Source organism: Kogia breviceps, chromosome 12 (genome assembly GCF_026419965.1).
Source record: "Kogia breviceps isolate mKogBre1 chromosome 12, mKogBre1 haplotype 1, whole genome shotgun sequence".
Classification (NCBI taxonomy): domain Eukaryota; kingdom Metazoa; phylum Chordata; class Mammalia; order Artiodactyla; family Physeteridae; genus Kogia; species Kogia breviceps.
Genome location: NC_081321.1, coordinates 53,303,415 through 53,375,503, shown reverse-complemented (window position 1 = coordinate 53,375,503; position 72,089 = coordinate 53,303,415).

The window sequence follows — 72,089 nt, the reverse complement described above, 5'->3', positions numbered from 1 at the left end:
AGTGTGCATAAAATCAACCAAATAGTAAGTCATTGACTACCAATCCATCAAAGAACTAGTTTGCCAAAAGATCAATTTTTCAATATTATTGATTCACCAAGAACTTGTTGCTTTATAGTTATTAGCATAATTGCTTGAAAAAATTCCAAGCTTAACACTGTTGGGCATCTTCACACTTGTATCTTCACACTCTCCTTATATCAGTGCATACACCCACTATCACATGCACACAAAGATCCCTCCCCATCCATGTATAAAAACATTCCCAGTGAATTGCTTGTAATCCAACTCCTTCCCCTCCTGGTCAAGAAAGAAAATCTGTAAATCGAGACCAATAGGAAAAGCAGTAGACAGGGATGAAAATATATTGGAAGATAAAAACTCACCGTACAATTTTAAAATATTATTGAGATTGCTGACAGCATCTTGCCTGATACCAGAATTTTTAAGAACCTGAGAAATTGTTTCTTCCCTAAGTAAGCTGTATGTTGAGCAGCCTGACTGAAACACACATTCCTGTTACTTTATTACTTGTTAAAAAGTTATGAATCTTTTTTTTTTTTTTTTTTTTTTTTTTTCGGTACGCGGGCCTCTCACTGTTGTGGCTTCTCCCGTTGCAGATCAAAGGCTCCGGACGCGCAGGCTCAGTGGTCATGGCTCAGGGGCCTAGCCGCTGCGCGGCATGTGGGATCTTCCCGGACCGGGGCACGACCCCATGTCCTCTGCATTGGCAGGTGGACTCTCAACCACTGCACCACCAGGGAAGCCCGAAGTTATGAATCATTAAGTGGACAAAGTGATCACTGGGTCAATTGAGTTCTTGACAGATTGTTATTATGTGAAAGAAATGCTAATGGACTCATCTAGAACATTATATAAATTCTCTTTTAAATAATTCTAGAAGCTATAAATTTTCTCTCCGGAATTTTTTTGCTTATAAGTCTAAGTTCATGCAATTTTTTTTTTGATTCTCAGTAGATATACCAATGAGCTAATTGAAACAGTGAAGTCATTCATCAATAAATAATTTTTAAGTACCGAACAAAATATTTTATTAGACACTTATAGGTGAAGAAAAGAGAGGAAATCCTAAAGAAACATGTAATGAAAATTCTGTTCCTTACTGACTCAGAAACAAAATATTCATATACTGGCTGACTTGAGAACAATTAAAAAACATCTTATCAACAAGTTCACAATGGCACTAAACAAGAGTAATGTGCACAGAGCTCTGACCTCCTGTTGGGTCATGTCCACAAGCCCCCAGTGTCCACACATGAAAGCAAATCTTCTCTCCTCTGGCAGGATGTCTTTTTGTCCATCCAGATCAGACATCTTTCCAATTTTCAAAGCATAAGATATTTTTTCCCCATGCAAATCATTCTCAACCCAACAGGTATTTTTATACTTTCAGTTGTTTTACTCACATAAGTCTATTTTGATTCTAAATTCAATAGGAAAAAAATTGACTTCAGTCTTTACATTTCCTAGCATAGACACTTGAAAATATACCGAGATAAGATTTTTTAAAATATTTGTGCATGATGATTTGAAGCAATACAGCAGGGATCAGATGTCTGTAAACATCTACTTTTGATATCATTCTTGTATGCAGAGAAAGTATGGCCCGACTTAAAAGACCAGGTGACTAACCAACGAGCTAAATGATGATCTACAGAGAATGCAGGAGGCTTAAAAAAACTGTAATTTCAAAAGATGAGTTTTCTGATGGAAATGCAGCCAAAGGTCCCAGGGGTGCATAAAGAAATCTAGTCAGGGCTTCCCTGGTGGTGCAGTGGTTGAGAGTCCGCCTGCCGATGCAGGGGACACGGGTTCGTGCCCCAATCCGGGAGGATCCCACATGCCACGGAGCAGCTGGGCCTGTGAGCCATGGCCGCTGAGCCTGCGCGTCTGGAGCCTGCGCTCCGCAACGGGAGAAGCCACAACAGTGAGAGGCCCGCGTACCGCAAAAAAAAAAAAAAGAAATCTTGTCAGTGTTAGGTCCCAAGGATTTGGGCCTCTGACATTATACATAATTTTTCAGACATGCATCTTAATTACTTGGAAACACCTTAAGAAAAATAACAGAAACATTATAACAGAGTCCAAGGATTGAGCAGTGCGGTCCTCCAGGGCAGAGACCACATTTCCTCTATTGTTTCATGTAGCAGTGTGCATAAGGTTGCTGGTCAATAAATAAATTAATAAAACATTCCCATAGTTACAAGCTTCCTTGACTGGAGGAAGTTTTCAAATAATATTACAAATAATATTTTACAAACACCAACAAGCAAAATGATACAATTATGTAGATGGCCTAATGTGCTGGATACATAGCTCGCTACATTTAATCATCAGCATGGTAAGAATCAGCAAAACAGAAATGCTTGTTTTGAACATACTTATTGTCCTCCAAGTCTTCATCTGCTATCTTGGTCCTGCCTCATATACTTTACGAGAAAAAAAAAGTATATATATGTATATACACATATATATGTGTGTATATATATATGTATATGTATGTGTGTGTGTGTGTGTATATATATATATATATATATATATATACATGGCTGAATTTTTAAATCTTCAAACTGCAGGGTTGGAAGAGCCTTTAAAGGTGCTCTAGTCCAGCCATCCGAGTCCAAATTCCTCCACATTCTAGTCTAGACACTGAGATTCCTTGCTGTAGTGCAACACCCATACATTTTTGTTCTGCCTAAAGCAGGGGAAGGCAAACTGTTTCTGTAAAGGGCCAGAAAGTAAATATTTTCGGTTTTGGGCCACGCAGTCTCTGCTGCAACCACTTCCCCCCACTTTTGTTGTGCAAAAACAGCCACAGACAATATGTAAGCGAGTGAAAGTGGCTGTGTTCCATTAAAATTCTGTTTACAAAAACAGGCAGTGGGTCAGATTTGGTCAGGCCCTGATCTATTTGCTATGAAGCATGGAGCGTGGAGATGGATGAAAAAAAAAAAAGTCTAAATAACATGAATAAAATACTCATGATGAGTACCAACAAAAGCTCTCCCTGACTTCTCAGTCGATATGACTCAAGATTTTTAAAAGAAATTGGCTTCGTCTTACTACTTTTGTTGGGCCCTCTTGAGTAAGGATTACCTCCTCCTACCCCTCCCCTCTGGCCAACCCAAAGTTGAGGTAAACAAGAGAATCTAGCAGACATTCATGCAATCACCTTCATATATCTTGGATATTCTTAAGGGTGACATTATTTTAAAACAAAATTAGATACACTCTGGTTGATAATGCAAAGAATTTATCACTTGTTATCACGGGGTGCAACCACATGCAGATAAAAGGGGTGATCCAGGAACACAGGATCAGGAAGTTGAGCACAGCTCAGCTCTAAATGAAGGATCGTGTAGTGAAGCTGATTTTGAAAATGAGAGCCAACATAGCCTGGTATGAAGCTCACGGGCTTTGGAGTCAGAACCATCTGGATTTGAATTGTTTCTGCCCCTTAGTAATTCTGAAACTTTGGACACGTTTCTTAATTTTCTTACACGTCCAGTGCCTCATCTATAAAATGGGGATAATAATATTTATTCTTCAGGATAGTTATAAGGGTTCCATTCGGTAAGGTCTGTGACATTCCAAGCACAGTGCCTGACTCACAAGAAGCACTGATAGTTTATACTGAGAGAATGATGAATGCTCTGTTGTAATATTTTGCCAACTGATCACAATTTAGAAAAATCTGCCACCTGCGGGACAAAAGCCTAAATTTTAAGGAACTGTTTTGCTTTCATATTTCCAGGGGAAAATGTCAATTGCTTCCACCATACTAAGTGACAGTTATGATCAAGAAATTATAGAAAGGCATTGAACTTCACACAGACGTTACCCTGTTTCTCTCAGTTTTATTTTCCCTATAGCTCTGATTATTGTCAAGCTTGGGGCCAGATGTAGTCACTTAGGTTTCTCCTCAGGTGTCAACTCAGGGACTCAAGAAACAGAGATTCCAGAATACAGTCTAGCTGTATTCTAACCAGGTCCTCAAATGATTAGCAAGGAGAGACAATCCAACTTGTTTCCCTTTTAAGGCAGCCCTAAGACCACCCAGGAGCTTGCAATGCTCGAGAAAGTGGTGGCATGTTTATATAGGAATGTGAGCTGTATAGAACATGGAACACCTGTGCTCTGTGGTCTTCACAGACCCCATTAGCTTCTGGAAAGAATTCAGGGTAGAGATCCTTAATGGGATGCCCCAGAAAGTGCCTCAATTCTGAGCACTGAAATAATTTCTTTAGCTCTGCTAGCTCCATGTAAAACATATTCACTAATAACCATTTAGTTACCCAAGCGAGTGCCATTAAAGAATCCTTGACGTTCAGAGAAGAGATTCATCTTATAATGAGAACGTAAAGTATTGGTACACGAAACTGACTTGGGGCTTAATATGAGAAAAGTCTTTCAAAATCCAGAACCGTTCATATAAGGAATGGGTTGTCCTGTGGGGTAGCAAATCTCTGTGGTTAGAAGTGATGATCTATTAGAGGTGTCGTGGAAAGTATTCCTGTAATGAAAGGGAGGAAGATTAGTCTGGATTGTTTTATTCCTACATTTTAATTTAACTAACATTTTTGAGCACCTAATACTAACTAGCACTTTTTAAGTTCTGGCACACTGATAAAGGTTAAAAATATAAAGATAAATATGAGGGCACTTTTCCATTGAAGGACTTAAAGATGGGGGGGTGGGGAGGGAATTCCTAGTGGTCCAGTAGTTAGGACTCAGCGCTTTCATTGCCATGGCCAGGGTACAATCCCTGGTCGGGGAACTAAGATCCCGCAAGCCATGGAGCACAGCCAAAAAAAAAAAAAAAAAAGTTGCCAATAATTACAATAGCGCACAGGTACTACAGTAGAGAAATGTACAAAGGTGGGGCACCTAACTTAGCAGGTAATGATGAGGGAAGGCTTTCTGGAGCAGGTGACACTGAGTCTCAAACGGTTAGTTAACATAAGTTAGTCAGATGGAGGAAGGAGGTAAGAAGCCATTCCAGGGAGGAGGAACAGTATAAACAGAGGCATGGGGTCATAGAAACAATAATGCTTCAGCTATTCGAGAGGATTTTCCCTAGTGGTGGGTCACAGGGCTCTGTCATCAACCCTTTCCCATTCAATGCTGTAATAAATGTTGTGGATGAAGGTTCCCTAATCAAATTTGTGAATAATGTGAGGCTGAGATAATACATAATACACTTGAATAGCAAAATTAAGACCCCAGAAATGACATAGTAGGGATTCAATAAATAACTGTGAATCAGTAACTCTTGACGGTGTGGTTATATGGCTGCAGAAATGCAGTATGTAGGAGACCTAGATAAATAAAGCACACATAAAGAGGTAAATAAGGCAAGTTAACATCCATTGATCTTGATGATGAGTTTGTGGGTATCTGCTGTTTTATTTTCTACATCTTCCAATATTTCATAATTTTAAAAAAACATTTAGGCTTCTGGTAACTATAATTCAACAATGGGACATAGTTGCCAGAAACTCAAATGCAATTTTTGGCTGGAGTAACAAAAGTCAGTACTGAGGACAGTATGTGTGCCTGTCTCCTCTATCCTGTGCTGACCTGATTACACAGGGACAATCTGATCCATACTGGGATTTATACTTAAGGACATATGTTCAGATCTGTTGAGAGGAGAAGTACAAAAGAGTGAGAGACTCAAAACCACGTTCTGTAAGAAACATTTGCGGGAAGACGATGTTTCATGTAGAACAGTCTAGAGAGTTCTAGTAAGTGTCTCCAAAGGCTTTCATTAAACACATGTTAGACTTGCCTTATGTAGCCTTAGAAGGCAAGGCTACAATGATGTCATGTCATGTATGTGTTTTAAAGGATACAACATTTACATGCGCTCTGCAAAAATATTCACATTTTAAAGGGGGTAACACAACCTAAATAGTGTGGCTGGCTCCTGCATTTATCCACTTAATGAGTGTTATGTGTGCCCTCAAATGTGCAGGAGACTAAAGGTTTGAATCCCCCATCTCAGGACTAGTTGGCCTCTCAGAGTGTGAGCATCTCCCCTGTCTGAGTGTGACTCTAGCCTTGAAAAGTATATGTTGGTTTTTTTCTTTTATCTTTTTTTTTTTTTTTTTTTTTTTTTTTTGCGGTACGCGGGCCTCTCACCGCTGTGGCCGAGCACAGGCTCCGGACGCGCAGGCTCAGCGGCCATGGCTCACGGCCCCAGCCGCTCTGCGGCATGTGGGATCTTCCCAGACCGGGGCACAAACCTGTGTCCCCTGCATCGGCAGGCAGACTCCCAACCACTGCGCCACCAGGGAAGCCCGTTTTTTTCTTTTTTAATCCATATATCTCCTATATGCAAGCCAACTACTTTCCTTGGTTCTCAACTAAAGACACAGTGCTTAATTCCTACACTGGAGAGAATGCTGGCTAAGGACTCAGACTGGTGACTATGGGGGTGCTTTCCTGAAGAACGTTCAAGACCAAGTTTGTCTATGTGCAGTTGTTACCTTGTGTTTACTTTAGAACGAAACCTCCTGCTAAAGATGCAACTTCACAACAGAGGCAAAAGATAAAAGTTGCATGCAGATGATTTCAGCTTAGCTTAAAGAAGAAATCTCTAACAACTAACTTCTTTAGGAAGTTAAGAAGACTCTCCCTGGCATCAAAGATATTTAAGGGGAAACTAGATGATAACTTTTCAAATATGTTGCAGATGGGACTCAGGGATTTGACAAGAGTGGTGAATTAGACCAAGTCTAATTGGCCTCATGTAATCTTGAGACTCTGAAATTCTATGATACAAAGATCAGATTCATCCCAAGTCCATGACTTAACTTGTTGCCTTCTGCTAGCCTATCCATCCTTCTTTCTTCAGAGTCCTCTTTTTCTGATCTTTTGAAACCAACTATCTCTGTCAAGAAGCATTTCTCAGTTCATCTCTGCTCTAGTACAATGGATGGTGAATCATAGGTGCCCAGGAATGGTAACCTTGGCTGCATTTTAAGTGATGGCTGCATTTGCTCTTAAACTTCTATTTCTTAAATGGTGGTGACTCATTTTACATGGAACTTTCACATTTTCCTGGGGCTAAATCTTAGGAACTCAAGATTCTGGCTTACATGATTTCGTTATATGTGGATGTTTATATGTGTGATATTTATAGGACCAACAACAAACTCCCAGTGTGAGGGGAAAGTTCAGGGTTGGAGTTACCTATTGGTGCATAAGAAAACACCCCAAACTTAGTGACTTAAAACAACAACAGTCTTTGTGATTTGCTCACAGACCTGCAAATTGGGCAGGACTCAGCAAGGACAGCTCCACGAAGTGTGAGCTGGGGTGGCTCAAATTCTGGGGATCACTCCTGGAGGCTGGGGTCATCTGAAGGCTCACTCACACACACGACTGGTAACTGATATCAGCTGACAGGTGGGACCACAGCTGGGTTGTCAGCTAGAGCACGTACATGTGGCCTCTCTCTGTGGCTGCCTGGCGTCTTCACAGCATTGTGGCAGGTTTCCAAGAGCAAGTGTCTCAAGAGAATTAGATAGAAACTGGATCCCCTTTTATGGCCTAGCATTAGAAGTCACACAGTGTCACTTCTGCTATAGTCACAGGCCCTCTCCTGTTTGAGAGGAGTAGACACAAACTCTACCTCTCTGTCCAAGAAGTGTCCACCTCGGGTTGTAAGAAGCCCATGTGTGATGGGAGATCTTACTGCCACCATCTTGGGAAGTACAGCCTACCAGGAAAGGGATGATTTTTTTTGAAACAAGAAAACCCGAAACCTGCTCAGCTTGATTTTTTGCATCCTACATGTAGTATATTAGGAAAAATTGCTTATGCTTCATCTTCACTCGGATATTACCCTTGAATGCATGGTTTCAAAAATCTAGGCCTCCCTGGTGGCTCAGTAGTTAAGAATCCACCTGCCAATGCAGGGGACATGGATTCGATCCCTGGTCTGGGAAGATCCCACATGCCGTAGAGCAACTAAGCCCATGCACCACAACTACTGAGCCTGCTCTCTAGAGCCCATGCTGTGCAACAAGAGAAGCCACCGCAATGAGAAGCCCATGCACCGCAATGAAGAGTAGCCCCCACTCACCGCAACTAGAGAAAACCCACGTGCAGCAACGAAGATCCAAAGCAGCCATAAATAAATAAATCTATTTTTAAAAAACCTTCTGCCTCCATAGTATGTGAGAACTAAAGTATACTCTATCAAAGGAGGCAGAATCCTCTTTTTTAAAAAAAACTTTAGTTTTTTAAAAAATTAATTAATTAATTTATTTATTTATTTATGGCTGCATTGAGTCTTTGCTGCTCACTGGCTTTCTCTTGTTGCGGTGAGCGGGAGCTACTCTTCGTTGCAGTGTGCAGGCTTCTCATTGCAGTGGCTTCTCTTGTTGTGGAGCACAGGCTGTAGGTGCATGGGCTTTAGTAGTTGCAGCACGTGGGCTCAGTAGTTGTGGCGCACGGGCTCAGTTGCTCTACGGCACGTGGGATCTTCCCAGACCAGGGACCGAACCCGTGTCCCCTGCATTGGCAGGCGGATTCTTAACCACTGTGCCACCAGGGAAGTCCCAGGGTTTGTTTTTTTTAAGATGACATGGCTACTTTATTAAATAGATGCAAGGAAGGTAAAATAGGTGTCTGAATTTGAGGTAAAGCTTTGTGCAGACGTCAATTTGATGAACAGTTCATTGTGACTACATTAAATGACAACATCGCTATCAACACTAGTCTTGTAGAAAACCTCTTCTCTCTCATGTGTGGAGATAGTTGGGCATAGGCTGGTGCTTTGTACTTGCCCTCAGCAGAGCAAGGAGGCCACAGTCTATTGTGTCAATTAGCACGGGGGACACAAGAAAAGAAGATTCTGACTAGTTTGTTCCCACTTCTTCTGGTCCCCTAAAGCTCCCTTCCAGTCATTGCATTGCTTTCCCCGCCACACCCTAAACTACCCAGGCAATGGAGTAAGAAAGCCAGACTAAACCAAGAACTTACTGTCTAATTAAAGCATCAAAACACTGTTTTGAATCGCATCAGAGTTTTGAACAATGACTGAGCTCACTGCAGTGTGCATGTATGTGTACGTATGAGTGTTAATGGACAATAGTTCCAAAGCTTGGCAAGGATTTTCCAAGGACTAACTTTTTTTTTTTTTACATTTAGAGGCTGTTAGATGAATGGCTTCCTCTGGTTGACTGGGGTAAGGAAGAGAGAAAGGAGAGGAGGGGAGAACAAGGGGATATGGGAGCGAGGGCACTGCCCTAGGTATTTTGACACCGAATTCTCCCTACGTGGACATAGCGCTACTGTTCTTTTCTGGTGTTTCTCTGAATAAAAGTCATGAATGTGGTGAATATCATGACATGAATGTAATTCTGCAGCCTCACAATTGGCAACAAAACTAACACATAATATGTTCATTCAACTTTCTCTCTGAAAGCTGTACTGAATTCTTAAAAACTACAGTGGTCAAGAGTAACTGTTTTTTTTGTAAGCAAGAAGCATGGAACTCTGACTGCTTCTTCAAAAGCTGTGCAGAAATAAGCCCAATAAATCAGGAGGATAACATTCGCTGCAACCATTTGACCCCAGACACAGTGTTACTTCCAACCCTTCTTTTTTGAGCTTTCCTCAGCCTCCGCAGCCACCCACCACCAAAAACCACCACTTTCACATCCCAGGGAGGGATGCAGGGGGGGGAAAAAAAAAAAAAAAGAGGAATAAGCCCAATAAAACTATGACTGCTGGAACAGCATCGCTAAAGTAAGTTATGCTAGTAGGCTATTCTCAAACTGTTTCTCTCTCTCCCCTCTTTTCCTCAAGAGGACATAACACCTCTCAATGTCCCTGTATCCCTAAGCCTGTCTTTCAGCCACCGCTGCCAGGTGGTTTGCTCTTCTGAGTTCCTGTTACAGCAGATCCCGGGTGGCGGGTTCAGTGGTGATGACAATGGGGCAGAGGAGGCCAGCTCACCTCATCAGTACCTGAGTTTAGCACACCCACTGGTTGAATCACCCAAGTTGAAAGATACTGATTGAAAATTCCCTAATAATATAATGCATATCATTCCAAATTTCTAAGAGGGCCTGTCCTCCGTTTCAGGGTTCAGAGGTTCAAGGGAGGTTTGTATATGATAAGAGAGTGTTAAGTTTCCTCTCAGAGATGTTTAGGAAGTTAGATAGATTGTTTTTTTCAGGCTCAGACTGAGGATCAGGAATATGCATACATTCAGGATGAAAAGGGAAGGAGTTTCCCCTCAGGACCGGGTCATGGCTCAAAATCCCATTGGTCACCTGGAATCAGACCAAACACACACCTTGGGAACTAGGGACATTAATCTGTCTGGCTTGCGGGTGTGAGATGATTCTTTGGAGGCCAAGGGACAATGAGGTAACCAGGAAGAATGAGGAGGAATCAAGGGGGATTTGTGACCAGAGGGAGAATCAATAGAATGAGTAAGAATTATGGGTTTCTGCCTACTGAGAATAAACAAGGGGTTTCTGGTAGACGGATTGAGGCACGGAAGAACCTGAAAGATCAGGTGACATAGAGTGCTAGATAGGGAAGTCTGTACTAACCTTTGGTCTAATGTAAGGATTTATTTTGTTAGGTGCTAGGTCTGATCCTGAGGAGCTGGTGGAATTCTCCATAAGACATTCCAACGTGGGCCACATCTGACTAGGGGGGTTTGCTATCAGAACCACCAAGCATCCCCCCAAATAATTATAACCCAGGGTGGTCTCTGGGCACCCATCCCCTTCTCCCTCCAGAGAGTTGGGGGCTTCTGATGGCTGGCAGGCCTCCCAGCTAAGAGTCATGTGTCCCTGCCAGCCTGGCAAATTTACAAGTGAGCTGCGGCAAATTTACACATTTACAAGAGTGCTGCAGAGCCGGGAAAACACTGGCCTAGTGGGATGGCTGAAAGTTTTCCTGTTTCTTCACGGGAGAGAGCATGTCCTTTCTCTTTAAGAGCATTCACTTATTTTTCAGTTCTGCTCAGCCACTCAAAACAGAGAGCCCCTCTCTTCCCCACCCCGATTAAAACTGGCCAGTTTTAGCAAAAACTCATTTTTCAAAATAAAATTATGGTACACATTCAAGAAATGAGCTTCTTCGACAGTTGTTTCTCATTAAAATTCTTACCTTAAGGATTCAAAACATGATTTCACAGCCCAGCCTCTCCCCACCAAAGGATTGCAGAGTCTCAAAATCCACTAAAGGCTCAGACGCCTGACATCATTTTACATAAAGACAGATACCCTGTGTTTTCCACAAGCAGTGAAAGTGAGAAGTATGCCTGTGGTGAGAAGGTGGAGGTTAGGCTCTTCCATAAAGCAAAGGCTGTACATGCAGAGTAGGAGAGAAGAGGGGCCATTGCTCCAGTTTGTCTCTGGGAATCTGGCTATTAGGCAGATTCAAGCAGTTACAAAAAGCATGAAGAATTCAGAAGTAAACAAAACTTTTCATATCTAAATCACTGCCCCCCGCCCTCCAAAGGCAGTTTAGATGTCAAGGAACATCATGTTTTGCAGCAAAACAGAAGTTGCATGCCTACCAGCTTTTAAAGGGAAGCACAATATTGACGTCTCAGATGTTAGTTAGATGGACTGCTGAAGCTTGTTCTCTTTCTCAGTAACTACGCCCCGATGTGTCCCTCTCACCCATGTTGGCTTCTATGGCACTGATGACTGAAAGAGTGATACCAGAATTCCTGGGACAGCACTGCTGAGAGAGGCTTCTGTATGAACACTATAGAGAATGTAAGATTGCCAGGTTTCCTAAGTGCTAAGAAAAAATAGGGGAAGGAAGAGATTTGGGGAATGGTACAGTGCCAAGACCAACCTTGCTCTTTTCAGTGGTGCTCTCCAGAGGATATGATCTCAAAGGCATCATTTAGGCTTTGGGGACCAACCAATCCCAGAGGATCCCTTAGGATTAGAGGAGAACACTTCTCAAAGCCATGTTTGCCAAGGCATCAACAAACCTAAGTCCTATGACTTAAGGTTTCAGAAAATTTCAGTCTACAATCCAAGAGGAGAATATGTTCAACTCTTTTTTTAAAAAATTGAAGTATAGTCGATTCACAATGTTTCAGGTGTACAGCAAAGTAATTCAATTATACACACACACACACACACACACACACACACACATATATATATATATATTCTTTCTCAGATTCTTTTCCATTATAGGTTATTACAAGATATTGAATATAGTTCCCTGCACTATGCCGTAGGTCCTTGTTTATTATTTTATGTATAGTAGTGTGTATCTGTTAATCCCCAATTCCTGTTTTTACCTCCCCCTCATTTCCCCTTTGGTAACCATAAGTTAGTTTTCTATGTCTGCAAGTCTATTTCTGTTCTGTAAATAAGTTCATTTTTATCATTTTTTTTTGGATTCCATACGTAAGTGATATCATATATTTGTCTTTCTCTGTGCAGCTCTTGATAATGTGGAATTTTCTGCTAGTACTTTTCACCAGAATCTTCTTAGTATTTTTTTTTTCTTTTTTCTAGTTCATGTGGATGCTTTTTGGTCAGAATCATTCAGTCTATGCAGCTTCAGGGCTAACAACAGCTCATGAAAGTAGCCCCCACCAAGGTCATTCCATCTATTGCAAGACCATGCTTGTCGGTTGCTTTCTATCTCCCGTTTCTGATAAAAATTTCACATCGCCACATGGTTCTGGTGGAAGAGGCCTGAGACACCATGGTAATAGGTTTCCCTTAGACGGGACTAGTTGTTTTATTTTCACAATGCACCTCATCTATCTTCAAAGTCTTGTGGAAATTAACGATTTAATTTTGGTTTTGACTAGTATATTTACTCCTTTTGTCTCCAAACATTTCCACAGATGAGCTGAACTTATGATTCAGTATGAAACTGACCACTTGCTTACCTGGGTCTTAGACATAAGATCAGTTCTCAAAGCCTTGGAATGACTTAAATGCCCATTTAGCTAATAGGATGAGAGTTAAACCTTTAGACCCATGATTTTATATTCACTCCAGACTCCATGGAGTCCCAGGACCTCACATTTTAATTTACCTTTCATCTTAAGTCAATTCTGTCACTTCCAGAAACTACCACAAGTTCTGATATCTCCCAACTGGTAATTCCTATACAGAATGAAATATGTTAGGGCTTCCCTGCTGGCACAGTGGTTAAGAACCTGCCTGCCAATGCAGGGGACATGGGTTTGAGCCCTGGTCCGGGAAGATCCCACGTGCCGTAGAGCAACTAAGCCCATGTGCCACAACTACTGAGCCTGCACTCTAGAGCCCGCGAGCCACAACTACTGAGCCCATGTGCCACAGCTGCTGAAGCCTGTGTGCCTAGAGCCCGTGCTCTGCAATAAGAGAAGCCACCACAATGAGAAGCCTGCACACCGCAACGAAGAGTAGTTGCTCACTCCAACTAGAGAAAGCCCACGCGAAGCAATGAAGACCTGATGCAGCCAAAAATAAATTAAATTTATTTTTTAAAAAAGGAAATACATTAGAAAAATAGGTAAAATCTCTTATAGCTAGACGGATATCAGTTGGCTGGACGTATGGCAGCTCAAAAATACATGCTAATCCTTCTATAATGTGGTGGTAACCTGAGAAGTAAGCCCTCTCTCCTGGTTCAGATTTTCATTTGGATGGTGGACTCACTTTAAAGTTTTTATTTGTGAAGGCCTTAAGACTTTACTTCCTTACTTGGAGGTGACTTGGCAGGCGATAAATCTAGGTTTATATAGGTTTTCTTCAAGTGATGTTTAAAAATTATATGACTTGACTCAAGTCAAGTTTAAGGTCTCCTGTCTTTAAAGATTTTCTCTCCTGAGATCAATGTCTTCAGCCTCTCCACCACTGAGATGCCACTACTTTGTGTTGCCTTATTTGTACACGCGAAGGCAACTGGTGACTTAACAGGTGACAAGATCATCTCAGATGCAGCTTCTGTTTTTGTGGTTGACTTTTTATAGTTCTTATATCCCAGCTGACTTAAATGTATTTTTGCTTCAGTTAATACCACCAATTCCTCTAGCAAATATATATTGGGAACCCAATTTAATAAGAACAGCAAACATTACTGAGCATTTACTATATTCCAGGCACTGCTGTAAGACCTTTACATATATTTTTTTGTATTCAATCCTTTTGACATCCCTGTGATAAAGTTTTATTACTCATTTATAAGTGAATACATGAAAAAACCCAAGAGGTTAAGTAACTTGCCTCTGCAGGTTGTTAATAAGTGTCAGAGAGAAGATGTGAATTCAGGCAGTCTGACTTCAGAGCCTCAACATTTAATCCCTACCCTATACTACTTGCAGCCCCATACAGACAATCAATAAAGGTATGAAAGAAAATAAAGCATGATCATTCCTGTACTTTTCACTCCCTCCTCCCTGCCCACTACCATCTAGTTCAGATTCCTGAGGGCAGTGCACCCACTCCTACATCTGTGCTCAAACACTGGTCCTGTATGCTGAGTGCCATCTGTATCCAAATCTGACTGCATTCTTCAAGCAGTTTTATCTCTCCTCCCACCTGCCCCTCCCTGCCTTCCAAAGCCATGCTAGCTCACTTCTGTCTCTTCTTTCTTTGACCTTATTACAGCTAATCAGACACTACCAGCAACACTGTTAGCTCCTTGAGGGTAGGGTTTCATGCATGTTACTTCCTTTATATTCTCTAGATTAGGTAGAGCAGCCAAGCTGCTTCTACAAGACACCTTCAAATCCACCTCCAGCACCTAGCAGTTTCTTCTGTTTCACTGACATACTGTTATTCTTTTCTTCCTCTTCCCCATTTGTCTCCTCCTCCCCCCTCAATATTATAAAAGTAATATCCATATACTCATTGTATCTCTTCATTGTTTCTGATGAGAGGTCAGCCTTCATTTGTCTTATCATTCCTCTGAATATGATTTGTTTTCTTTATTTCTCTGGCTGTTTTTTGCTTTGTTTTGAGTTTTCAGCAATTTGACTATGATGTGCTGAAATGTGGTTTTCCTTGTACTTATTTGGGGCTTGCAGTGCTTCTTGGATTTGGAGGTCAATTTTTTTGTTTGTTTATATGGCTTTTTAAAACCAAATTTGGGGAATTTGGGGCTATTACTTCCTCAAATATTTTTTCTACTACATTTTTCTTTATTGGAGTATAGTCACTTTACAATGTCGTGTTAGTTTCTGCTGTACAGCAAAGTGAATCAGCCACACACATACATATATCCCCTCTTCCTTGGATTTCTTTCCCACTTAGGTCACCACAGAGCATTGAGTAGAGTTCCCTGTGCTATACAGTCGGTTCTCATTAGTTATCTGTTTTATACATAGTAGTGTATATATGTCAATCGCAATCTCCCAATCCATCCCATCCCCCTCCCCCCTTGGTATCCACATGTTTGTTCTCTACTTCTGTGTCTCTACTTCTGCTTTACAAATAAGTTCATCTCTACCATTTTTCTGGATTCCACATATATGTGTTAACATATGATATTTGTTTTTCTCTTTCTGACTTACTTCACTCTGTATGACAGTCTGTAGGTCCATCCACATCTCTGCATAAGGCACAATTTCGTTCCTTTTCATGGCTGAGTAATATTCCACTGTATATATGTACCACATCGTCTTTATCCATTTCTCTGCTGATGGACAGTTAGGTTGTCTCCATGTCCTGGCTATTGTAAATAGTGCTGTAATGAACATTGGGGTGCATGTATCCGTTTGAATTATGGATTTCTCTGGTTACATGCCCACGAGTGGGATTGTTGACCCCGAATAACCAAAGCAATCTTGAGAAAGAAAAAAGGAGCTGGAGGAATCAGCCTCCCTGACTTCAGACTATACTACAAAGCTACAGTAATCAAGACAGTATGGTACTGGCCCAAAACCAGAAATATAGATCAGTGGTACAAGATAGAAAGCCCAGAGATAAACCCATGCACCTATGGCCACCTAATCTACAGTAAAGGAGGCAAAAATGTATAATGAAGAAAAGATATACTCTTCAATAAGTGGTGTTGGGAAAACTGGACAGCTACATGTAAAAGAATGAAATTAGAACACTCCCTCACACCATACACAAAAATAAACTCAAAATGGATTAAAGACCTAAATGTAAGGCGAGACACTATCAAACTCTTAGAGGAAAACATAGGTAGAACACTCTTTGACGTGAATCGCAGCAAGATCTTTTTTGACCCACCTCCTAGAGTAATGAAAATGAAAACAAAAGCAAACAAATGGGACCTAATGAAACTTAAAAGCTTTTGCACAGCAAAGGAACCCATAAACAAGATGAAAAGACAACCCTCAGAATGGAAGAAAATATTTGCAAATGAAGCAACTGACAAGGGATTACTCTCCAAAATACACAAACAGCTCATGCAGCTCAATATAAAAAAAACAAATAACCCAATCAAAAAATGGGAGGAAGACCTAAATAGACATTTCTCCAAAGAAGACATAAAGATGGCCAACGAGTGCATGAAAGGATGCTCAACATCACTAATTATTAGAGAAACGCAAATCAAAACTGCAATGAGGTATCACCTCACACCGGTCAGAATGGCCATCATTACAAAATCTACAAACAATAAATGCTGGAGAGGCTGTGGAGAAAAGGGAACCCTCTTGCACTGTTGGTGGGAATGTATATTGATACAGCCACTATGGAGAACAGTATGGAGGTTCCTTAAAAAATCTGCTCCATTCTTTCTCTCCTCTTTCTGAGACTCCAACACATACATTAGGCTGCTTGAAATTTTGCTACTACTCACTTTTTAAAGACTGTTTTTCTCTTTGTTCTATGGATTAAATAATTTCTATTGATCTGTACTTAGGTTTACTGGCCTTTGTTCTGCAGACTCCAGTGTCCTTTTAAACCAATTCAATGAGTTTTCCATTATAGATATTATAATTTTCAGTTCTAGAATTTCTGTTTATTTCTTTGTTACAGCTCTCTCCTGATAATTCCCATCTATTCTCTGTCATTATGTCTATCATTTCCTAAGTTCTTAGACATATTTATTATCACTGCTTTATAAAGTCCTTGTCACCTAATTCATCATCTGAGGAATCTCAGTATCTATTTCTATTGACTGCTTCTTTTCTCTGACTATGAGTCACATTTTCCAACTTCTTTGCACACTTTGCTCAGTAAATTTTTATTATAAGCTGGACAACTTAGATGATCAGTCATAGGGAGACTAGAATAGGTTGTCTTCCTTTAAAAAATGTCTATATATTTTTTTTAAAAAAGCACTTATTTATTATTTATTTATTTTGGCTGCATTGGGTCTTTGTTGCTGCACACGGGCTTTCTCTAGTTGCGGTGAGCAGCAGCTACTCTTCATTGCAGTGCAGGGGCTTCTCATTGCGGTGGCTTCTCTTGTTGAGGAGCACAGGCTCTAGGTGCGCAGGCTTCAATAGTTGTGACACGTGGGCTTAGTAGTTGTGGCTCGTGGGCTCTAGAGAGCAGGCTCAGTAGTCGTGGTGCATTGGCTCAGTTGCTCTGCAGCATGTGGGATCTCCCCCGACCAGGGATTGAACCCATGTCCCCTGCATTGGCAGGTGGATTTGTATTCACTGCACCACCAGGGAAGTCCCTATATACTTATTTTAAAATGCATTTGAAAGTACAGGGGAAAAGAAATTATCAATTTGTTCATAGGTCAATGTAAACATTTTTTAAATAACTATTCATCTAGCAGACAGTGTCTTCCATCATTCTACCATAAGTCGCTCTCAAGAGCTGGTTTCTTTATGTTGCTGGAAACATACTCAAATGTAACTGACTCCAAGTTGCTTGTTAAAAAGATAAATGAACAAATGAATTGTAGTTGTAAATTCCAGGGAAAGACTTGAAGAAAGATTAGAATTTGGAAAAGGTTGTGCTAGGCACATGGGGCATAAATGCATATACTCAACAATAAGTTCCATATCTTCTTGACACTATCAAGAAATAGTGTTCTTATTTCATCCCTTTCCACTACCCTGTTGACAGCATTCAGAAAAGATATAATATGTTCATAGATATCCCTTTCATGGGTTTCTTGCCACTTTACTTAGTCTTCTAAACTGCTGTCAACTATTGCCTTATTCCAGGATCTGACCCAAATCTTTTGCTTTCAGGGATCAGGGGCACAGCACTTGAAATAAAGATAGAAAGGTGGTTTAAAATGACAGCTACCCTTCAGCTTAATTCCTGTGTTCTTCCTGCCCTGCTTCAGCACTGCTGTCACCCTCCTTGACTTGAGTGGACTGTCTGATATCTTAAAAAGGTAAATTTCTGAATTTCTAGTTCTGTGAGCAGTGGGTCACAGTGGGAACAGCCTAAAATGGCAGCCCTAGTTTACCGGCAACTTCTTAACTGAGTCCAATTTTTAAATTCTTCTTTTCCACTAAGCCCATTTTCAGTCCCACCACCCTACCCCATTCCTTGTTCCTGTTTTTCCTTCCTTTTACGAGCAAACAGAGCCTGCAGTCAAAAGTCCCATACATCTTGGACCCTTCTAAGCCTTCAGGCCGCTATGCCTTCTGGGAGGAGAAATGGGAATAGCTAGAACATGAGATTAGACCAGACATTTGGTTTTAATATTTAAATGCTGGGATCATGTTTTATGGAAGATGCTTAGTTAAGTATCCACTACCCCCTTTCTTCCTTGCTAACAGAACTCTATTTGCCTTGTGTTGGCAGTGTGTTCAGTCCCAGGCCTTGGCTCATAATTGTGATGGAAATGCTCACCTCCTTTGCAGCTAGTTGTGGTCTTTTTCCCAATTCTGACCAATGAGATGATAGGAAATCTGTTATAGTGGGATGTTGTAGGAAAATGTTTGCTTTTCTCATAAAAGAATAGTCATGTGGGCATTGACCCTCCCTTCTTCTACCCTGCATTGAATATGAATGTGCCAGGAGAAAAAGCAGCTCTGTGACACTGAGGAAAAGTCAGGGATGAGCAGAGATGCCATAGAATCTGTCCCAGCAGGTATCTCCCTCAAGCTTCTTATAACTTGGAAAAAAATATTTGTTTGAGTTACTGGTCATCAGGTTTTATTTGTTGTTTTATTTTTGTTTCTTTGTTTCTTGTAGCTGAAGCATTCCAAATTGATAGGTTTGGGGGATTTTTTTCTTTCTTATACTAATAGGAAAAAAACAAATCCATAGCGGAAATGAGAAGAACAGTGGAAGAAAATACAGATCAATGTAAGAAGTCCCTGTTTCAAAACACCTAAAGCCTGTGGTTGATAGAGGGTGCTATGATCTGAATGTTTGTGTCCCCTTAAAATTCATATCTTGAAGCCTAATGCCCCGTGTGACAGTATTGGGAAGTGGGAAATTTGAATGATGATTAGGTCATGAAGGTGGAGTCCTAATGAATTGGATTGGTGCCCTTATAAAAGAAGCTCTAGGCAGCTCTCTTGCCCTTTCCACCACATGAGGACACAGCAAAAAGGTACCATCTATGAAGAAATGAGCTCTCACCAGACACCGAATCTGCCAGTGACTTGATCTTGGACTTTCCAGGTTCCAGAACAGGGAGAAATAAATGTTTGTTGTTTATAAACCAGCCAGTCTATGGTGTTTTGTTATAGCAGCCCCAAAGGACTAAGACAGAGAATATCGTTTTAAAGTTACGATACTGTATTTTAGATTTTTCCCCTTTAGACTATTTTTTTTTTCTGGAACACTTCATTCATTCATTCTTTCATTCATGTATTCAGCAAACATTTACTGAGCCCCAGCTATTTGGCTTTCACTAGGATAGGTACTGGGGATACAAAAATGAGATGAACAACAAAACCTCTTCTGTCCTCATGGAGCTCAGACTAGTAGAGGAGACACAAAAGTAAAGCAGCATGATTAGTAGGGGAGGGAAGAAAAAACATAACAAGCTGAGAGAACTGTATGTACAAAGGTTCAGAGATGAACTGGCCTATGGAATATTAGTGATGAGTGAGAAGTTCAGCATAGAACTTGCAGGACTGAGAGACTGGAAATAAAGTTGACATACTGAGCAGGGCTAGGTGTAAAAACCCTTGATTGCCAGACTTTGGGCAATAAACTGTAGGTAATCTAAACCTTTTTTAGATTTTATCATATTTTAAAGTTGTTGTGTTGACATGGTCAGATTTCCTTTGTAGGAAAATTGATGGGAGTTTAGAGGACTAACTAAAATGAAAAGAAATCTATGAAAGGGAGTGCCACCATCACAGAAAGTTCTGTTCAACAATGCTGGTTAAATGTTTTAAAAGACTTGAATGAGGAATCAAGGAAATATAAGTTAAAATGACAGTCCATTTCATATCTGTGAGATTAGGTAAAAAATGGAGAAAGCCTGATAATACCAAGTGTTGCTGGGGATGTGGGAAAGGGGGGCGTCTGACATGCTGTTAATAATCAAGCACACAGTTATAAGCACTTTGAAGAACAATTTGGCCCCATCTAGTAAAGATGAAGCTGTGTAAGTAAACCTACAACCCAGCAATTTAATTTTTAGGGACAAAAGTAAGAGAAACGTTCTCATAAGCAAACAAGGAGCCCAGCCAGTACAAGAACATCGCTACAACATTCTTTCTAACAGGAAAAAAAAAAAAAAGATCCTCTAAATACCAAAATTGGAGGCTGAGTAAGTAAATTCTGTACTCTTCATTTAATGGAAAACTATACAGCGGTTAAAATAAAGAGCTCCATGTCTCAAAATGAATATATCTCAAAAGTTTATTGTTGGACTTCCCTGGTGGCACAGTGGTGAAGAATCTGCCTGCCAGTGCAGGGGACACGGGTTCGAGCCCTGGTCTGAGAAGACCCCACATGTTGCGGAGCAACTAAGCTGGTACGCCACAACTACTGAGCCTACGCTCTAGAGCCGGCGAGCCACAACTAGTGAGCCCATGTGCCACAACTGCTGAAGCCTGCGCGCCTAGAGCCCATCCTCCGAAACAAGAGAAGCCACCGCAATGAGAAGCCCACACACCTCAAGGAAGAGTAGCCCCTGCTCGCCACAACTAGAGAAAGCCTGCGCGCAGCACCAAAGACCCAACACAGCCAAAAACAAACAAATAAATAAGTAAATAGATTTATTTTTAAAAAGAACTTTAAAAATAATTTTTTAAAAGTTTATTGTTGAATGAAAAATTTTGTCTATATTGTAAACAACATGCAGGGGGGTATACTGTGTTTAGTAATTCCCTGGCATAGGGTTACTCTGCACACTGCTTCCATACTGCCACCAATTTTTCTAAAATGCTAATCTGGTTATGTGAACCCTTGTACTTTCTTTAAATGGGATAAAAGTTCTCTCACTGAAAAAAATATACGTTGTCATTTTCCACATTTGAACAATCTCTGTCAAGTCTAGTGTTCTCAGCTCAGCATTTATGTAGTTTGAAGGTGGGTCAGAAAAGTAATAAAGACAATGCAAAGTTGGAGAATGTTACATATTAAGGAATGTTGGCATTGTTAGCCTGGAAAACAATATGAACTTGAGGTGTTTAATGATGGTTTGAGGGCTTCTGTGTTTTCACTTAGATGTGCAGGATCTGTCTGGTTTAGCCTTGAAGATTTAAGTCTAACCTGTTTCTTTCAATGGATCTGAAATTATTCTGGGATTCCCTCCCACACCCTCCTTTTCTTTTCTCTCCTCGTTTCTCTTCTAATTGGAAAGCTTTATATAACAATGTTACGAAAGCTTCAGGTGAAAAGCTGATTCCGTTGAATTCAACATGATTGAAGGCACAGCTACTATTTATTTACCAAGCCCTGTACTAGGGTCTGGAGCCATCGAACTGAGTAACACAACCCTACCCTCAAAAATCTCATAGTCTAGTTGAATAAAGATCAATATAAACTAGTCATTTGTACCCCTGCAAGATTAATGCCCCAATAGACTACTTCAGCGTCTTTATTCTATGCAAAATAGCCTTTAAAGAGTCGAGGAGAAGAATGGCTGTAAAGGAATCTCGGTCACGGCGACCACCCAGGTGGTGCCAGAGTTGGAAGCAGCCCTCCTCCCCCAGCACCCGCCATCAATGCGGCTCAGAACGAATCAGCTTTTCAGGAACGCAAAGAGCAACGGAAAAGGCGGCCAAATCTTCCAGGCAGAAGCAATTCCGATCCGAGGATTAGAGCCTATCAGTGAGGGGTGACCGAACTAGAGGGAGGATAGAAGGAAGGAAATAGGGCTTAAGCTCCGAGGGAGACTCTCTCAGGAGACAGGGTCAGGCACCAAGCCGCCGCCTTCGTCGGAAAGCTTCCACCCGCGGGGGAAACAGGCCCCTGCGAAGGGGCTCTCGCGGCTGGGCTGCGGCCTGGCTGGGACCCCGCGCCCGCCCGACTCCAGCCCGCGCCCCGACCGCCCGCGATCTGAGTCGCCCGGAGGAGGAACTCCAGCGGCCAGGCCTCCTTTGAAGTCTCGGCGGCCGACAGGAAGGGAGATGGATGACACGGGGGACAGGGCCGGGGCGGAGGGGCCCTGCCCTGTTCCCACGATCGATCAGCCAGCTCGAGGGGCCAACGCAGGGTGCGGGCTGGTCCTAGCATCGGACGTGGAGTGGATGTGCACACGTGTGCGGGAAGGAGATGCGCAGGGAGAGGAGCCGGCCGAGCGCACGTGAGAGAGGAGGCCTGGTGTACTCTGGCCAGGGGCTCGGGGTCAGCTACCAGGAGTGTGGGCGGGACCAAAGGCTGGCGGGGAGGCGGCCGAGGAGCCGCGAACACTACGCCCCTCTTGCAGGGTGGCAGGCGGAATCCCTGCCCCTTCCCGGGCGGCCTGGGGCACGTCGGTGGAAGGAGACTTGGCAGGAATGAGGTTCCGTTTAACCTAGGAGCGCAGGAAGAGCTATTAACTTGTCACTGGCATCTGCTCATTCTTAAAAGAAAAAACCCTGCGAGCCAAGGGACCCCCAGGAGGGAGCGCTGGGGGCGTGGCCATCGCCCCCTCTGCTCTCGGGGGTTGTTTCCAATGCTCGTCCGGCCCCGCCCATCCGCCCGACTCCGCCCACTCAGACTGCGCGGCGTCGGCCAGCGAGCCAATGGGAAGCTCTCAACCTCCAGCCGGGGCTGCAAATCACCGCAGGAAGCGTTAGGCTCTCCTCAGCCCCAGACAAAATCGATTACTTTTCTCCCCTCCGTGGTCCGGCTGGGAACCCGAGAAGAACCCGGGTGGATACCTGTCGGTCTGCCCTCGGGCCAGAAGAACTAGCGCTGATGGCTCCGGGCGGCCGGGAGGTCTGCTACTTACCTCTTCCTCCAGCCTTGCCGACACGGATAATAACGCGCCCAGTTTGAGGCTCGGAGAGAGGCTCATTAACTAGACACAATAAAGGCTCTCCTGGAGAGGAAGGCGGTCTTCTCCCCCGACCCCAGATTATTTCCGATGGGGGTCATCGGATAAATCCACAGGTCACATCTGTTCAAAGGGACCTATTAAAATATTTGTTGACCTAGAGTGAGAGTTACATCTGAGAGGGCGTGTGTGTGTGTGTGTGTGTGTGTAAAATTGGAGGATGCACCCCACCCACCTGCTAAAATGCACACAATGAGAGGATGTGAAGGGGTCTTAAATAGCTACCAGTTCAAATCCCCCTTCTCCCCCAGTCTTTATGTTTGAATAGTCTCCGCGTGCAAGGTAGAACTTTGGATTGCAAGGTAGTTGGGAATTCCTAAGATTTAGTGGTTAAGAAAAGCTTTGAAATAGGGGAAATATTACACTGAAAAAATCTGAGCAGCGAAACCAAAAGATGGAACATGGGAGGGAGGGAGATAACAAAATAGATAATAGAAGCCACTTTAAAAAATATCATCTGTATTCTTCAAGCTCAATAGGCATTCCTAGAGACCTCGGCTTTCTGTGGCTGATTCAGAGCTCAAATCTTTGTCCTTAGGGAGTTGCAGGTAAGGGTGTTTTTCTTAGCACTTACATTATATATTTATGTGCTCTTTGGTTTATTATCTGTTTTCCCTGGTACAACATAAACTCCCCAAAGGCAGGCAGCAATTTTGTTTGTTTGGTCATTGCTGAATCCTCAGTGCCTCTGTGTGTGGACATAGTAGGCACTCAGTAAATGTTTTTCGAATGACAGTTCTCCTAACTTGTCTCTCTGACAACTGTCACCCTCCTTCATTCATCTTTTGAGCTGCCATCAGAGTGAACTGCAAATCCAAATCTTCTCTCCTTGCAGGGGCACCCTCAATCCACATCATGAGGTCCAATCTCCTTAGCATGTATTGCATAACTGTTGCCCAAAGGCCACCCAGCTACCAAGTGGCAGAGCTGAAATTCAAATCTGGCTCTGACTGACTTCAAGCATCCAAAATCTTCAAAACTATATATTTCTTCTTCTTTTTTCCAGAAACATGGGGACTCTGGGCTTCCAACACAATGGGCTCTTTCACACTTCTGTGCTTTGACATATGCTGTTCCATCTACCAGCAATGTTCTTCCACTTCTTCCTTATTCACCTTGTGAGCTCCTACTCATCTTTCAAGACCCAACCCAAATGTCACTACCTTTGAACTTTCACTGATCCATCAACCTGAATGAATCGCTCTGTTAGCTGTCCAACCAAAATACTTTACACTGTTTCTGTTTTTGCATTATTGCTCAATGTTGTAATTATTTATTTACTTTTTTTTCATCCACACAGTGAGTATTCAATCATGACTATTGAATATTTTAGATACTTAAGAGTCCAGTTTTGATTAACTATACTTGAGATGGATGAATATCACATTAAAAATTAGTTTCTTTACCAGCCTAATCTTCAGCTTAGCTGCTCCTAAGTCTCTCTAGACTCATAACTTAATTGGCTAGTTAGAGAATTTAGAAAGTGTAGCATTTAGGAATTACCTTCAGCTGCTAATGACAGAGACCAGAAATAACATTTGCCTAACATGACAGAAATTTTTTTTCTCTTGCAGAGGCAGTCCAAGGCTAGTATGGTGGCTTCATAGCCATCAGTGACTCTTTTTACATTTTTGTTCAGCAGTGTGAACACACTGATTTGCTTCTGCAACTTTAGTAGAAGGATGATGACAAACTTAGCATTTGTTCAGTTGTTTTCCAAACCCTATGAATCTGTACTCCTTGATCCCAAAGTAATACCAACACTCTGGGCTCTTGCCAGAGAGAAGAATCTTAATTTTAAGTTATTTGGCTCAGCTGAGAGAAGTAATATATGGGGAAGGCTGCCCAGTGGATATGTTATTTAGTGTTTAAAGTGAACCCTCAAATACTGAATTATATTAGCTTAGTCTGCAAAGACTCCGCTTCACTCAAGTCTTGATTTTTATGGAAGGTTATTACAAGAAGGTTATTACAAGCCACCACCATTCATAGTAGGTTGCTTCCATTCTCCAGATTGCTTCATGGTCCATGACGGATGCTGCAGCTGTAGCCATCACATCTTTTTTTTAAAGACAGGAAGAGGAGAAAGGGAGATTAGAATCACAGAACAGCTATATAAAATTCTGTAGATCCTTGGTGCCTCTTGGACTAGATTCTACAAGCTTTTCCTACCACAACACAGCTGGTTAACACTGAATATAATTGGATTAAAGCATTTTGCTACCTGTAGTGGTTATTTTAAAAATTGCTGTAAATCCTTTGCTACTCTTCCCATTGGGTGGTAAAGTGCATGTCCACTTCATGCAAATCTGGGTAACCTTGTTTTGACTAATTAAGTATGGCAGAAGTGATGCTCTGTGACTTTTAAACTAGATCATAAGAGGCCATGGAGTGTCCCTCTGGCTCTCCCGAGAGGTTTGCTCTAGGTTAAGCCAGTTGCTATAGAAGTCTGAATATCTTGAGACTGCTATGCTGGAGAGGCCACGTGTAGTCACTCCATTGGTAGCCCCAGCTGAGCTCTCAACCGAGAGCCAACATCATTGGCCTACCTGTGTTGGATGTCCCAGCTGACATGTCAGTGTGACCACAGGAGAAACCCCAGGGCAGAACCGCCCAGCTGAGCCATGCCCAAATTCCTGACCAACAAAATTGTGAGCAAAATAAAATGACAGTTCTAAGCTGTTAGGTTTGGGGGTTATTTGTTCACAATAACAGATAGCTGAAACACGACCAGACTGTTCTGATTGATGTGTGCCAAAGTATTTTTACCAAAGTATTTCAAACACCCCCTCTGGTAGGATCCTGTTTACACTCCTAATGATCTATCAGCAGCTCTTTGTATCTCACCGATTATAAATCCAACCATATTTTTGCATAGTTCCTCCAAGACTTTTTCCAGTTTTCTGTATTTCTGAGGCTCTCAGCCTGACAGTTTACCTAAGGAGCAAGTAGGTTACAGATCCAACTACCCTTCCTTAATGTTCAATGATATATTGCCTATCTCCTTTGGGAGAAAGTTGCCTAGAACAATGTAAGATGGTTTACAGGTTTCACCGACTTCATTTTGTCGATAAGAACTGGTTATGAGTTACATGGCGTGATTTCAACATAGATTATTAGTCATGACCTTTTTAAAAAAGTTCTCCTTAAGCTCACTGTACTACATAAGTCAGTCACAAAAGTACAAATACTGTATGATTCCATTTATATGAGGAGGTAGAATAGTCAAATTCATAGAGACAGAAAGTAAAATGGTGGTTACCAGGGACTGGGGAAGAGAGAAATGGGAAGTTAGTGTTTAATGAAACAGAATTTCAGGTGGAGAAGATGGAAAACTTCTGGCAATTGATGGTGGTGATGGTTGCACAAGACTAAACTGTACACTGAAAAATGGTTAAATGATAAATTTTATATTATATACATTTTGCCACAATAAAAAAAAATTCAAAAAAACTCTCCATTCCAACACCCCCTATAAAAATCAAGACAAGCAGGAACAGTCTCCTGACAGATCAGATAACAATCCTTTGAGGGGTATAAAACAGGATGATCTCCCTTGTCCTTTAAAAGACTCCCTGCCATGGTAAATAGGAAGAGAAACCTTTTCCTCTGGTCTGATGACATTGTTTTATTATCAAGAACCAAAAGTGGCCTAAAAAAAAAAAAAAGTGGTTGCAGTATCTAACACCTGTCAAAAATAGCCTAACCAACTATAATAAAATTAAAGTCCTCGTTTGTGGGAGCTATTCTCAACTCATTCAATTTCATTTTGCAATGAACTTATTCTGGAGTCTCATCAGAAAGCCTCGTCATTCAGTCAGAGGTACTGTGGGAGTCCTACTAATGTTTTCTTCCAGCCACTGTGGGTGATTAGGAAACACCAGCTTTGAAATTTTTTCCATGCTAAAACAGTATGGAGCTCCAGGGACACAATTAAACATTTGTTCAAGTGCTGGAGCACGTTCAAAGCAACTTCCTAAGGAAAATTTTGGCTCACCCTTGAGGTGCCCCTGCAGCCTACCTCTGAGGAAACCTGGGGTGGTCTTCATCTGTGTGAACACACTGATTTGCTTCTGCAACTTTAGTAGAAGGATGATGACAAACTTAGCATTTGTTCAGTTGTTTTCCGAACCCTATGAATCTGTACTCTATGATCCCAAAGTAATACCAACACTCTGGGCTCTTGCCAGAGAGAAGAATCTTAATTTTAAGTTATTTGGCTCAGCTGAGAGAAGTGATATATGGGGAAGGCTGCCCAGTGGATACGTTATTTAGTGTTTAAAGTGAACCCCCAGGGCTTCGCTGGTGACGCAGTGGTTAAGAATCCGCCTGCCGATGCAGGGGACACGGGTTCGAGTCCTGGTCCAGGAAGATCCCACATGCTGTGGAGCAACTAAGCCCATGCACCACAACTACTGAGCCTGTGCTCTAGAGCCCCTGTGCCACAACTATTGAAGCCCGCATGCCTAGAGCCCGTGCTTTGCAACACCAGAAGCCACCGCAGTGAGAAGGCCGCGCACTGCAATGAAGAGTAGCCCCCGCTCTCCGCAGCTAGAGAAAAGCCCACGCAGCAACGAAGACCCAATGCAGCCAAAAGTAAATAAATAAAATTTTAAAATAAAGTGAACCCCCAAATTCTGAATTATATTAGCTTAGTCTGCAAAGACTCCCCTTCACTCAGTCTTGATTTTTATGGAAGGCTATTACAAGAAAGAGGGCTGTGATATCCTCTTTTCTTTTCTATAAAAGTACAGTTAGGACACTTCCTGTTACTTCCCTTGGTGCCCTTTATGATACTACGCATAGAAAATTTCTTTTAAAATTTAGTTTCATTTGAAAATAGGCATTCTTTGCATTTTTCAACAGCAAGATCGGTATCAGGGTTTTTCTCTCTTTACCGTGGTTGCTGAGAAGCTCAGAACCAATTCTGAAGCTTGATTTTAGTAATCATGTTCACTCTTAGGGTTGCCTTATTTCAAGTTTCCATTTTTTCCCCTGGTTTTCTATTTTGATTTTACCAATTTATTTGAAATGGGGGTGTTTTCAGTCATAGACCACCCAAGATTCTTTTTGGAAAGAAATAAGTAAAACGTACTTAGCTCATAACTCTTAACTCCCTTTGACTGTGTCACCTCAGCTCAGCCTCAATTTACAGGAATTAACCCTCAAAACGAGTGCTTAAGAAACTTAAGGGAAGAAGGTGACGACTTAAGGCTGGTAGGAGGAAACATACCGAAGGTTCTAGAACAGGCAATCCTGTATGCTAAATCCACATCAGAGACTTTCTTAGAGGGAAATGACCTTTAGTGAGTTCCTTCACTTACTTGGAGCCCAAGACAGAACTGAAGTTTGGCCAGACTCAGTTTAATAAAGGACTATCCCTCAGCTAGGAGTAATCCTGCCTCCACTGAATTCCCTAGTACTTTATTTGGAGCCTATCTTGAGTCATTTACACTTTCTACCCCTTGTTACTGTCTAAACGTTCTTCCTATCACTCGACTGGATGATCCATGTGGGTAGGAGCCCTGCATTTATTCATATTTTATCCCTTTCCCAATTCTTTCTGAACCCTCCTATCAGAAGAGGTTTGTCCAAATATTCTTTGAATGAAAAATCACTCACTCACTCACGAAATGATGTTCTTTCTAAAGTTGCTCTGCGTGTGCTATTCACTCTTGGGAATCTGCTGCACAGGTTTGTCCCTTTCTCTGTAGTGTCAAACACTGGCTCTTTGCCCAGACAGGATACCAAGATCTAAGAAGCATGTGACATTCCTGCCATTGCTTCGCTCTCCAATGATGGTCAGCCATAAGGTTTCTGATAAGTACATTGATGTCTCAGTCGGTCCTTTCTATTCCTTCCCCAAATTATCCTGATCATTAATTACACTTTCCAAAATTACTAGGCTTATTTGTCTTGAATGATGGCAATTAGACTTTGGAATACATTCCTAGAAGAAGATGCGGTTGAAAAACGAATTTGTATGAGTATGCCATTTGTGATTTTCTTACCAGGGATGAGTTTTTAAAAAATACCTTAGGTGTCCTGAATGACCCACGGCTCGGCTTTTGTACTTAGAATAGCTTTGGGGTGACGTCCTCCCCCTCCCGCAGAGTCGCAGTTAGCAGCAGCTCGCCGCTGCCCCCTCCCCGCCCCACCGGGTCGCCGGCCAGGCTGCGGCGCCGCCGGGAAAGCCGAGCCCGCGCTCCCCGGGACCGCCCGGCCGCTCGGCCGCCCCGACCCCCAGCCGCGCGCGCTCGCGGCCCCCGGTGATTGGGACGCGCCTCCGGAGCCCCTCTGCCCGCGAGGTCTCGGGCGCTGCCGGCCTCTGGGGGTCTCTGGCCCGCGGACCCCCAGGGACCCCCGCTGCCTGGGACGCGGAAGTCGCGCCCGGGAGCAACCAACGTTTCCATCCCGAGGGCGGTGTTGGGAACCCGCGGACACCTCCTCCGGCCGCAGAGGGATCGGCGTGGAGCACGGGGGCGGCTGCTCCCCGAAGATGCGCCCCGGGCGCCCACCTAGGGTGTCCTCGCGGTGACGTCGGCTCCCAGGTCTGCGGCGCGCAAGTGCCCACGACCCGGGCGGAACGAGGGGTGTTCAATTTCTCCCTCTTCGCGGGCGTCCGGGTCCCGGGGTTCCTCTCAGCCACGCGCCAATGCAGGGCGCTTTGACTTGCACCAATTAGGGACACATTTAGAGCCGGCATGAGCGCTTAAAATAATAACAATGATAATAACTATTATATTAATTAATTTGTATAATTAATTATTATATTATATTAATGATAATAATTATTATTTTAAGCGTTTCGAAGAGGGAGGGGCCGGAGTGAAAGTGGAGGGTAGGAGGGGAGAAGTGTTAAAAGCTCAACCAAACCACGAGAACTCTTAACTGGTTACGAGTTTGTGACAGTTTATTGGCTTTCCCCAAATATCCTCAGATTAGCCTGACAGCTCCTTCCCTAAAAATACCAAGTAAAAGCCCCCGACTCGGGAGCAGTTAAACGGTGTCACTGAATCCAATCTCAGAGCGATTACAGAGTTAATTCACATAATAAGCAAATCATAGAGTTGACAGATTATTATATGAACACGGACAAATTGTTACATAAAATATTTTAATACTGATTGTTTTATTAGTAATGTTAAGCCTCTTCATGGCTGTTTCTGTTTCTCAGGACTGACATGTTAAACAATGCTCCCTGCTAAATAAATAAATCAAAATGGTGTGAACTGTCTCCGTCATTTAACTGTACACTTTCATTAACATTATTAACAAGATTATTGATAATTCTACTGGATATTTAATCCGTATAAGGTTTTTCAGTAGCAAATGTTACCCACAGAGGAAAAAAAAATGCCAGCTTAAAGTGGACTTGAATAACATCCAGGTGTGAAACAGATCTTTTTGATGTTTAAAGATAACATTAAGGGTTCTTGTGTCCTTAGACTATTATGATTTTCCAGTGCACATGCCCCAGCTCTTAAAATCAATTTCAATTATTAATGACAACAACAACAAAAAAGTACAAGGGGTATAATCATAAGTCAAAACTTAGAAAAATGTTTTGCCTAGCAAAGAAAGGGGAAATGTAATTTATATTTCATTTTATCAAAGAAAGCTCTGTGCAGTTTACTTAGTGCTGTATAATTATGATTTCTAGTTTTAATAGAGACATGTGCATATAAAATCAAAATGATTAATAGGTATTTTGCTGATAAAAAGAAACACAGCAACTCAATCTTTTACATTTCAAGTAAAGCTTCATTGACAAGGAACATTTTAGCTAATGAAAAGTCTTTAAGAACTTAAGTGGGGTGTTATATATCACAGAAGTAAGTGAAAAGTGAAATTTTAAATTCAGCTGGGGTTATCACTTTCTCTCAGAAACTGGAATCTTACCTATAAAATGAAGTGAACTTGGGGAAGGGGTGAAGAATTGGGAAAGAAGAAAACTAAAGAAATTTTAGTCTATGAACAACATAAATACATCAGCAAATCATATACATCTTTTTCTTGTAAAGAATAAATAAAAGGACAACAGTAAAACTTGTTAAAATTTTGTGCAACACAAAGGAAGTGTTCAAGCAACACCATCTATACTGTCCTATCGTTCTCTTTCTGGGGACTAATTTAACCAAAAATATGTCTCCTAGTAAAAGAAGCAAGAAATCCAGAGAGACATCACTGAAAAGGGTTGTTTCTTAGGGGGCAGCTTTGCACATTGCAGTATTAGTAAACTTGAAGGTACTAACTATGGCATGAGGTGGTCATTAGACCAAAAGCCAAATTTGCCTGTATGTTTTAAACAATGCGAACTGGAAGTATTTCAGAGGAGACCACCGCCAGGACTAGAAATTTAAGGTACATCCATTGGAAATATTAAAGGAGTTAAGTTTAAATCCCTGGTAAGGGAAGATTTAGGATGACTGATAATTATATTCAGTTATTTAAGTGTTATCCTAAGGGCACTGGAGTTGGGACATACTAAAAATTTTAGTGAGAAGAAATGAGACTTCAGTGGCAATGGGAGAAATGGGTATTAGAATCTGAAGACTTTCCTAATCTTAGTTACTGAACAGTAACAAGTCACTAAGCAATGCATTCCTACGGATCTATAGCTCAACTACGTGTTTAATGTACCTTAATGTTTAGAATCTTCTAGACTAGCTGGTGAAGAAAGCTGAACTTGGGAGGTCCCTCTGGTCGTTCATTGTGAAGTTCTACATAAAAATAAAAATTGTGTGGGCTTCCCTGGTGGCGCAGTGGTTGGGAGTCCGCCTGCCAATGCAGGGGACGCGGGTTCGTGCCCCGGTCTGGGAAGATCCCACATGCCGCGGAGCGGCTGGGCCCATGAGCCATGGCTCCGGAGCCTGTGCTCCGCAGTGAGAAGACTTGTGCAAAAATATTTCATTAAAATATTTTTAAATTGGAGTATACTTGCTTTACAATGTTGTGTTAGTTTCTACTGTACAGCAAAGTGAATCAGCTATACATATACATATATCCCCTCTTTTTTGGATTTCCTTCCCATTTAGGTCACCACAGAACACGGAGTAGAGTTCCCTGTGCTATACAGTAGGTTCTCATTAGCTATCTATTTCATACATAGTATCAATAGTGTATATGTGCCAATCCCCATCTCCCAATTCATCTGATTCCCCGCTTCCCCCTTGGTATCCATACGTTTGTTCTCTACGCCTGTGTCTCTATTTCTCCTTTGCAAATAAGATCATCTATACCATTTTTCTAGATTCCACATATATGCGTTATTATATATTTGTTTTTCTCTTTCTGACTTACTTCACTCTGTATGACAGTCTCTAGGTCCATCCACGTCTCTACAAATGACCCAATTTCGTTCCTAAGTAATATTCCATTGTGTATATGTACCACACCTTCTTTTTCCATTCCTCTGTTGATGGACAATTCAGTTGCTTCCATGTCCTGGATATTGTAAATAGTGTTGCAATGAACATTGGGGTGCATGTGTCTTTTTGAATTATGGTTTTCTCTGGGTATATGCCCAGTAGTGGCATTGCTGGGTCATATGGTAATTCTATTTTTAGTTTTTTAAGGAACATCCATACCGTTCTCCATAGTGGTTGTATAAATTTACATTTCCACCTACAGTGCAAGAGGGTTCCCTTTTCTCCACACCCTCTCCAGCATTTATTGTTTATAGATTTTGAAATGATGGCCATTCTGACTGGTGTGAGGTGATACCTCATTGTAGTTTTGGTTTGCATTTCTCTAATAATTAGTGATGTTGTGCATCTTTTCACGTGTTTGTTGGTCATTTGTATGTTTTCTTTGGAGAAATGTCTATTTAGGTCTTCCATTTTTTGATTAGGTTGCTTGTTTTTGGACATTGAGCTGTATGAGCTGCTTGTATATTTTGGAGATTAATCCTTTGTCAGTTGCTTTATTTGCAAATATTTTCTCCTATTCTGAGGGTTGTCTTTTCGCCTTGATTATGGGTTCCTTTGCTGTGCAAAAGCTTTTAAGTTTCATTAGGTCCCATTTGTTTATTTTTGGTTTTATTTTCATTACCCTAGGAGGTGGGTCAAAAAAGATCTTGCTGTGATTTATGTCAAAGAGTGTTCTGCCTTTGTTTTCCTCTAAGAGTTTGATAGTGTCTCGCCTTACATTTAGGTCTTTAATCCATTTTGAGTTTATGTTTGTGTATGGTGGGAGGGAGTGTTCCAATTTCATTCTTTTACATGTAGCTGTCCAGTTTTCCCAGCACCACTTATTGAAAAGGCCATCTTTTTTTCATTGTATATTCTTGCCTTCTTTGTCATAGATTAGCTGACCATAGCTTCATATTATTTTTGATGATAGTTTCCTCCTTTGTCATTTTCCCCCCTATATTCCTACAATTTATTTGAATTTTTATAAGAATAATTATCTACTAGTTTGGACTGACTACATAAACTCACTGAGTCTCATTTTCTTCAACTATGGTAATAATTCCTATCTCATAAGTTGTCTTGATGATCAAATATGATAATGAAGTAAATTCATGTTTTTAAAGGGTAATTAATATTAAAAGAAACTCCCTACATATTTATATCATGGGTGATGACTTTCTATATTTTTTTCTTGCTGTATTTGGTTGCCTTTTTCCAAAGTGGTTAAAAGATCAAGAGCACAGTTGCCTTTCCTCGTTAGTTGTTTTAGCTGTAATTACAATTTATTTTTCTTTTCAGAAGTTAAATTAATACCCTAGTGGAGACCTACCTTTATTTAGCATGCCTTAAGGAACAAATTCACCATTAACGGTGAACATCAGAATTTCCTTTCGTGGGTCCCAGTGACCTACCCCTGACACAGTGAGTCATGAAGTCCAAGGGTGGGATACAGAGATCCTAGTTTGAAAATGCTCCAAGAAACAAGATACATGCCCCCAAATCTGAGAACCCCTGTCCCAAGAGTTAAATTCATTGCCTTCTGTCTATAGCCAGATATGCCAGTCATGTTTGTATATTGAGACCACAGAATGATTCTAGCTTATGGCTGTCATCTTCACTCCCTAGCCTTCAGGGAGACTGCAGAGAGTTGATGTCCTCTGTCACTTGTGAGCCAATCTGGCTCACACTCCTTCCAATTCAAAAAGGCTCATAAATGACTGGGTCTCCTAGAGATCTCAGAGCCTAAACTTTAGGATGGGCTTAGAATTTTCATCCATCTCTTTTGACAGTGATCGATGTGTTCTTAATTCTCATGGAATAACAGGTGTCAATTGTGTCTGCCCTGAGCAAACATGGATATATGGTCTCAGCCTATCAATCTTAGACCAGGCTTTCTGGAATCAGCCTGGAAGCATCCGAAAAATCTCAGCAAACCCTCCATAACCAAGAGGCATATCCAATCCCCTTCCTTCCCCCACCCCCAGATCCTGACTCAGAGCTGAAAAACAGGACTTAGGATGCTTTGGGGGATCGAGAGTGGCCCTGGAATCCAGTCTGGTAGACCAAAGAAGAGGAATATCTTCCTTGGGAACTCCCCTTTTATCATTCTGTTGGTTGTCAGACAACCGAGAAATGTCATGAGGCTAAGTGTGTCTTGGGGCTCCTGAGCTTCTAAGTCCATGGCTGGCTGTTGTGCACAGCCCCTCCAGGGAAGAGCTCCTCCTGTCCCTGCTGATGAAATGCAACTTCTCTCTCCATTTGCTGATCACGTCCTCATTTCCCGGTTTTCTCTGAAAAGCTCAAATGTTTTACAGGCCTAATATAATTAACCTTCCCAGATTCTTTCTCTTTCTCTAGGACTTTGTAGTTATGGAATTGCATTAATCTTTTGTTTCCATTCTTTCCTATCTGTTAACATTGTGTTCTCTTTACTTTCCTCTTTTCCATATTGTTCTTTCTCTCTGGATGCTATGACAGGAAGCTTGACTAGAGGAAGGCCAAAATTAACATATTAGGACCAGATTGAATGACTAAGAGACAAGGAGATGGTTGAAAACCTTGATGGAGTTTAAAAGATCTTTTAGGAATAGGTATTCAGGATAAAAAAGCAGAGGAAGAACATTGGAATCTCAGTGTTACTTTTGAAAATGTAAGGATTTGTGGCGTGTGTATGTGTGTCACCACAGACTTTATCTTTCCTGAATTCTGAGAGCAGCCAAGAGACTGCAAATAAGCAACATCAATCCCAGCGCTTATTTTTGATCATTCAGTGTCAGCAGCAGAGGCAAGAATAAAATACAAAGTCTGTTGTGTTTTGTAATTTTATTTAAGGACCAAATAACAAGAGGGAGAATGTTCAGTGGTCTCTCATTTAATCTTTATGAAATTTGTTGCTGAAGCTGTTTTCTTAGAACTATTTTAACCTTTTCATATGTATGTTCCCTGCTGCGCTGCTTCTCTATGTCTTATAAGGTAATCCATGAACTTCCCCTCCATTACTACAGATGAGAAAACTGAACCACCTATTTGTAATCCATTTCTGAATTCTCACTAAAGTATGAACCCCAGACATTATCACAACACTAAACTCCTTGCAAATTACTTCTACCCTTTGACTGAAAAAAGAATGAAAGGAGTCTTAGAAAAATAACGTTAGCATTTCTAGAAGAACGACATGAACATTTCATGTAATACAATGTGAAGGCAGGAAAGATCACACCGCTGTGGACATCACCACCATACACAAAACACTTGCCATTTTCATCAAGCTATTCCACAAATTTGGCTTAGTTGGGGGCAAATTCTTGCCCTTTTCAAGGTGAAACGGAACGATCAAGTTAAAACCATAAAAAATTCCATAGTTTCAGCTTTTGTTTTTAGGATTATTGGAGCTTGAAATAATGAGTTCCAAAATCGAGGGTGCAAATTCTTAGAAAACCAAAACCAAACTGAAAATAATGGAAACAAAGAAGAGGTTCATCGAACACTACAGCAAGCCACTTCTCCAGCTTTGCAGTTTCACTCCCCTGGAACTTTAAGATTTTACATAGTTATATATCTAGTAAAAGTAAAATCATTCATATGAGAAAGAATTGTATAATATTAAGAAATGTACAAGAAAACAGTTGACTATCTTACTGAACCAAATGTGAATGTTCAAAGTTTGATCAGATCTCTTACTAAAATTCATTACATTTTTAGAACTCTACATCTATGAAAGCTTTTCCAGAAGAGAAGTTTATATTGTAAAACATTTCATAAAAACAAAGAAACAAACATAACTCTGACCTTTGAAATTACCATGGAAAAGAAATCCAAAATATTGACATAAACTGAGAAACATACTTGGGAATTTAAAAGCCTGTTCCTTCTTTGCTTATCGGCTCCACTTAAATTAACAATGAATGAAATACACTCTGCCTTTTTCCTCAATTAACTTTCCATTCATTTACAAATACAGTGGGCCTGGGCCCTGGAATTATATCTTTCATTCTTCTTCTTTTTTTTTTTTTTTTTGCTTAACGCAAAATCATGTAAATTTTATTTGCCAAATAATATGAGTAAAAGTTTTCATGGTTTTAAAACAAACACATATTAACATTGGTAATATTTTTGTGATCTGAGAAAATAAATAAAATAAACAGATATTAGATCTTTCATTCTTAAATCTGTGAAAGTTGTTAAACTAATCAAAGAAACAAAACAAAATGTGAAATAGCTCCAAGGAATTAAGGCTATTCCCTTAAGGTAGAGATGATGTCTCATAACTTACAGCCCTACAAATCCTTGGCATTCTGCAAAAAGTGAAGATTCCCAAGTTTAATTTCCCTCTTAACTGACAGTTAACAAATCCCATAAAAAAGTTAACTGGTAACCATAGGAGAGAGAGAAGGGACTGGGCGGGGGGGTGGTGGGGGGAGGGGGGTGTGCATCAGAGCATCAGATTTGGAAGGAGTTAGAGAGCTTTGCGTCCCCGTCTATTTCATCTGTTTGTAAGGAAGGAACGGTTGTTAATGAAGATCAGACAAAGTTAGAAACTAAAATCTCTGTTTGTAGGGTCAAACAACTCATGGGCCTTTTAAATATTTAAAAAACAAAACAAGTTGCACAATCATTGTTATGCTTTAAGTAACCTACTTAAATAATCTGAATAGTTTCAGATTTCATTCCACGAAGTAAAATGAAATCCAGAGACATAAGTTTTCATCAAACAATTTGATATGTTTGTAACATATATATACACTACAAACAATAAGCACATACACAGACGTCTGACTTTCAAGGTTTTAAGATTACATGCACCTGAGTCATTAAGTTAGAGGAAGTGCTACAGGTCTGTTTTAATAGAACATGAAATAAAATCTTTATATACTTCAAGGGGTTAGGATTACTAGTATAGAAATGGGTAAATAAAAGCTTAAATCTCCTCTGATCACACTATGTCATCATTCTAAAGGCTCTACGTGTTTTCCTTGGAGAATTAGTAGAGTAGACCATAAGCCCTTCCTGGAACCATGGGTGTCCCAGTATAATAAAGACAGAGCGGCCTGAGGGGAAACCATGCTTGGCTATTGTAACCACGCTATTTATCACAATAATGAAACTCTGTCGAAAGCAGTGGTCAGGATGATGCATTACATGGCCGAATCATAAAGCATGGTTACCACCAGTACTGAAAAATCTCGACTTTGGCCACTTCACAGATTGGCTTGAAGTTTGTCCTCTGTGATAGATCCTCTGCACTCCATCAACTGTGTTTATGATATTGCAATTCTCCCTTTTTGTAGATGTCAGGTCAATATACTTGCAATTTTAGGCAATAATTTTTAACTCATGCGGTTGACATCTTTGTTCAGTTTAGATTTGTGGGCTGGACCACAGGACTTTCCAGGTGACTGAGTGCCCTGCCTATCGCTGACCATAGATGGATTTTAATCATGGTTTTCAAATACAGCCAGCGGAATACAGAGGGCATGAGACCCAGGACCAGATGCACCTCCTGACTCCATAATACCTGCTACAGTCCTTCCCCTTTGCCTCTCTAAATTATTCTTTAGGTCTAGCTTAGCTGTCCCAGAGCTGTGATTTTAAAGATGCTATAGTGTCTTTTCAACTTCCTCCTTTACCTTGTGCCTATCACCTCCACGTTTTTGCCAAGGACTGACATAGGACAGCTTCCTACACTGAAAGAGGGTTTAATGTACAAATAGCTTTCAGTGAGTTAGCATTTAACTGTAATTCACACAATAATGTAAATGACCTGCACAGGATCCTTTCAGTGTCTGAAAAAGAGAAACAGCATAATGTTAATAGGTGTAGGCATTGTAACGAGCATTTCACAAGTCCTTCATTTACATCCCCATTAAACCACAGCTATCCTCATTTTACAGCTGAAGACAGTGGGGTTTAGAGAAGGATGAGGAAATTGTTTAAGGGTTACTTTAGGACAGAGCCAGGCTTCACCCACATCCACCTGATACAAAATTTTAAGCATTCAGCTCTACTACCTGAGGGAATTTAGCAGTTTGGCCTAGGCCTTTGTTCTCAGCCTCATCGCAGATTGACCCACAGGCATATCACCATTATGCCAATCCTTTATTTCACCAATATCTCTTTTATTGTTTCCCTACACACCACCACCTCCCTTCTCATCCTCTGTCTTGTCTGTGAGAACCACCTATAAGCTCCATTTAGAATCTCTTTACCCAGACTTCTGGACTTTATGCCAGAAGATTGATTTCTTCCCTTTAATTCAAGGTTCTTTTGTTTTAATTGAGGTAGAGTTGATTTACAATGTTTCAGGTGTATAGCAAAGTGATTCAATTATACATATACATTCTTTTTCAGATTCTTTTCCATTACAGGTCATTACAAGATGTTGAATATAGTTCCCTGTGCTATACGGTAGGTCCTTGCTGTTTACCTATTTTATATACAGTAGTGTGTACCTGTTAATTCCCAATTCCTAATTTATCCCTCCCCTTCTCTTTCCCCTTTGGTAACCATAAGTTTGTTTGCTATGTCTGTGAGTCTATTTCTGTTTTATAAATAAGCTCATCTGTGTCATTTTTTTTAGATTCCACATACAAGTGATATCATATGACGTTTGTCTTTCTCTGCCTGACTTATTTCACTTAGTATGATAATCTGTAGGTTCATCCATGTTGCCACAAATGGCATTATTTCATTCTTTTTAATGGCTGAGTAATATTCCATTGTATATATATATATATATATATACATATATATATATGTATATATATATATATACATACCACATCTTCTTTATCCATTCATCTGTCAATGGACATTTAGGTTGTTTCCATGACTTGGCTATTGTGAATAGTGCTGCTTTGTACTTCAGGGTTCTTAACCTAGGATCTAAGAAAAAAACTTCTGGAGTTAAGGGTCATTGGGATAGGCAAAAGCCTTGAAATTGTAATTTTTCATGTATATAAACAAGTAGATTTTTTCAGGAAAAGGAGGGTTCATGGTTTTCATCAGGTTCTCAAGGAATCTGTGACCACAAAATTTGAAAACCATGGCTTGATTCAATTTCCAGTGTATAGAGGTGAGAGAGAATGAATTTGCCTAGAAAGAGGAATTTGGGTGACATCAGAGTAGTGCAAGAACAATTTATGTTGAACTTCACAAATCTGCCTGAAATTTTATATATGCTCTGTTTTAAAGTTTTACCCACTGCCCACTATTTGTTATGGAACTTAGCTCACTGCTCAAAAATCAATCCTCAAGAGAGGCAAATGTTGGTAGAAAGGAAAGTTGCTTTTAATCAGAATGCAAGCAATCTGGGGAGATGGTGGACTCAGCATCCCCCCAAAACCACCTCTGAAGATTCTGCTCGGCCATGAAAGTTTTTAAAGGCAAAAAGGGAAGTAATCTCAGTTAGTCATTGAGATGGGGGTCAGAGTCATCGCCATGCCCCACTGTATGCAGGCTTGTCAACTTCTTGGGATTTTCCTTTAGATGCTATCTTGTTCACACAGTTTGTTCCTGAGATTACTGAAGGGGAAGCTAGGGGAGAGATCTGCTCAGCTGTTAATTACTTATTTTTCATTTCTAATTCGTTGGTCTATGGAAAGAACCAACAGGTTAGGCAAGGTACTGTGTGACCAAGAGATTTGAATGGTGTGCTAAGTCCACAGATGAGTAGAGCATGGAGGTGCCTGGTTTAAGGTTAGTGACAAGACAAAGGGGTGCCTCCTGCAGAGAGCTCTTTCCTGCCAGAAGCTGCTTACATATTTAGCTCTGCATGTCTTATATGTGATCAGCAGCACATCAGGTACAATGTGATTGGGCACAGTTACAGGAGGTATGGTGACTGTGGAGCATGTAGTAGGCATTCTTGATGCACCACATTCCTAGCTGGTTCTTGGTGGAAGGGGTTCTTGGTTTAAGACTTGACTGCTAGAGTGACAGTGCCCCTGAGCTTCTGGGATGTTCAATAAACAGTTGAGGAAAGTGGGAGAGATGGTGACAATAGTGGTAGAGTGTGTCTGGTAACTATGAACTATGAAACTCCTTGGGTTCCTGAAGACTGTTCCATAGCATCGCATTTTATTGTGTGGTTTACTTGGTCAAGCAAGATGAAATTATAAACTGCTGTCTGATAAGACCCAATGCTTCTGATAATGATTAAAGTGTTAGGAGAGTTGAACGTAAGTGAGATTTAATGCAATTTAAGGAAGGTATTTAGCGGTGAGTGGATAAATAGAAAAAGTTTAAGAAGAAAAGTGTACTTTTCAAAAGAGAACATACTCAAATGCACGGAAAAGAAAGGCTAATGATGAATGATGACAATCTTAGTTCTAATTACTATTTGGGTGTTAGTAGTTAAAAAGCTTGTAACCACCCAATAACTATGTTTTCTCATTGATGGAGAACACAATGAAATCTTTAAGGAAAGTAATTTCCTTCTGAAAAATCATGGTTGTTGATCTGGAGGTGTGACAGGGAGATGGAGAGAGGAGAGAATCAGAAATGTAGTAGCCTTGTTCTTTTTATTAAAAGTAAACAAACAGGTCCAAAGTGGTTTAACACATGCAAGTTAAACCTCTAGGAGCTGCACTGAAGATGTCAAGGAGCATTGTGACATCTTGCTGGGGAGGCTTTGGGAAGCAGCTGGGCTGGGTCCAAGTAGACGGTCCCAAGCAGACGAAGGAGAGCCAAATTGAGAGGGACCAGGATGCGGCATTAAAAGTCCTAAAAAGGAAAGACAGAAAGGATGCCAGGAGACCACGTGTGGGGCATCTTCTCTGGCCCCCTGGGGAGCAGACAACACAGAGAAGAAAGCTGGACTCGGAGGTGGGTCTTGATCACAAATAAACTGGAAAGAATCTTCAGGATTAAGTTAAAAGAAGACATTCAGCACATGGGAGAGACTAAATGGTTCTTTTAAACCCTGGCTAAGGCCACAAGACAACATGAAACTGTAGTATTAGTCCTTAGTTATATATGGTTTGCATTACCAAATTCTCTGGACACACAGAAGTCATACAAACTCCTTGTAAAATACATTTCACAGTGTGTACAAAACTATAGAGAATTATATAAATTCCGGATACAAACTATAACATAAAAGTCTTTCCTGATCCCATTACTTTTTCCAGAGGCAGCCAGTGTTAATAGTTCTATATGCATCCAACACTCACATACACATATGCGCACAATTATTTTTGTATATATGAGTGTGTATTCTGTGATTTACTAAACAGTGTACCACAGTCTTCTCACCATTTTAACTCATATAGATCTGCCTCATGCTATTAATGGTTACAGATGATATTGAAGTATCAAATATTGTAATTTATTTAGCCATGTCCCCTCACCAATCCCATCTTTAGCAGAAATCTCTCAAATGCCCTTTCATTCATTTATTCATTCATTCATTGGATTCTGAACATCCACAATCAGTATGGCTTCACGTCAAACATATGGTTAGTACAAAGATGTAAAATCCATGATTTTTACACTCAATACTTAAAATCAAGTGGAGGAGATAAGAACCTAGTTGTATTAATCTAGCTGTAAAATATAAGACAGTTTAAAGCCACATTAAATCCTTTCTGCTCTAGGCAAAGTATTAGTAGGAAGGGAGTCAACGTAAACAAATAAATAACCAGTTTGCAGCACTGGATTAATGCTGCACGGGGAGTATAAACTAAGCGTCGGGAGTTCAGAAGAGAGAGCGATGGCTTCCAGCAGGGCTTTCCTGCTCCCATCCCCTCCATGCAGCCCCGCCAGATCCATCTTCCCGCAGCAGCACTTCGATCATGTCACTGCTCTTCTCAGAGACCTCCTGTGACCCTCCGTGGCCTGGCCTCTCTTGCCATTTGCTGCAGAAATTACTTCATCCATGTCACTGTACCATTAGAATAGAGGTCATTGTCATAGGGTTGAAAGCAACCCAGAGTTGTTCCAAGATCTGAGTGTGAAACCTGCTTCTGTCACCTCTCAGTTAGGTGACCTTGGGTAATCCATGCAACTTCCCCAGATTCAGCTTCTTCATTTGTCGACTGTTGATATGGCCCATCTCATGGGTTTGGTGTAAGAATTAAATGAGTTAAAGTGGGTGAAAGTTCTTTGTTAACTATTGAGTGTTTCGTGAGTACAAGATATATACGCATATGTGATATACAGATTTGCAAAGGCACTGGATAATCATGTATTTATAAATGGCTAGTACGCCTGTATGATATGCCTAAAGGAAGCTTTGATATTTGGTTTCGACTCTAAGGTATTGATGGGATTTTGAAAGGAAAATGGGGGAATGGCATGAGAGTATGTAAAGAGGTTGGAAGGCCCACAGTCATGGAAGTCATGACTGGCTCAAGTGTGAGGTTTACCCAGAGGGGAGCAGGAGCTCACATTGGAAAGAACTGGGGTAAGCTCTTGTGGAGGCTCCCAAGGGCTGGGCCACGAGAGGTTTTTCAGCAGACGAGTGGTGTGATCAATGTTCTGCGGGATGGATTGACAGGAAGGTGGTTAGAGGGCGAGAGGATTGCTGAAAGACTATGGTTAGGCCAGGTGGCAAAAAATAAACTACTGAGCCAGGATTCTGGCAGAGGAAACAGAGAGGAAGAGTGAGATTGCTGTGAAATCATTGGCTGGATTCTTCTTGGTCATTGATTGTACTCTGGGGAGGAGGGAGAAAGATGGATGAAGGAGGTTTTAAGCTTGATGGTGATCTGGGGCTGGGAAATGGGGCCGCTGAGCACCAGAGAAAATGGGGGCCGAGGGGAGATGCATTTATTTGCCTGGGATATTGTGGTAATGGAAGAGAAAATAGAAAATGTAGCCAGCAGTGATAACTGACCTAGCCAGGGAGGCAGCCACCTAGGGGCTAAGTCATGCCCCCCATTTTCTCCCAAACCTCCCTGATTCAGAAACTGGATTAAAGCATACGTTTGCATTCTCTGTGAACACAAAGTGTACCCAGATAATTAATAGTGAAAACTAGACTTGGGGAGACTCTTAAATCTTAAAGGAACAAACAGTTTTCTAGAACCCACTTATTAGAAACAATTGACTTGATGATTATAATTTATTCTCAACTGTCTCTTCTATTCATGAAAGAGTTTCCTTCAAAGGATTTGGCTTAGAAACGTTATTAATCATGTTGCAATGATGGTATATCCTTAAAAGGAATCCAGATGCATTTCTCTACAAATAGTCTTCAATTCAGACATTTTACCAGTTCAAACCCACTTTGATTTCTAATATGTTTGAATAAATAAGGCTATGCTGCAAGGCTAATCTGTTTCCTGAGGATTTGAGAAATAACTTGGAAATCAATTGTAAAGCACTATTTTCTGGGAAAACCCAATACTCTGTAGCCAGATGTCTCCTAAAACACTATAACCAAGAACAATCCTTCATCTGCATTATTCACCAAAGGAAACAGGGATTTCTCCCCATTGTCAAACCTAATAGAAATTTCTCTATTTTATGTGGGTTTACTCCATTTCATCTTGTGATCTACTATTATCTATACTGAAAGCAGCAACAAAATATAGTTCACCATAAAAATGAGTCACTGAAGTATAAATGAGACCTTGTCATGCAAATAGATTTTCACGTTGGGACAATAACCAACACAGGGAAAATCAATGGTATAATTCCCAGACGTTAAAAAATGCACAACTTCATATTGTCTCATTTATTCCAAAGACCTATATATTTTAAAGAACTGACTAGAATTTTTGGTGATTTTTATACTTGAAATTATATAATGGACCTTCTTGAAAAGTTACCAACAGGGAATTCTCTGGCGGTCCAGTGGTTAGGACTCTATGCTTTCACTGCCAAGGGCCGGGTTCGATTCCTGGTCTGGGAACTAAGATCCCACAAGCTGCGCAGCACAGCCAAAAAAGAAAAAAAACCTGACCAACATAATTAGAAATAATACTTTCAAATCTTAAAACACTATATAGTTGGAGGTGGTTATTGGATTCAAAAGTACTTCTGTTGAGGGAAGTAAAAGCAAACACTTTGGAAACAATTGTTCAATGCATGTAATGGAGTGTAAAGAAATTGATAGGCTTTTTGATCAGTTCATTTCTAGCAGCCACTGATGCTAATATCTAGTGTCTTTTTTTTTTTTTTTTTTTTTTTTTGAGAAAAAGTATTCACTGTAGAAGTCTAGTGAAAGCGGCAGAGGACATAGAAACATTGGAATGAATGTGTGACCAGAAAGTAAGAGCCATAGAGGTCTCTATCTTTACTCCATGTGGTCTGAAGTGAGACTGATGGCATTTCAGATCATGGCCTGAAATAGCCCAGGAATGTGCAAAGCTCCTGAATGAAAACTCCAAACTTCTGAATCAAAACCTCAGATTCAGGCCAAGCTGGCTGAGAGGTTTGCTGCCTCCAGTCCTAAACTAGATAGGTGCACATTTCAAATGAACCTGAGATGAATTCTGGTTTCAGGTGGAAATCAAGCAAAACTCAGTTTCAGCTGTGCTTCCGTGTAAACTTAGGGTGAGAATCCACATAAGCCAGAAATATGTGCTCTTTCCCAAAGTCTTGTGAACCTCACACAACAGAAAACACGAAACCTCCAGCCACTGAAGTTAAAGACGTTTTTGTAAAAGGCGTGCTTTTGTCTTGTACAAAAGTATAACCCACAGCCATGTTACTTCAATGGGTTGGGGGTTTCAGGATTCCTGAAACAAAGGATGAAGGTATTAATGTTCTGGACATGTTTCATATGGATACCTGGCATAGTACCTCAACTCATCCTCAAATAATACTTTATGCTGGTAGCTTTGAACTAAAACTAAGTATGCTGGGTAGACAGTCGTCATAATCCTCTGGCTGGCAGGATACATAGTCTCCCATTTCATGGACAGAGAAATCAAGAAGGCCAAAATTCTGGATTACTGATTTTAAGGCCCAGGATTACATACCCACAAGTCATTTTAACACAGAAAATGAAGAAATGCTACCTATTACTTGGCCCTTTCCATACCTGTCCCGTCCACACCACCTCTTTAAAAGAAGAAGATAGAATGAAATAGAAATGAAGAAAACAATAGCAAAGATCAATAAAACTAAAAGCTGGTTCTTTGAGAAGATAAACAAAATTGATAAACCTTTAGCCAGACTCATCAAGAAAAAAAGGGAGCAGACTCAAATCAGTAAAATTAGAAATGAAAAAGGAGAACTTACAGCTGACACCATAGAAATACAAAGGACCATTAAGAGACTACTACAAGCAACTCTATGCCAATAAAATGGACAACCGGGATGAAATGGGCAAATTCTTAGAAAAGTAAAACCTTTCAAGACTGAACCAAGAAGAAATAGAAAATATGAACAGACCAATCACAAGTAATGCAATTGAAACTTATTAAAAATCTTCCAACAAACAGAAGTCCAGGACCAGATGGCTTCACAGGTGAATTCTATCAAACATTTAGAGAAGAGCTAACACCTATCCTTCTCAAACTCTTCCAAAAAATTGCAGATGGTGGAACACTCCCAAACTCATTCTACGAGGCTACTATTACCCTGATACCAAAACCAGACAAAGATATCGCACAAAAAAAGAAAATTACAGACCAATATCACTGATGAATATAGATGCAAAAATCCCCAACAAAATACTAGCAAACAGAATCCAACAACACATTAAAAGGATTCTTCAATAAATGCAAACCAATCAATGTGATACACCATACTAACAAATTGAAGAATAAAAACCATATAATCATCTCAATAGATGGAGAAAACGTTTTTGAAAAAATTCAACACCAATTTATGATAAAAACTCTCCAGAAAATGGGCATAGAGGGAAGCTACCTCAACATAATAAAGGCCATATATGACAAACCCACAACAAACATTATTCTCAATGGGGAAAAACTGAAAGCATTTCCTCTAAGATCAGGAACAAGACAAGGATGTCCACTCTTGCCACTATTATTCAACATAGTTTTGGACGTCCTAGCCATAGCAATCAGGGAAGAAAAAGAAATAAAAGGAATACAAATTGAAAGGGAAGAAGTAAAACTGTCATTGTTTGCAGATGACATGATTCTATACGTAGAAGATCCTAAAGATGTCATCAGAAAACTACTAGAGCTAATCAATGAAATTGGTAAATTTACAGGATACAAAATTAATACACAGAAATCCCTTGCATTCCTATACACTAACAACTGAAAGGCAGAAACAGAAATTAAGGAAACAATCTCATTTACCACTGCAATGAAAAGAATAAAATACTTAGGAGTAAATCTACCTAAGGAGGCAAAAGACCTGTACACAGAAAACTATAAGACACTCTTGAAAGAAAACAAAGAGGACACAAACAGATGGAGAGATATACCATGTTCTTGGATTGGAAGAATCCATATTGTGAAAATGACAATACTACCCAAAGCAATCTACAGATTCAGTGCAATCCCTATCAAACTACTAATGGCATTTTTTACAGAACTAGAACAAAAAAATTTTACACTTTGTATGGAAACACAAAAGACCCCGAATAGCCAAACCAATCTTGAGAAAGAGAAAAGAAGCTGGAGGAATCAGGCTCCCTGACTTCAGACTATACTACAAAGCTACAGTAATCAAGACAGTATGGTACTGGCACAAAAACAGAAATATAGATCAGTGGAACAAGATAGAAAACCCAGAGATAAGCCCATGCACCTATGGTCACCTAATCTGTGATAAAAGGAGGCAAAAATATACAGTGAAAAAAAGACAGCCTCTTCAATAAGTGATGCTGGGAAACCTGGACAGCTACATGTAAAAGAATGAAATTAGAACACTCCCTCCCACCATACACAAACATAAACTCAAAATGGATTGAAGACCTAAATGTAAGGCGAGACACTATCAAACTCTTAGAGGAAAACATAGGCAGAACACTCTTTGACATAAATCACAGCAAGATCTTTTTTGACCCACCTCCTGGAGTAATGAAAATAAAAACAAAAGTAAATAAATGGGACCTAATGAAACTTAAAAGCTTTTGCACAATAAAGGAACCCATAAACAAGGTGAAAAGACAACCTTCAGAATGGGAGAAAATATTTGCAAATGAAGCAACTGATGAAGGTTTAATCTCCAAAATATACAAGCAGCTCATATAGCTCAATGTCAAAAAAACAACCTAATCAAAAGTGGGAGGAAGACCTAAATAGACATTTCTCCAAAGATGACATACAGATGACCAAGAAGCACATGAAAAGATGCTCAACATCATTAATTATTAGAGAAATGCAAATCAAAACTACAGTGAGGAGCTTCCCTGGTGGCTCAGTGGTTGGGAATCTGTCTGTCAACGCAGGGGACATGGGTTCGAGCCCTGGTCTGGGAAGATCCCACATGCCGTGGAGCAACTAAGCCCGTGAGCCACAACTACTGAGCCTACGCGTCTGGAACCTGTGCTCCGCAACGGGAGAGGCCGCGACAGTGAGAGGACAGCGCACTGTGATGAAGAGTGGCCCCTGCTCTCTGCAAATGGAGAAAGCCCTCACAGAGAAACGAAGACCCAACACAGCCCCCAAAAAACAAAATCAAAAACTACAGTGAGGTATCACCTCACACCAGTCAGAATGGTCATCATCAAAAAAATCTACAAACAATAAATGCTGGAGAGGGTGTGGAGAAAAGGGAACCCTCTTGCACTGTCGGTGGGAATGTAAGTTGATACAGCCACTATGGAGAACAGTATGGAGGTTCCTTAAAAAACTAAAAGTAGAGCTACCATATGATCATGCAATCCCACTCCTGGGCATATACCCTAAGAAGAGCATTATTCAAAAAGACACATGCACCCCAATGTTCATTGCAGCACTATTTACAATAGCCAGGTCATGGAAGCAACCTAAACTTCCATCGACAGAGGAATGGATAAAGAAGATGTGGTACATATATACAATGGAATATTACTCAGCCATAAAAAACTTAAACTGGGTCATTTGCAGAGACATGGATGGACCTAGAGACTGTCATATAGAGTGCAGTAAGTCAGAAAGAGAAAAGCATATATCGTACATTAATGTATGTATGTGGAATCTAGAAAAATGCTATAGATGATCTTATCTGCAAAGCAGAAATAGAGACACAGATGTAGAGAACATAATGTATGAATATCAAGGGGAGAGGAGTGGGGAGGGAGGAACTGAGAGATAGGAATTGACACATATACATATTATACTATGTATAAAATAGACAACTGATGGGAACATACTGTATAGCACAGGGAACTCTACCTAATGCACTGTGGTAACCTAAATGGGAGGGAAGTCCAACAGGGAGGAGATATCTGTATGTGTATGGCTGATTCATTTTGTTGTATAGTGGAGGCTAACACAACATTGTAAAGTAACCTTTTTCCAATAAAAATTAATTTAAAAAATTAAAATGAATAAAAAGATGAAGATAATATGATTTTGTAACCTCTAATAATGTTGTAAGTTCCCCCCACTCAAGAAGGAGAGACTGATTTGGGGGAGGTAACTGGGAAAATGGATGTTGGAAACAGAATTTCCCCTGGGGAGGCAAGAGAGGTCTGCTGTGACACAGAAGGGGGAGACAGGCAGAGAAGGGGACAGCCCCCTGGGGCAGGGGAACTTCATTAATGTGAAGTTCAAAAACTTCAACAGCACCCTGGATGTAGGCTCAGAATGGCTTACTGAACATCAGCTACTGCAAGTGTGTGTGTGTGTGTGTGTGTGTGTGTGTGTGTGTGTGTGTGTGTGTACATGCATTCACGTGTGTATAGAAAAGTTAAAGAGAGGAAAGCAATCACATTGCTGTGACAGAGATGGGAAGAGAATAAACTATAGCAGCTACAATAATTGGATCCTAAGGATAATTCACGAGTCACCTGAGATGTTGGTGTGGATGGAGAGCAAGTGGGAAAAAGCTTGGGTTCCAACAAAGTTACAAGTGCTGGTCCCAATCAACCAGAGCCCTTTAGTTTGTTTCCATTATGACTCATATCCTTTGCTTTTTACCCTCTCAGGCTAAGTGGCCTGGCCAACACCATAGCACGATATGTATCACTCTCCTTGACTTATCCCACTAGTGTGTCCTTCATTGAAACAGGGTTTGTGAGAATTTGAACAAAGGAGGAGCTAGAGATAAGCTTGTATCATTTAAGAATTAGAGTATAGGGCTTCCCTGGTGGCGCAGTGGTTGAGAGTCCGCCTGCCGATGCAGGAGACGCGGGTTCGTGCCCCGGTCCGGGAAGATCCCACATGGCCGCGGGGCGACTGGGCCCGTGAGCCATGGCCGCTGAGCCTGCGCGTCCGGAGCCTGTGCTTCGCAACGGGAGAGGCCACAGCAGTGAGAGGCCCGCATACCGCAAAAAAAAAAAAAAAAAAAAAAAAAAAAAAAGAATTAGAGTATAATAAAACTGTAGGGAAAAAGCATAAATATGAGGGAAATTTTAAGTATTCCAAAAATATAGACTAATAGCTGACAATTCCATTAAATTATTTCCTATCTATTTGCAATTGTCCGAAGAGTCTTTTTTTTTTTAATGATTAATCAGAAAATGCAAAACTGGACTGAAAAATTACCAGCAACAATAATATAATATGAAATGACTATGAAAAAGATAATATGAAATATGAAAATATCATTTGGTGTTTAAGCAGATAATTTCTTAGAACCAAAGAACAAGATGAAGAACATGTCTCCTACTTGTTTTTCTAGATGACAAAAACATATTCAGAGGTTTTGACTTGAAATTTTAAATGCAAAACTGAAAATATTTTGGTCGCATATAAAAATTTTCAATTCTCATTAATAAGATGTATGCAAAGTCTTAATACAAAGTGAAGTCTAGGTAAACAAATAACCAGTGGTTACATTTAATATCTCTTTTGACATCTGTTTGGACCACTTTTGTGCATTTTCCATATTTTTTAGCCAAAAACTTAATGAATTCAGAAAACAAATTATCTACAGATTATTTACAGAAAAATGTAAAGATATGCTCTAAACATGAAGAGGCTAACATTTTTGTTGTTTTTGTTCCTAACATGGGGCTCATTAAGTTGTATTTCTGCTTCTGGGCTTTGGTCAGATTCTCATTCTTGAACTTGGAAATTTTACATAATAAAATTAAACAACAATTGACCAAAATAGGATGTCACATACTTTTGGACAAAAATTTATTCCAATCTATGGAGAAGACCAGAGTGATATAGTTTTAACATAATGTAGTTTATTCCTAAAAACTAAGGGTCTTGGACTTCCCTGGTGGCACAGTGGTTAAGAATCTGCCTGCCAATGTGCGGGACATGGGTTAGAGCCCTGGTCTGGGAAGATCCTACATGCTGCAGAGCAACTAAAGTCTGTGAGCCACAACTACTGAGCCTGCGTGTCACAACTTCTGAAGCCCAAGCACCTAGAGCCCATGCTCCGCAACAAGAGAAGCCACCACAATGAGAAGCCCTCAAACCACAACGAAGGGTAGCCCCCCCTCGCCGCAACTAGAGAAAGCCCATGCACAGCAGCAAAGACCCAACACAGCCAAAAATAAATAAATTTATTATTTAAAAAAAGAAAGACTAAGGGTCTTTTTTGAATAAAACAGACTTGAGCCAATTCCAAATATTGTGTGTGCTTGAAAGTCATGAAAATGTCTATTGTTCAAACATTTACCTCTTTGGTGATAACTTTTCACTTTCCAATCTCCTCTTCCCTCCTCATCTTATTGCCCTTCCTTTACCTCTGTCCCACACAAATCTATCCAAATGGGGGAGTGGTTTTTTTTTTTTTTAACCATAAAACACTTTGCCTACTACCATCTATTGACTTTTGGTTTTCATTCCACACTCTTGTATGAATAATCAACTAAACAATGCCTCCAATGTAACCTCAATGAAATCGACATACGGATTGGCCTCACTTCAATTTAAAGGTAGAGGCAGTTTCCCACATATCTATTTTCAGGTAAATGGCTCAGATTCCCTCCTAGGGTTCACAGAAAACTCTTAGTAACATCTGATGTGTTTGAACTTTACAGTGGTGAGGCAAACAAAGAAACTTGATTCTTCTTAAAGTTCATCTATTTCTATAAAAATTAACCATTATAAATTAGAAATGTTGGAAATAAAATGAAAACTACATGCTGATTTTATCCTAGGCTCTTGGTACCTGGTCAGCTCCTGAAGATCTTTAAACAGTTCCCTTAAAGATGTTGGGGTCAGCCTACAAACACTGAGCCCTTTATGGGACACCACAACTCAGACTTGGAGTTAATAATGATCAGAAAACAACCCTCCAACCCTAACCTCTAGCCCTATATCCCTCCCCGCACTGTCCTCCCTATGCAGTGGAAATTGAATACAAACTTTATATCATCAACTCAAGATGAAATCATCCCCTTACCACTTTACTAACTTACTTACATTTTAACATCTTACAATCAATGATCTCATAATCAGTGTTGGCCAGGTAGAAGTCCTGACATAATCATCATTGCTTTTGTTCCCATAACCTTGAATTTGGTTGACATTTTGGAAATATGACTGGATAACTGCAACCCTTCAATATTTAAGTCAACAAACTGTTAAAAGATAATTTGAGGAAGAAACATGAATTCTGGCTGTTGTCTGAAAGCCTTCCTTTGATCTGGTGAGATCAAGCAAAAACCAGCATTTGCAGAAATGGGTGTCTGTGACTTGAAGGAAAATCCCATAGAGAATAGTGGAGCACTCTTGTGCAGCAAACACAACATTTTGATAGCACAGAGAGCAGCACTGTGTGTGGAGAAAAATTCTGAATCAAAAAATGATGGAAAGAGTTAACTTGGGATGAAGGCTTTAGGAATAACTTATAGTTATTTTGCTCATATTTTTCTTTGTATATGTGCATTAGAGCAAAATATGTTAAAGAAAAATCTATCTAAATAAGCTTAAATGAACTCTTTCAATAAAAGCAAAGTAAAAATTATAAGTTACAACTCCCCTCCCCAACTTTGTGCCATTTTAACTGGCAGTACTTTTCTTTTTAAATTATACCTGAAATGTTGGTTAGTCTTACAATCAGTGTTATCTCAGATTTGATGAAATAGAAACACATTCTATTCTTTGTGGAGGGAAAAGAAAAGAGGGAAGGAGTGTATATAGAGGAAAAGGAGAGATTTCTCTGTGACTAGGAAGACCTTTCTATTGCTTCTTGCTGTGTAGAGGTCCAAAGCTGAAACTAGCCACTGGTTCAGTCTAAAGACAGCAGACTAGAACTTTGCACAGGATTGAAACAAGTGTACCAAACGCCTTCAAAGTAAGAAAATATAAGGGGGAGGAAAACCAGTGTTATTTATTTTATGACCTTTCTGTTGACCATCAACCCTTGGTATTCCTGCAACGTGTTTCTTGGCAATTTGCAGCTATAGGCTGATGGACCTCTGATCCTGTGAGGCGGGTAGTTTGTTTTTACTTCCACTTTCCATTTCTACAAAAAATGAAGCCAACCAGTGCCTCCTGTAAGAACTGCGTCAAGCTATTGACTGTTGAGAAATAACTGTAGTCCTCTGCTTCTGCCACTAGACAGTGTACTCTCTCTATATTCAAGGCACTGACAATGCTGTATTTCCTTAACCCTGAGAAACTGGTTATCTAATAGAAGAGGTAGCCTTATAAATAACTAAACACTGAGTGTAGATGGACTAGCCAATATTTACTACAGATTGTATCTGGGATGTACTCAGTGTCTTAAGTGCTTGTCTCCTCTGGATTTATTCCAAGAGTAAGAGAGAGAAGATTCCCAGGAGGAACATTGCATTCTTATGGCTCACTATTTTTCCTTGGGAAATGAATGATCTAAATTGCAGACGAATTCATTGACTCTCCAAGCTGTAGGCACTAGCTCCCCCACTCACACCACAGGAATCCAAAAGCAGAACTCCCTTTTTTCCTGGAATGTTGGAAAAATAGAAAGAGATATGGAGCTCCTTATAGTTATTTTTGAAGTAAACAATTGACACGTTTATAAATAGAAGAACTGAGGTATAATGGAAAGAATAAGGTTTTGTTGCCAGATCTGGGTTAGCACCAAAACTGTGTGATCTTGGGCAGATTACCAAACTCCTCTGAGCCTGATTTCATAATCTGCAGCATGGAAAGGACAGGAGATAAATCACTGGCTTGTAGTAGAAGCTCAATAAATGTTGATTTCTGTGAAAGGAATGACTACTGGTATCATTACTTTATAAATCACCTCTTCTTAGAATGTGTGTTATTATAAATAATGCTACAATGAACATTTTTGTGCACAAATCTTTGTCTAATTCTCCAATTTTTTTTCTTAAAATATGTTTTGATCAGTGAAATCATGAGATCAAGGGTATAAATATTTTAAAAACAAATTATAACACATCCAAGCCTTTTCAGAAAGGTTATGTCTTTTTATTTTATTTATTTATTTTTGGCTGTGTTGGGTCTTCATTGCTTCCTGCAGACTTTCTCTAGTTGCAGCGAGCAGGGGCTACTCTTTGTTGCAGTGCGTGGGCTTCTCATTGCGGTGGCTTCTCTAGTTGTGGAGCACTGTCTCTAGGCACGCGGGCTTCAGTAGTTGTGGCTCGCGGGCTCTAGAGCATAGGATCAGTAGTTGTGGTGCACGGGTTTATTGCTCTGAGGTATGTGGGATCTTTCTGGACCAGGGCTCAAACCTGTGTCCCCTGCATTGGCAGGCAGATTCTTATCAACTGCATCACTAGGGCAGCCCAGAAAAGTTATGTTTTTTCACTGAGTTGGAGAATGCCTTTCTCACTTATACCTCATGGGCATTACATTTAATTTTTCTTGTTTAATGGTATCTTTTACCTTACCTTTGTTTTAGTTAGCAGTTTTTGATTACTTATGAAATTGAATTGTATTATTTATTAATTATATGTATCAATAACACTTTTTCATGAAATACTGATTTGTGATGATTCATTTCTCATATAAGTTTTCATGCATACTAGAGTCTGATTCTGAATCAGCTATGTCTTCCATTGCTATGTCTTTCCAATCTTGTAAAAATGTCACACTGTTTTAATTATCATAGCTTTACTCCAAATTTGAATATGTTTTGAAAAGCCTTAAGACCACTGAGCTCAAAAATAGCAAGGCATGGTAAGATGCTGGGGGAAAAAGCAAAAAGAGAAAAAAGAGACCTAGACAGAGATAAAATGTTGGGAAGCCTCAACAAACTTCCCAAAGACTTGCATAATGCTTGAAATAAGATTTGGAAAGTCCCTTAAATCCATTATGGATCACGATAGAGATGAAAAAGATGGCTAGGGGGGTAGCTTTTCTCTGTACCCTGATCACAGCCTCAGTGACCAGATGATAGGTGAAGAGTGGATCCCTTTGTGTATGCATTCAGTTTTCCAAATTGATTTTTTATTCACCTGCAAGTGAGATCACATCACTTTTTTGTTTGGAAATTTCCAGCCACCTAACCATCACGTAAGAGTGAAAACTACACTTACAAGGCACTGAATGGCCTGGTCCTTGCTCGTCTATGCAGCCCTATCTCCCTCAAAGCCTTCCCCCTTCTGATGGCAGGAGAGGATCTGAATTCCCTGGGTAACCATCCCCCTTCCTTCTGTTCTCCTGATTTTTTTCCTCTGACAAATCCCCATAGTCCTTTACATTTCAGTTCAAATAGAATCTCCTTAATCAACTCTTTCCAGCCTCTTTCAGCTGCTCTCTTTTGTACTTTCTTCATCTTTCCATCACAGCAATGACTTTATTTTAAGGATATACACTCCTTGGGGGCAATGACCATGTTGTTTTATCTTTGAATCCCTGGCACCTAGCATCCCTAGTCACAGAATGAGTGACTAATAAAAAGTTCTCAAATAAATGAGACCAGATTGGATCTCGGATGCCATGTAAGAGATACAGCCCCTTTTTCTCCCCTCCTGAGAAATACTCCAGAGTTAGAAATGAAACACAACTCTGTACAAATTTTTTCAATATTAGTCTTTTGAGTTTTTGAATTTATTTGCTATTGTCAGAAGGGCACACTTGAAGATTTTTCTCCATCCACCTTATTGAGGGATGTGTAATGATTATAAAGCTCTTTTTGTAGAGAGGAAGCATGTGGCTGGGGTAAATGTGGCTAATCTGAAGAAGAGGAGGGAGCGATATCTCTGAAAAAGTACCGCCATCATCCAAAGAAGGGAACTCGCAAATCCTCCCACTCACTCATCAAAAACCAAGTAGGACAAAAACTATCAGCACCTTCTAACCACAAGACTAAATTATAAACTTCCAGCTGCCAAGCCTCGCTTCAGATAATGCTCTTATTTCTGGCTTTTCCAGAATTTTCCAGCTTCGACACACATCTCAATTTTAGTGCTAAACAATAAAGCACATCTTAAGGCCACAACTGAACAAAAACCCCTGCTGGCCTCAAAGTCCAGTGCTTCTGGGGACAATCCCTGGGAAGTGGGCTAGACAGGAAGCAAAGCTACCTCTCACTTTCACAAGTTGTAACAGCCTTCCAGATCGTGTCTGTGGTCAATGACTGGCCAGAACTGGCCAGCCTCCAGCAGTCTTGTTTAGACTACTTGATGAGTTGACACAAGCAACGACTCTTTCCAGTGCTATTAGTGTCTGAACATTAACGAGCAAGTGTTCAGTGAGACTATTAAAGAGAAAGGGCATTTTAATCTTTGTTTTGGAAGTGAGCCCTACAAATAAACCCGTGGTGAGGGAACCCTTCTGAGCCAGTGACTGGATGGCAGCAGCGGTTGACAGGAGATGGGCTGAGTCATCGCTGCCCAAGGATCCTCCGCTCAGGGACCCAGAAGAAGGGAGGGGACCGCCCCAGCCCACCACCCTGAGAGAAAGAAAATGCTAAATACACCATATGATGAATTGTCAGCACTCTGTCAGCAATACTATACGTTTAAATTCCAAGCCAATGGTTCACAAAGGAGTCCCTTATCTTTCCTAACTGCAAAATAAACAAACCTCCAGGAGAGAGGGTTTCTCACCTTACAAAGGAACCCTTGCAATTTAGAGACTGCTAGGATGGTATTTAAAATTATGGTTCTGGGAACTGGTGTGTTTCCCAGGTGTGTTACCCTGTCAATGACAATCTCAACTAAAAGTGTAGAGATGGTGGCAAGAATGTGACACACGAGGCTGTATCTGCCTCTAAGAGTGGGCATTCCAAGCCAAAACAAAGGCAAATGTTTCACGCGCGAAGGAGAAACATGTGCTGATCTTTGCTTCTTTTTTTCTTGTTCTTTTGTCAGCAAACACAAAAGCAGAGAATCATAAAACTTAGAGTTTAAAGGGAACTTAGAGGTCTTCTGATCTAAGATCAGTCTGTTTGCATATTATTAAGCTGGAGAGTTCAGCTAATGAGAGCTCAAATCATACTTTTCATCAAATAGTAATAACCATTTAATTTTCTCCCTGGGGACTTATAAAACTAGAAAGAGAAAAGTTGAATATCTCTGCATCCATGAGTATGAATCAAGTATCATTGGTAGGATCTATGACACTTCTAAAGAGTACGCATCAGTGTTTGTTTTTAATCATTCTCATGCAGAATTTCCAAACAGCAAGAAATTACTGACTGTTCCACAAAATCTCTTTTTTCCCAACCATTCGGTTAACTAAGTCATCATCAAGTTGGTTTGTATAACAGGGGCTGAAATGAAAAACAAAGAGTTTTAACTTCAGACTCTCTTTCATATTTAATAAAAGTGTTTGAAAATGGGAGACAGTGAGAAATAAAACCATCATATAATATTCAAGCTGAAGAAGATGAGAAATCGGACCTTTCTATCCTTTCATCCTCCCCCTCCATCACTGAGGAAACTATAAACACTGGATTGTGAGAGCCCACTCAAGTAGTAATCTTGGAGAACAGAAAAAGAAAAGAATGGTTACAGCCTCAATTATATTAGTGATTACAATCAGCATCTGCAAGCCTGCTGCAAATATTTCTATGTTGACAGTGTTAGAAATGCTGGAAGATATGCCTGGTGCCCATTTTCAAGATGAGGTATATATGCTGATGACGACTTAAGGTTGTCATAGAAAGTAAGCACAGCTGCCTTTTGCTTCATTTATCTGTTTCTTTCAGGCAAACTATACAAACTATATATTTTAGAGAGTAATTGCCTCTGTCTTATTCCAAATTTGGAAATAGAACTTTAAACCACCAGCCTCCTATTCAAATATATGTTTTTCACTTTGGTAGGCTGAATAATGGCCCCCCAAAATACCCAGGTCACGATTCCTAGAAACTGTGAGAGGTACCTTGTATGATAAAAAGGACTTTGCAGATCTAAGTTCAGGTTCTTGAGATGGGGAGGTTATCCGGGATTATCTTGGTGGGTTCTAAATACAATCACAAGTATACTTATAAGGGGGAGACTTGATTATAAAGAAGGAAAAGGTAATGTGACCACTGAAACAAAAGTCCAGACTGTTGACTTTGAAGATGGAGGAAGGGGTCATGAGCCAAGGAAAGCAAAGAGTGCAATTCCAGAAACTGGAAAAGGCAAGGAAACAGATTCTTCCTTAGAGCCTTCAGAGGGCATGAGCCCTGCTGACACCTTGGTTTCCACCCAGAAAAACCATTTTGGGCTTCCCAGCTTCCAGAAATGAAAGAGAATAAATTTCTCTTATTTTAGGTCACTGAGTTTGTGGTAATTTGTTACAGCAGCCATAGGAAACTAATACAATCACCCTTCCTTATTAAAAAGGCTTTGTGGGACTTCTCTGGTGGCATAGTGGTTAAGAATCCGCCTGCCAATGCAGGGGACACGGGTTTGAGTGCTGGTCGGGGAAGATCCCACATGCCGCGGAGCAACAAAGCCCGTGCGCCACAACTACTGAGCCTGTGTTCTAGAGCCCCCGAGGCACAACTACTGAAGCCCGCGTGCCTAGAGCCCGTGCTCCGCAACAAGAGAGGCCACCGCAATGATAAACCCCCTGCACCGCAACAAAGAGTAGCCCCCGCTCGCCGCAACTAGAGAAAGCCCGCGCGCAGCAACAAAGACCCAATGCAGCCCAAAATTTCAAAACAAAACAAAACAGGCTTTTAAAATCACTCACAAAATCAACATTTTTTTCCCCCTAGAATTATAGCTGATGTATATGGGAAACCTGGGCTGTTGAAGAAGTTGCATAATGCAGCACGATAAATTGAAAGGCTCTTCCGGTTTAAAATTGGTCATCTTTGGAAAGACACTTTTACTCAACTATTTTTTGGCTTGCAATTTATAGCTTGTATAACTCTAAATAAATATTATATATTTCTAAAATTAGTATATTTTGGACATAATTTTATTTAACCCTTTGTTTCTATTACTCAATATTTAAAATTTCCAGTTTGGGCTTATTGTTCCTTTTAAAACAAATTGTCCTTTACAAAATATGTTATTCCCCCCCCCCCCCTTCTGAGAAATTAAATGAGAAATGGTGGCAGTCTATGTTTAAACATTTGTCCTTTAAATGATTTAAACATCTCCGGAATAATCACATTTTAAACATCTGAAATGGCATAGGACCCTTAAGGGTATGACTAGTAAGGAAGTAATTCTGGAGAGAGGAATTGTAGAGAGATGACACTGATGATCTACATACTTCATTGTCAAGCCTGTTTTTGAGTATGGACCCTCTCCCTCCTGGCACACTAATATTTAGCTATGACACCTTTATGAAAATACTTTCACTGCTTGTCATACTTTTATCTTATGCGATCTCATTAATTCAACCAACACATGTTGATTAGTACCAGGCAATGTGCTAGATAACAGGGAGATAGTGTTAAAAGAAGACCCAGGTCCTTGCCCTCATGGAGCGTATATTCTCATCTCAAATCAAATTTAAATTCTTTATCACCAATCTTTAGCAAATCTCCAATGCTATGAATTTCTCTTTCCTTTCTATCCAAGGACATACCAGCTTCTCAATAAATTGGTAAAAGAAGTAATGCTCTCTACATATGAAGGGTTGCAGAATTTATGGAGTTTGGAAGCTCATGTAGAGAGCATACTCTTTTCCTTCCTTATTGGATTTACAGTCATTCTCTTAGCCTCTCTACCCCACCTGTCTACCAATTCATCCTTACAGTTACCCCCCCCAAATAATCCTTCACCTGAGTGCACTTTGAAACCCAAGGAGGAGTCAAAATGAAAAAAAGAAAATGAAAGAAAAAACAAAAGGGGGGGAAAAAAGAAAGAAAACATTTGGAAAAACAAACAAACAAAAAAACAACCCAAAGAGTCAACTCTTGGAAGTGTGAGTGAATATGTTGGCCAGGAGTTTATGAGGACAAGCCTATGAGATTTCAAGGCAAGGGAGACCAGAAACGAGAGAACCGCACATCTTCTCCCCTATGGTTTGCTGCAGAATGCTATGTCATCAGTCAGTGGTAACAAGAGACATTAACTGAACACCTACTTTGCTGTAGGTACTGTGCTCAGCACTGGAGTTGAGATGAAGATTTCCCGTCTTCAAGGAGCTCACAGACCATGAATTTAATGAGTACCTGCATGATAGTATTGTTTCCCCTTAATTACCATAACTCAAGAGGATGATAAAAGAGAAGATAACATGAATGTGTGAAACGGTAAGAAACTCTTTATGTCTCTTTATGCTTGGTAGATTGTAATAAGGCCCACATTAGCAGGATCCAAATGTTACCAGTTGGTTATTAATCCCATTGTTATATCATTTGTTGTTTCTTGTCTTGGGGAAAAGTACTGCTCAGAGCCAACCATCACCTGTGCTTTTCTGCTATGTTCATTGTGTAGTAATTTTAAGTGAACATGAAATGGTCATGGTGGATGGGGAGGCATGGGTATTGGGAATTGAAGTATCTATGTTACAATCCCAGTTCTGCTACTTTCTAACTTTGTGACTTCATACAGATTTCTTAATTTCTCCCTATCTTCATCTGTAAAAGTAGAGATAATATCTCTTCACAGTGATTTTTAAAAAAGGATCAAATGAGATAACACATAAGGAATATATAGAACCAAACCCAGGCACCATTGCCCTAGGTGGAGAGACAGGACATAATAGTGCCATGTTGGAATTGGGTCACAACCATGAGTTGGGATTCTTTTAGAGAGAGCTGACATTCAGCTGATGTGCACTGGTTCTGCTAGAGTTGTCGTTTATATCTGGGGTCCATTTTGATTTGTTGGTGTTTGCACTAGACTGGCTATAAAATATTCTGAATTTCACTCTTGCCTTGCAGGAAGCTCTTTCAAGGTTAAAACAACGTGTTAGTCTGTTGGCTCTAGAGCAGTTGAAACAACCTTATAGAGGTCAGTGCTCCCTTTTTATAATAACTCCCTTTATTATTCTAAAATAAAATATTTCTTTTATTATTCTGTACAAGAAATATAGAAAAATTAAGGAGGAAAAGTACAAATGGATACTCGAATAAACCTAGTGTTAGGGTAAGTAATAACAGTATATGTGTTTACATATAATAATAAAAAGAAAACTAATCTTAATTTAAGTAAGGGGAAATGTCAAGAAGAAATACAGAGTTGAAGTGCAGAAAATGAAGTCCAATACTCTTACAAATGAGCTGGGTTCTGTTTATAAGTATAATATCAAAATGATTCCCAATTTATTATATAGATTAGGATAATAACACTATCTTATTAGATGTGTATTCAGTCTCTAGGATTTTAAAAATCCTTGGACGCTGTATTTTTTGATGGATGATGCAAAATAGAAGGTTTGGGAAAGGGAACTATAGTTCAAGAGGTTGTTGAGAAGTTGTGTGGTGGTACACCTCTGGGGACAAGGTCAGAGTCAGACTGAAAAACAGCAAACATCCCCCGCCTAAATTAGCAAGTACTTCCAAAACATAATTTTCACAACATAGATTTCTTATTACATTGCCTCCAAATTTTGGAATATGAAATATTATAAACCAACCCTTTTTTTAATGGACCTCAATTTGATCTCTATGTTTTGCATGTCTCTGCTCATATAATGTTTGAATGTTAAATTCATTAAAATACATCTCAGATATATTTTATTACAATTTTTGGTGACATCTACAGTGTAGACTGAAACAGGTTTGTTGTATGGGCTGTTGAAGACCTTGAACAGCATTTTGATTGGTGACACGACTTCTCAAAATGACAAACAACACTTAGTAACCTTCTAAACCAAACAAAGGACCTTCTTCCTTTGATTTACATGGTCTGTTGCTTTGCTGGAAAGTCAGTGTCTATTAAGACTGTTCAAAAATTCTCTATATAAAGTAGCATTAGGTTTCAGGCTGAGATAATTATAAACAAATTTCTCACTTATTTGACTATTTGCTGAGATATTTGAAAGCTGTACAAAGCTCAGCTTCTTCACTGAGTAGACTGTCCCCTGCCCTGGGAGACCTCTAGCATGCCTGCTTCATCAACTGCTAGAAGTATACCCTAATCATTGTGAAAACAAAAAATACCTCCACAGATTTCCAAAATGCCCTCTAGGGGGAGGTACCACCTCTGTTGAGAATCAATGATCCAGATCTGTGAACTTGCAAGTATGAGGATGGCCGTTCTCATGTAGCCTCTGAACACATACTTTCCCCTTTGTTTCTGTGTTGCATTATCCAGGCAATCCTATGTGATATGACAAAAGAACTATAGAACAATTAAAATATTTCTTAAGGTAACACTTGGCTAGAAGTCCAAGTTGGTTGGACCCTGTTTTTAGTCTTTCTGTATAACACACAGGATGTGGTCCACTGAGGGAGGTGCTTCACAAGTTATAGATTAGAACATGAGCATTAGTAGAGACGGGTGAGGGCTGTAGACCTCTTGATGCTGGAATTTGCCTTTTTCATCTCTTCATCAACTAAGACAATGCCTCGCCTGTAACAGCTGCCACTGTTCCTTTCTGTTGGGTCAATGTTAAATGCAGTATGCTGGCACACCTGTTGCAATGCAAGGTAGAGGACATAGGGACGGTGTCAGAGCTTGACATCACACTCATCCTTTAGGAAGGATGGTCATTTGTGGAAACTGGTACCTGAGGGGCACACCAGGCTCAGTCTTAATCCTGGAGCTTGTGAGCCCAGGGTGTGTGTAAGGTGGGTGGGAAGGGAGAGGATTTAGAAAGCACAGTTCAAGATGAGGTTCTAGGGCTTCCCTAGTGGCGCAGTGGTTGAGAGTCCGCCTGCCGATGCAGGGGACACGGGTTCGTGCCCCGGTTCGGGAGGATCCCACATGCCACGGAGCGGCTGGGCCCGTGAGCCATGGCTGCTGAGCCTGCCGGTCTGAAGCCTGTGCTCTGCAACGGGAGAGGCCACAACAGTGAGAGGCCCGCGTACCGCAAAAAAAAAAAAAAAAAAAAAAAAAAAAAGATGAGGTTCTAAATGCTGTGGTGTGGGGCAGAGTAACCAAGAGTCTTGGAACAACACCTAGGCAAGCAGGAAAGCTACACTGCTGGTTCACATCCCCTAGATCCGGGCTGAGATCCTTGGGTGAGACCCCTGGTCCTCCTGAGAGGGCCTTCAGGAACACAGTACAGCACAGGGGCTCTGGCAGCAGCTTGGAGTTTAGGATCGTGTCCCAGTTCTCAGGAAAGTAAGCAGGGCAACCGGCTGGACATTTCGGAACAGAGTCAAAGGAAGAGTCCCAGTTCAATAGCCTGAAGGGGAGTGTGAGATGGCCTGAAGGATTGGGATGGGATGAGTTGTGCTGGGGGACGTTGTGAACAACAAGGGGCCATGGTCTCAAGTCTCAGGTACGACTGATGGCAAATCAATCCATCAAGTTTGGGAGCAACGTGGTGGGACAGAATCTGCCACTGGGTCCTGTGAGTGGAGCAAGGCATGTTGAGATACTTTCCAATGAAAGAGAACCTGAGGGTGTCCTGGAAAGTAGGGTCAGGCTGGTCTCAGCTTGGAAGGACTGGATGAGGCAGAAGAAAGGGAAACTAACTGGGTGGGTGGTAGAAGTGAGGTGAGGTAGGCAGCATCATTTTTCAAGTATACATTTGAATGAGGTGATGTATTTTGACATATAATATACTATGAGGTGCATGAATTATGGTTAGTTTTAACTATATAAGTAAATCACAGGAACTTACTAAGAAAGGCTTAATTCTTAGTGCCCCAACCAGACCAAAATTTCCAGGTTAATTTTCAGTCACTAAATGTTGGGGAAAGGTCTAAAGTCTTCCAGATGGAATGTAACTTGAAGTGGGAAACAGGAAGGAGGGAGAAGTGTGTGACATTTCTCACCTTGTCTTTACATCTGTTATTACTTTCTTATTTCTCTGAGATATTAGCCTTGCCTCCACAAAAAAAAAAACAATCCCTTCTCCATTCCCATAGCAAAAAGAAGGCAGTAATATAAATGTGAGGCTTTTTTGTTTCTAAACCTATCAATAGGATTGATTTTATTTGAGCATCAGTTATCTTAAGTTTCAAGATTGTCTTATCCTCAACCAAGCAGTGACTGCTTATGTAGAAACAAAGATCACATCACCGTTAATGAAAGGGGTGTGATGACAACACATTTCACTCTAAACAGGAATCTCAGCATTAACAGTTTTCATGTTATTGAAATCTCAGAATTTTTTAGCCACATGTTCTTGTATTATGGATTCTTGGTCCACATTACTCCTGTGCTGGATCCAGTGGGAATGACAAGTAGTTATTTCAACCTAACATTTTGTGTAGATCAAAACAAAGAATCAAAGAGAATTGTTTAAAACAACAGACAGCAAATAAAGTAGAAGAAATTTAAGACAAGATATCTGTCTCAAGGTCTCATAAGCTGTGCTGATTCAAGAAGAATATCTTAACACCTCTGTTGGTCCATTCATGGGTCAGATTTAGAAGCAGTAAATTTAAATTCTGGGGTGTTTACAAAGCAAAGATGAGATTTCTCACCCGTCATCCTTCACAGTCATCAAATAGCTATGGACAAGGATCTCTGACAAGATGCTGGGAACCTAATAAAATAGTTGCTAAGGGCCAGATCACGCACCTGGATGATAACTAGTGAAACACTGTTGCCACCCTGTAAGTATCAGTTCTTGCTGTTTCCCAAGTCCTCTTTTCATAATTTTAAAGTTAGGTTAACCTAACTTTAAAGTAAGCCTTCCCCGCTTAATAAGAACCATGATTGGCCCTACGGTGAAAAGATCCTAACCATGTTGGATAAATTAAGCCTATCATTGCTATTTTGCAAATAGACGCATTCTCTTCTCCTTACCTAGAACACCCTCTCCACACCCTCCACTGATCTAAACACCATGCCTCAAGGCCTAGTGAAAGTCATTCATCATCCTAGAGCCTGACACTCACTGAAGCGCCCTACAGTCCTGAGAGGCTCAGCTACATAATTCAACCTGTGTTTCTTTGGGGTTTTCTTTTTTTCTTTCTTTCTTTCTTTTTCTTGATGCATACTATTGCTTCCAGTGTTAATCCTGCCTCTGCCGCCAGAGCACTTCACGTATTCCCTTAAGGCAAGTTTCATGTGGTAAGCATCTTTTGCCTTCAACTGGTACAGAAATGAGTTACTATTTTTGGCAAAACGAGTTTAAGATTTACAAAGCACTTTCCTGTATATTCTTCTTTAATCCTCATGATAAGTCAGTGAGATGATACTATCATTATTGTCATTTTATAGATGAGGAAACCGGCTCACACAGGTCGAATTATTGGCCTGGGATCACACCCTTAGGGAATGGTGAGACTAGAATTGAACTCAGTACTCTGGATTCTAAATCCTTGGCAATTTCCACTCTGTAGATGGCCCCTTCCTAACAGGGTGCTCAGTGGATCTAGAATTTTCTTATAGAATAATTCTGTTCTACAAGGGTGGGCGGGGGACATGCTTATGATTCTTGTGGTTTACAAGATGGAATTTAGTTTGTGAAGATTCAAACATTTTAAAGGTTCATGCTTGTAAGAACTTTAAATGCATCGATACTGTGGGAAGAGATTGATGTGAATTTCACTTCCATAACTGCCTGGAGCCATGTAGTTTTATACCTATATGTAGATATGTACTGTATACGTTCATTTCTTTTTTTTTTTGCTAATTAAATAACTTAATTTTGAAATTAAAACTTTCATACAGTTGATCACCTTCACTCATTTAACCCATCCCCAAACCCCCTTATCCTCTGGTAACCTCCAATATGTTCTCTGTATCTATGAGTTTGTTTTTGTTTTATTTATTGTTTGTTTTGTTTTTTAGATTCCACATATGAGTGAAATCATGTGGTATTTTTTTCTGTCTCCACCTGACTTAGTTCACTTAGCATAATACCTTCAAGGTTCATCCATGTTGTCACAAATGGCAGGATTTCATCCTTTTTTTATGGCTGAGCAGCATTCCATTGAATATCTTTATCCATTCATCCACAGATGGACACACAGGTTGTTTTCATATCTTGGCTACTATAAATATGCCACAGTGAACATAGGAGTGCACGTATCTTTTTAAATTAAGTATTAAGTGTTTCTGTGTTCTTCGGATAGATACTAAGAAGTGTAATAGCTGGGTCATATGGTACTTCTTAATTTTTGAGGAATCATCATACTGTTTTTCCATAGTGACTAAACTAATTTATGGTCCCACCAACAGTGTACAAGGGCTCCCTTTTCTCCACATCCTCCCCAACATTTGTTATTCCTTGTCTTTTCATGATAACCATTCTAACAATTGTCAGGGGATATGTCTTTTGATTTGCATTTCCCTAATTATTAGTGATGTTGAGAATATTTTCATGTGCCTACTGGCCATCTGTATGTCTTCTTTGGAAAAATATCTATTTAGATCCTCTGCCCATTTTTAAATCTGGTTGTTTTATTGTTGTTGAGTTGTATGAGCTCTTGATATATTTTGGGTATTAACACTTTATCAGATATATGATTTGTAAATATCTTTTCCCATTCGGTAGGTTGCCGTTTTGCTTTGATGATGGTTTGTTTCACTATGTAGAAGTTTTTAGTTTAAGTCCTGTTTTTTGTTTGTTTGTTTGTTTTTTGTTTTTTGTGGTACGCGGGCCTCTCACTGTTGTGGCCTCTCCCGTTGCAGAGCACAGGCTCTGGACGCGCAGGCTCAGCGGCCATGGCTCACGGGCCTAGCCGCTCTGCGACATGTGGGATCTTCCCAGACCAGGGCACGAACCCGTGTCTCCTGCATCGGCAGGAGGACTCTCAACCACTGCGCCACCAGGGAAACCCCGTCCTGTTTGTTTATTTTTGCTTTTGTTTCCCTCGCCTTTGGAGTCAGATCCTCAAAACTATCACTAACAGCCATGTCAATGAGATTACCACCTATGTGTTCTTCTAGGAATTTTATGGTTTCAGGTCTTACAGTCAAGTCTTTAATCCATTTTCAGTTAATTTTTGTGTATGATGCAAGATAGTAGTCTAGTTTCCCCAGTGCTATTTATTGAAGAGATTATCCTTTCTCCATTGTGTATTTGTCACCCCTTTATTGTAAATTAATTGTCCATATGTTTGTGGGTTTATTTCAGGGCTCTCAATTCTGCTCCATTGATCTGTGGGTCTGTTTTTGTGCTAATAGCATATCATTTGGATTACTATAGCTTTGTGTAGTATAGTTTGAAGTCAGGGAGCATGAAACCTCCAGCTTTTTTTTCCTTTTTCAAGATTGTTTTGGCTATTCAAGATCTTTTGTGGTTCTATACAAATTTTAGAATTATTTTTCTAGTTCTTTGAAATATGCCATTCAAATTTTGACAGGGTTTGCATTAAATCTGTAGATTGTTTTGGGCAGTATAAACATTTTAACAATATTAATTAGTCCAAACCTGGAACAAGGAATAGCTTTCCATTTATTTGTGTCTTTTTCAATTTCAAGTTTAGTTCTTTATTCCACATTAAATTTCTTTTTTAAGTATGGTGTGAGGCAGGGATTCAGTTTATTTTTCCATTTGGAAGGCCAGTTGTCCCAACACTATTTGATGAGTAATCCATCACTTTCATTGATCATCAATACCATTTCTACACTCATCAAGTTTCCATATAGGTTTTTGATTATGGACTTCTTATTTTGATCCATTAGTTTGTCTATCCCTGTGCTTATAACTTTATAGCTCCTAATATTTTAGGGAAAACTCCTTAGTCTTAAAAATCATTGTGACTCTTCTTGGCTTTTTGTTCTTCTAGGCCCTTAACCAGTTTGTTAAGTTTCACAAAAAGTCCTTTTGGATGTTGATTATAATCACATTGAATTTATATATGTACTATACCCATATTAGAGAAAATTCAAAAACAGAAAGAACAAAGTCTCACAATATTAGCACCCTAACACCATCATTCATGGATACATATATATTCATACGTGTGCTTATTGTGTATTTCCCACTAGAATGTTTTCTCCCTGAGAACCAGGACTTTGCATGGCTTGTATTGCAACAATACTGATGCCTGGAAAAGTGCCCAGCACATAGTAGATACTCACTCAGTATTTGTAGAATAAATAGCAAAAAAATAAATAAATGTAGGTGCATTTTCTTATAATCTTTTTTTTTCATTACTGCAACTTTAAGTAGTTTTAAAACCTTTAACAGAGGGATTCGATTTTTTTCCATGTAGATTTGTGAAGAATAAGACATTATTCTAAGAAGACATATTTCCCATAATGTGTTGCACAGACATTAGACCAGCAGGATGCTGTGGGTAAAGAGAGGTCAGTAGACAAACATGTTTGAGAAATGCCTCATGCAATATTTGTCTCTTAGAGTCACCATGTATATTAGAATATTAAAGGTTCTAAGAAGTTCTGTAGTCATAAAGCTAGTTCAGTTTTTTTCCAAAAATGATCTGCTCTCCTCCCACCTTTTAAAAATGCCAAACCTCTTATTATGTCAAACACAAATGCTGTTGTGAAAAACAAATCTACTATACCTGGGAAAGCGTAGAACTGGAAAATATTAGAAAATGTAAAATGATTTAAATATCTTCTCCTATACAATTGAACACTTACTATAGTAATGCTATATACCATAGAAAAGATGAGTTGATGGGACTGGCACATCCCCTGAGAAGACTTCAACTTTAATAACTTTTTCCCTGCTAGTATTAGATAAAGTGGAAATGATTAGTTGCCATAAACTTTCAAATTTTTGCTAGCTCATAGAAGTAAAATGTAGGCAGAGAAATACATTTACAAATGTCAATTTCATTAATTTTATGCTTGAAGGAGAATAAACTTGTAAACACTGTCTTGTATTTGTATGTCTATGCTATTATACTAGTGCTGGCATGGCAGCCAAGCTACCTCTGTGCTACAGCTCTTTTTTGTCACTCATTGATTCTTTGGTTCCCAGAGGAGGAAAATTATTTAAATAATTGAATATTATATACTGTGACAACTGTATTTTCCAGATTTTAGTGACAGGTGGTATTTCCTGTCCCGGACCAAACACTAGATTTATAAAATTTCTTCACTATAACCATTCTGCAATTGATTTTACATCGAATAACCGTAGTTTACTAGGACTTTCTTGAGAGTCAGTGTGGGCACTGTTCTTACATCAGGACAGTAGACATAAACTGGGACTTTCCCTAGCAAGTCAGGCATGCAGTCATCCTAATTAAATAAGACTCATTTCAAATGACTCCTTTAGTGTAGGATGACTGATTGTAACTATTCTACTTTTGAGGGCTTTAAAGCATATATTTTTATTATAATTGATACAGTCATTTAAAGAATTACCCACAATTTTATGATTCCATCATAAAATCAAGAGTGTGAGGGAGTTGTAAGTGATAAATATCAGTCTTACCAGGCATCAGAAAATGTAGGACCTCTTGTTATAAAGCATCATAACACTGTACTTTAAAAAGAACTGTAAGACCCTGAATATAGACAAAGCCAGTGTGTTTCTTTTTGTCTGCAACTCTTTTAAAATAACATTTATATATCATAGCTCTGAAAAAATGCCATGGATATGTCAGCTACCCTGGAGGTGACTGCATTGGCATTGGTAACACATCTTCAATTTCTCTTTGGGGAGTGGGGGTGGCTCTTTCCAAGGGGAAACCTTAAGGATAAAGCAGTGGTGATATTTTTACATTTTTTCAAATAATAAAGTATGATTTTGTATGCTATTTAGAACTAATAATTTATCTTTTGGGAACCTCTTTTTGACATCTTGTTAGAAGATAATAACAAAAATAATCCCCCCAATTGGTGTTTTATGAGTAGAATCATCTTCTTGCTGTAGATATTTGATCTAGTTTGTCTGTAAAGGTATAACCTGGGAGTGCTTAAACTGAAGTCTTATGTATACATAACACAATTATAAGCATAGCCAGATACAGATACATAGTATAGATTTAGATACATGATATAGTATCTATACACATGGTATAGATACACAGTTATATATTCTACTTCTGAGGAGTTTCTCAGGAGGACATTTTACTTCTTTCAGAAATAAGTTAATCAGCTGTGAGGCCTTAGTAGTAAAATAATTAGGTCACATAGCCAGCAGCACATTGATAGATGATAGATAGATAGATAGATAGATCGATAGGTGCAGGTATGGGTATAACCAGAGTATATAGCATATTTCAAATGTAAATAGAGATATAGATGATACAAATATAGGTATATGCAAATAGAGACATAGATTCAAATATAAGTTATATAGCTTATTCTTTCCTATTTGAATGAATGTAATTTAATGAATGCACATTAATAACAACAAATCCTTACTTTCATCTTGATTTATTTTTCCAAAATATATTTTGGCTGTTATATAAATGAAACCGAAGGAATGGCTAAGATTCACATTAAGATTACAGACTTCTTCCCATACACGCTAATTTGAGTTGGAAGTTTAGAGAATAACTGATTTGGAAGACTACTCAACAGCTTGTGCCCTGCTGGCTCCCCAGCCTGGAGTGTTCTTGCCACAAATTTCCAAGGCACAATGTTAGTCTCATCTACTCAGAGAGGCCTTCTTGAGCACTCTGACCAGGAGAGTGGACCAACTCCGAACTCTCTCTAATACTCTGCTTTGTTTTATTCTCTTACATTTGTCATTCCTCCTCCCTTCCTTCTTTCCTTCTTTCCTTCCTTCCTTCCTTCCTTCCTTCTTTCCTTCCTTCCTTCCTTCCCTCTTTCTTCTTTTTCTACTGTCTCTGTCTCTAAGGGGCTGGAACTTCATTTACATTATAGTGTTTTCAGTGCCTAGAATATTGCCTGGCACAGATTGGGTATTCAAAATATCTTTGTTACATGGGTAAATGGATAAATAATTAAAATTCACCCAGTTTAACTCATCAGATAATGAGAATTTTGTGATCCTCCAATAAGAAGAGGAAACCACATTTTTTTGAACTCCAACCATATTGCAGGCACTGTGCTGGGAACTGTTGGAATATCATTCAACAAAATCATATGTGTGAAATGGAACTGTTCTCATGTTTCTTTAATTGAATTTAATTTCTATCTGGGACCCTTATTTTGTTAGGCAGCGGGAGCTTTATCTTCATCTATTTGGAATTCCATGCCTCTTTCTATGGGGTTGTGCCTACATTTCCAAGATTGACATGTGTGAGTGCAGAAACCAGGTTCTTGTGTTATCAGCTCTCCATGCTGGGATCTGACTAAGCATCCTTGTTTCTGTGTGGTCCTTGTCTTTTGTCCAGTCAGGTTCCCTTCAGGTGTGACCCTCTCAGATAATTCCTGACAACCTGAGCACATGGCCAGGCTGAGATGTGGGAAACTCTGCTTCCTTGCTTCTTTCAGCTACCTGAGACCACGGTCCTGCATCTGAGAAGAGAAGGAAGATGCAGATGGCACTTAAGGGAAAGTTTAGGAAACAAGCAGAGGTAAAGATGCTCCATTAGATCCTTAGAAATGATCAATAGATATGAAGACAGAATGGCATCATGGGAACAAATGAAAGAGAGGATTTCGTAAAAGTGAAAGTGGTCAACAGCATCAGACACCAAGAAAAATCAGTTGAAACGGTGAAAAAGAGGCCCTAGGATCATGTCTATGTGGTGCCCAAACAATGATAGAAAAAAAAAGAGAGAGTGAAAAGAAACATTAGCTAATATATGGTAAAACATGGACAAAACATTTGTTTGGACTCTTTTTCCTTATGGAAAAGTTTTGCTGTTATTTTATACAAATACAATGAATGAATGCTGGTCAAAGGTGACTTTTCTGTTGTAAGATCGCTGACTACGGTGATGGTCACTGGCTCTGACTCCTCAGCCTTTAATTTAACTAACTGGGCATACTTGAAAAATATTTTGTATTCCATCCTTAGATTTGTGCTGTTTCTTAAATGTCAGTGACCTTTTGATATGGTCGCTTGCTCATTT